At 42.7% G+C, this 72,089-nt stretch overlaps 1 pseudogene; it reads right to left on the minus strand.

Moving 5' to 3' along the window:
* Window positions 1-30,919: 30,919 nt before the first annotated feature.
* Window positions 30,920-31,416, minus strand: LOC110304548 (large ribosomal subunit protein uL24 pseudogene; annotated as a pseudogene).
* Window positions 31,417-72,089: the final 40,673 nt, after the last annotated feature.

Genomic DNA, 72,089 nt, shown 5'->3' on the forward strand with positions numbered 1-72,089 from the left:
TTTTTAGTACACAAGCGTCTGGTGGCATGGTGTTGACAGAGCTCAGGGTCCAGCAGGGAAGACAGAAAGGTCATTGATCAGAAAGTAAGGAGAGAATGCGGGAAGCCACTGGCCTCATATTACTGTGTGGTCATTTGCATTGCATAACTCTCTCCAGGAGACTTTCTGCTTCTCCGTGGCAGGTTCTTTCTCTTCGCTGTGTCTTCCCGGCTTTAAAAGCGTGCTTAACACATGGCAGCTGCTGTCTGTTTCTGCTCAGGAAACGACAATGCAGAGGAATGGTTAAAAATACCAATTTAGGAGCTGAGGTCATGGCTCCGTTGATAGAGTGCTTGCCTGGTATGCATGAAGCCCTGGGATTCATCCCAATCACTACATACATCAGATGTGGCAAAGCATCCCTATGATCCTAGCCCTTGCGAGCAGGAGGCACGGGATCAGAAATTCAAGGTCATCCTTGGTTACAAATCAAGTATGAGGTCAGCCTGGGATTCATGAGACCCTGTCTTTAAAAAAAAAAAAAAAAAGAAAGAAAGAAAGAAAAAGAAAAAAGAAAGGGATACAGCTTTTGGAATCTCAGTTCTTTGAGGTACTTGTATGATTTCAGTCTCCTGATTTGGAATATGTGGATTAGAACAGTGACTGCCTCATGTAAAGTGCAGAGAAGGCTAGCCGCATCAAATATTCAGCTTTGCATGTGACATTAATGGTCTGATTCAAGCGTTGCCACCCCAGGACTGCTTGGATTGTTGTTGGATTGCTGTTGGATTGTTATTGGATTGTTGGATTGCTGGTTCAGTTTGAATGGCTTAGGTGTGAAATTTTATGAGTGGGTGGGCTTCCCCAATTTATGCCTGAGAGCGGGGAGCGAGGTCACCTGGCCACATGCTACAGAGCTTTGGTGCTCCACAGAGGTGAATGAGAACCGTGGCTGCGTTGTGATAGTGGTGAGCCTGCTGTGGTTGAGGATGCGAGGGGATGAAGATCTGGGTTCGAATTCCACCCCTTTCCTCCTATCTTCTAGGACTCCTGCCTGAGTCCCTTGAGATCTACCCATCAACATGTCCCTGATGTTCCCTGCTTCCAAAGGATGCCCCGGGGAGTGATTAAAAACCTTTCCATGGGGATTCTTGGGACATTTTCAGGGACTAAGAGTGCTTCCTGTCCTTCCAAAGGACTCAAGTTGGGATCCTAGGATCCATGTCCAGTGGCTAACAGTAGATTGTAACTCGAGTTCCAGGGAGTCCAAAATACTCTCCTGGTCTCTGCAGGCACTGGGAACACTGGTGGAATACACATACACACATACACATAAAAACCAATTTATTTTTCAGTTTAATAGGTAGTACAGGCTTTATTATTTTGGAATATAGGGTAAAGTAAATCTTGGTCTCAAGTTATGCCATTCAAAAGTATTTAGTAAATTTTACTAAGACATACTTTTTTTTTAAAAGTAACTTGTAATTAGACATACAGGGTTTTTAATAATTATATTTCTGCGGTCTTTGTCTCTGTCTCTCTCTCTCTGTATGCGTGCACATGTGCATGTGCGTGGTGTGTGCTGTTAGGCAGTTGACTGTGGGGACCAAGGTATTTGATGCTTTGAAGCATCCACTGGCTTCTAAAGCAGGTGTCTGGAGATTCACTGTAAGTCTGTGCTCCTCAGCCTCAGGGCCCTGCCAGTGAACAGCATTTTTAAAGTTCCTCTCACTACACAGTACAATGCTGCCTTTCTTGAGAGATTTTTTTTCCTGTGCTTGGTAGCTCCTACTAGGGAATTCAGCTCACTCTAATTTCCTTCTGGGTCTTCTCATCCACTCTGTTCAGGCTTTTGCCTGGGTGGGAGCTCAGTAGGGATTTTTCATCCGTTTCTAAGCATGTATTATACAGACCTTAACTTCTAAAGGAATCTTGTGTCTCTAGATGCTGATTTTTTTTTTCTTTTTTAAACCATTCCTCCACCTCCCCTTCTGCATCTCAGGTATCCTTGGAGATCGGAGATGTCAGGTCCTTCTGAGGCTGGAATTAGAGGCAGTTACAAGTGGTCCGTCATGAATGCTGGGACTAAACTCAAGTCCTCTGCAAGAGCAGCAAGTGCTCTTAACTGCTAAGCCATCTCTCCAGCTCCTTAGCTGGACCACTTTTGCTTCTTCTCTGGGCTTCACATTGTGTACGTTTGGCTCTCTGACTCTGTATAGCAACCCTCCACTATCCCCAGGGACAAATTCCACTACCTCTCCCAATACACTGGGTACCCAAATCCATGGATGCTCAAGTCCTTTAAATAAATTGTCGTAGTGTTTGCATACAACTTATGCATACCCTGTGTGTTGGCAGTGGGGCTGCCAAATATTTATGTGGCAGGAGAGATGGCTCAGCAGTTAAGGACACTCATTGCTCCTGCAGAAGACCCGGTTTAAGTACCCAGCACCCACATGATGGCTCGCAACCATCTGTAACGCCAGTGTCATGGGATCCAGTGAGATCTGGCCTCTGCAGGAACTGCACACGTGGTGCACAGACATACATACAGGCAAAACCACTTATACATATGCAAATAAGTAGATGCAATTTAACAGACGTTAGCCACTGAGCTTTACTGCCCACCGCCTTTCAGCTCCTGTACTTGATTGAGCTCAAGGTGTTTGGAGTCTGGGGAGACAGAGAAATTGTGCATTTCTAAGGAAAGTACTGTCTTGGAGGAAGAAACGATGTGTCTGGCCCCTGGGGAGGAAACTCGACAGCCTGAAAGACTCAAGGTAAGCTTTGCTTCTGAGCCACTGCCCAGAGAAGCATTTTCAAACTCATTCCTGCACCCAGAAATTGGTTCTTCCCCTTGGAGGACAGCATGTGAGCAAAGGCAGCAAAGTAGTGATGGCCATGGTGAAGGTGAACAGCTGTGGTCATGATCATGAGCACCGTATGTGCGTGCACGGGCATGTGCGTGTGCACGTGTAGGCCAGAGAGGTCAACCTTGGGCTTGTTTGTTTGTTTGCTTGTTTGTTTTTTGAGACAGGGTTTCTCTGTGTAGCCCTGGCTGCCCTGGAACTCACTCTGTAGACCAGGCTGGCCTTGAACTCAGAAATCCTCCTGCCTCTGCCTCCCAAGTGCTGGGATTAAAGGCGTGCACCACCACTGCCTGGTGGGCTTTGTTTTTAAAGCAGCTCTTATTTTGGTTTTTGAGACAGGGTTTCTCACAGGCCTGGAGCTTGTTGAGATCTAGGCCAGCTGGCCAGTGAGCCCAGAGATCTGCCTATCTTTCCCTTTCCCTCTCAGATGCTGGGATTACAGGTGCACACCATGTCTCCCATTTTTATGTGGGTTCTGGGGGTTGAACTCATATCCTTATGCTTGCGTGTTGAGCAGTTTTCTGACTGAACTATCTCTGCAGCCTGAGCATGGGCATTTTTGAGTGGTTGCCCCTACAGCCTTTGGGCATGGGAAGATGGTAAAACTCCCCCACTGCCTAGCAGCTGGGTTGCTGTCTTGACTTTTAAGCTTTCTTAGAACAAGAAGAGACTGCAAGTCTGAGTAACACAGAACCCTATGTGGACAGAGCAGGCGACTGGGATAGGATGGTATCCAGTGCCCTAAAAGGAAATGCATTTCAATAGAGACTGACATCTTTGGGAGGGCATCTCCTAAGTCATCTAGAAAGATGCCTTCGCATTCACCAACTCTCTCCTCTCTCCATCTTTTGAGCCCTCTCACGGGAATTAGCTCATCAAGAGGTTTAATTGCTCTTTCCAAGAAGTCAGGTAGCCGAGAACTCCTCATCTGAATGCAATAGCTAAATCAATTTAGGAGACAATTACTGGTCAAATATACAATTTCATACAAGTGCCTCTTACCATTTGTAGGCTTTTTTTTTTTTTTAAATTAAACTTAATGTTCCTGAAATAATTCAGGGCTGAGAGCTCAGATATTCGACATCAAGATAGTAGAAAATGACAGAAAATGCTGGTATCTTATCTTATTCTGTTCAGATGACTGTATCAGGATGGCTCAGGTAGTGCTTCATGAACAATGAAGGCTTAGTTTCTCACAGCTCTGAGGCCTGAGGTGTCTAAGCTCAGGGCACTGAGAGACTTGGGGTCTGGTGAAGACCCGTTCCCCGTAACAATAGTTCTCGCTGTGGTTTTCTAAGGTTTAAGGGGAGAGCGTGTTTGAGCACACCTGTATTATAAAGACAACAGGCCTATTAACAAGGACTCTGCCTGTAAGATCTGATTACTGCTCCACTACTCAAACCTCCCCTGATAACATCACCTTGGGGGCTGAGGTTTCAACATATAAACCCCAGGGAGTGGGGCAGATCATAAACACAGAGATCACAGACTAAATTAAAATTCATCCGATGGACACAATGGGTGAGAAACTTAAGGGATTAATGTAAATCCTAATGAGTTTTCACCAGGTGATTAAGGATTTGAAAAATTGCTCTAAGGATCCTTTCTTTCAATAATCAATCACTTAATGTCAACCGCAGGTCACACGCTTGGCTCGAAATGAGAGGTCCTGGGGTGAGTAGGAGAATGTCTCCATCGTCAGGAAGTATATACTGGAGGATGAAGGTCCATTAATGTATCTCTTTGAGGGTCCAAGATGTTGTTATTGTGGAGAATAGAGGAAACCGTCACTGAAAATAGAACTCACTAGAGTCATTTTGGATGAATGGTGAGGGTAGTGTGTGTGTTGAGGATTGAATGTTAGGCAAAATGTGTAGGCAGCTCTTAAAAGGGAAAATAAGAGAGAAAGAGAGAGAGAGAAAGAGAGAGAGAAAGAGAGAGAAGAAGGAGGAAGAGGAGAGAGAGAGAGAGAGAGAGAGAGAGAGAGAGAGAGAGAGAGAGAGAGAGAGGAGCTGAGGACCTATAGGATGGGTATATGGAGAGAATATTTGTGTCTCCATCAATTTCGTATGTTGAAATAGTAACCCCGGTTTGATAAGGTCATGGGGGGGATTAGTGCTCTCCTAGAAAGATTAGTGAGCTTATTTATTTTCTCAGCTCTTTACCATGTAAGGGTATGATGGCCATCTGCAATCAGAAAGCGTTGAGAGCCAGTGGGTTGAGCCAGGACCACCAGTGTGACTGTGGGTTTGGAATTCTCCATGTAAGTCTCTAGCAGACTGGTTAGTAGTTACTCGATTGATGGCATTGACGCTTTGTTTTCCAGAGCCGATCAGTGGCTGATAGTTCAGTAGAAGGATACCCGGGCCTCTTGATCCCCTTGCCCACCCATGGTTGGCTGTTGACAGGCCCATTCTTGTGCAGACTCGGTGCAGGCAAGCACAGCTGCATTGGGTTTGTAACTGAAATGGCGGCCTCTCGCTCAGATGACAACATTCCATGACTGATTTTAGTTCCTTCTCTTTATTTCCCCTTTGTATGCCTTCTCTAGAGATATAATCACTGCCATAAATTTTTGGATTGTTTTGGAAAAAGCAACCTATGTGGGATTGTGTCTTTATATCCAGAAACATGATATATTTCATTATTCACGTTTCTTTGGGGGAATTTCAATTTCTCTGTAAAACGTTTCCACACTTTATTCATTCACAGATATGAAGAATTTTCTGCAGTGAGTGGCACTTGTTCCTAGTATAACTTCTTACTGATAATTTTTGGCCTAAAGGGTCCACTGATTTTAACGTTTTTATTTTGTGATTGGCAACTCTGAGGGTTTTTTTTATTCTTACACTTTGTATTGTTTTTGGATTTGGATTTGTTTATGTAGGCAATCTGTAAATTCATCTTTCTTTCCTTTTCTTATGTACTTATTTTTTTTTCTCTTTTCCAAATTCATCACTGTGTTGGTTGGTTTTATGTTAGCTTGACATAAGCTAGAATCACTTGGAAAGTGCAAACCTCAACAGAGAAGATGCCTCACCAGACCAAGCCTGCAGCACACCTTCCGGATTGATGTTTGATGTGGGACAGCACAGCTTTCTGTGGGTAGTACCATCCTGGGCAGGTGGTGTTGGATGCTATACGAAAGCTGACTGAGCAAGAGAGAACATTAGTAACCAGTTATTCTCAGTGGCCTCTGCATCAGTTCCTGCTTCTAGGTTCCTGTCCTCCCTGAGTTCCTGCCCTGACTCCTCTGGGTGATGGACTGTTCCTTGGAAGTGTAAAATGAAACAAACCTTTTCCTCCTCAAGTTACTTTTGGTCATGGTGTTTTTCACAGCAATAGAAACCACAATTAAGACATCAGCTAGGGCCTGTTTTGCAATGCTCAGTAGAGAAAGTAGATAGTGAGTGATTTATCTTAGGATTCAGTATAAACTAGTGATTCTAAGGTTGTCGTATTTGTTATGGATATTTGGTTGGAATGCTTTATCAGGATAAGAAAGTTTTCTCTCTAGTTTGTGAAAACCTTCAATTTTTGAATTTAATGAACATGTGGGTTTTTGTCTCTTTTGCTCAGAACAGTAGCAAAATTATAGCTATGAAGTAGCAATGAAATAATTTTATGGTTGGGGGAGGGTCCCCATAACCTGAGGAACTGGGTTGTAGCATCAGGAAGGTTGAGAGCCACAGGGACAGGACATTTTCTCAGTCCATTGTGCAGGGGACACGCCTGGCCTGGTGGTTCTGGGTTCTGGCTGCGCACGAGGCCGTTTTAGGAAGGCTGAGAACCACTGCTCTAGCTCTTCAGCGTTACAAAGTCTTCCATGCTGGGGATCAAATTTAGAGTCTCACACATCCGGTAAATTCTCCGCCACTGAGCTGTATCCTGTTTCTTATCTTGCCTCCTAGCTCCAGATTTCTTCATCTTACTTCTGGTAAGAGAAAAAGAAAAACTGGGTTCTTTTAGCCCACACATTCTTTTCTGTTATTTGTCTTGTCTGGTCTATGCAGTCCATTTTACTTCCCAGTTTGGAACCTGCCTTCCTTCCTAATTTTTGAAGGTTTGCGTAGGAATCTCCTATAATGATACAACTTGGTTTCTTAAACAACTGGTTGTCTACCAATGAATATGACGTTCACCTCCTTTTATTATATTCTGTGCAGAATGGTTGGCAAAGAAGGCAGGAAGTGGAAAGGTGGTGTAAGGTCAAGAAGTGGTGAGCTTGTATTGTGTGTGGCCCGACGTAGGGGGCTCTTCTAGACTGCTCTGCAAAATCTCATCTCACTGGGGAGAGCAGAAACCCCAAGGAGAGTTGCAGCATCAGCTCCCTTAAGCACCATAGCCAAAGCTTAACTCTTCCAATCCACCCAAAATGCACCTAGCTCAGTCTCTTTCCCAGAGTGCCTTTCTGCCCCAGATGCTAATTGCATTTAACTAATCCACTAGCAAAATGTCCACACAGAATTCCATTTTAATTAGCATACCACACTCTTTGTGCAAATTTGCTCTCAGAGGAGTCCCATTGCAGCTGCATGCAGACACTAATGACGGTGCCCCTTGATGTTTTCCCGATAGCTTTCAGCTGCAAAAGCACTTAGGCAGACTGCCATGAGCATCCTGCCCAACTGTATTACTGCGGGACGCCCGATTGGTTAGAAGTTGCTCCTCCGGTAACTTTCCTGTTTCTTTACATTTCCTCTTGAACCCCAAATGGACCATTTCTTATCAGGATGCCATGAAAGGTTGCACTGTTCAGGATGAAAGAAGAATTAGACTGTAGGTTGTTTTCTCTCTGTGTCTTGAAATTTCAATACTGAAAGGGATTTTAAAATTGTTTCATCCACCTGGTCCATTTTATAACTGGGAAATTACAGTGCATATGCTTGTAGTTTGAACTGGGGTTAAAGTCTTCACTGAGGGTCTTCTTTGTGCTTTTAAAAATATCTATCATCATCTCTCTATCTATCATCTGTCTATCTCTCTATCTCTATCTATCTATCTATCTATCTATCTATCTATCTATCTATCTATCATCTATCTATTTATCTAACAAACATCTATTTATCTATCATCTATTTATCATCTATTTATCTTTCTAACATCTGTCTGTCTGTCTGTCTGTCTGTATGTCTGTCTATCTATCTATCAATCTATCAATCTATCTATCATCTATCTATTTAACATCTATTTGTATGAGTGTTTGCCTGCATGCATGAATGTGTACCATGTGTGTACCTGATGCCCTTGGAGGCCAGAAGAGGGAATTGGATCCTTTGGAACTGGAGTTAACAAATGGTTGTGAGCTGCCACAAAGATGCTGGGTCCTCTGCAAGAGCAGTCAGTGTTCTTAACTACTAAGCCATCACACCAGCTCCTTGCTAGTGGTTCTTAAGGCTGGATACACACTGGAATCACCTGGGAGCTTTTAAATTTTTTACAATTATTTGTTTATTTTATATGTATGGGTCTGTATGGATGAATTACATGCCACACCATGCATGTGGGGGATCAGAGGTCAGCTTGTATTGTTGGTTCTCTTCTTTTACTATGTGGGTCCCAGGTGTTGAACTCAGGCCCAGTGACAAATGCCTTTATTTCTTGAACCACCTCACTGGCCCACCTGGGAGCTTTTTAAAAGAATCCCAATGCTGTACCTATCCAGGTCAGGATTATTTTTATAGGTAGAATTGTTATTTTTTAAACTCTCTTTTATTATTTCCCAAATTAATATATAAAGTTCTTGTACTTAACCTGTTAGAATGTAGAAGGAAGTCATGTGTGGACCCTAAGCTAATGTCTTCATTAGAAGACACATTTGGTACACAGACATGGAGCAGAGATCATGTGAAGTCACTGAATGAGGACAGCTGTCACAAACCACAGAGACAGGCCCTCAGAGGAAGCATTCAGTCTGTGAGAAAATGTGGATGGAAGCTACTTCATCTGGGGCACTTTGCTGTACAGACAAACTGAGTTTGAGTCAGAGTTTGGTGACAAACTCTGCTCTCATCCGATCCTAATGGGTACTTGAAGATGATTGCAGTGGGCTGGCTCAGAACCTGGAAATGAATAGAAGCTGCTGAATTATCTTTGCAAGTGAAGGATGGAGTATTCTAAACATTCCCAGTGTTCATAACACCGGACTTTAAACATCCAAATCTACCCAAAAGATGTATGAATAATAACTATAATCTCAGAGGGAAAGTACAGCCTAGCAGCATACTTTCAAACTCAAAGATCCAGGCTATTGCTTATTATTCTTGTAATACTTCTTGGAATTGTTTCATGGACATTCTCTATAAGGCTCTATAAGGAAGGAATATGCTTCAGTGGAGAATTTTATACACTGTTTAGGGTGCTTGCTCTCAGATGGTTTTATTCAGATTCTCTGTGGTTTCTTTAGCTATTACAAATTGAATTATGTTTCCCTCATATTTCTATGTTAAAGTCCCAAGTATTTGTGACTTAGAATGCAACTTGGTCTGGAAACAGGGTCACTGCATATGTAATTAGAGATGAGGCTGTATTGGCATAGGAAGCATGCTTAATTCAATATGACTGTTGTTTTCAAGAAAGTGGCATATTTGGACACAGACACACACAGGGAGAAAACAACCAGAAGAAAATGGAGGCACAAGTCAGATGCCGAGATCCCAAGGGACACCAAGGCTTCCAGGAGTCAAGGGAGAGGAGAGGCAGGAACACAAGCTCCCTCATGGACTGCACGAGTGCCCCTTGACTGTGGACTCTGAACCTTCACAGCTGAGCAGCAATAGGCTTCTGTCACCAGATCATGGCACTGTAAGGCCACGTACCTGAAAGCTATGCAAAGCAACATGCATCTTGTCCTGCCTGCATGGATGCTTGTTTAGTTCCTTTCCCATGGGGAACAGAGTCAGATTTGTTCTGTTTGCACATTTTGTTCAATATCCTTTGTTTGTAAATGTGTCTGCTCTTTCATTTTGTCCTTTGAACCAGTTGTAACATCTTATTTGTTCCCACATTTGGTAGTGAGTTAAGTAAAACTTGTAACATGTTCGGATTTATTTATCCATGTACTAGCTAGTTTTATGTCAACTTGACACAAGTAATAGTTATTAGAGAGGAGGGAGCCTCATTTGAGAAAATGACTCCATAAGATCAGGTTGTACAAATAGAGTCGGATGCTCGAAGCCAACTATTGTACTGAGTGCGGGGTCCCCAATGGAGGAGTTAGAGGAAGGACTGAAGGAGCTGAAGGGGTTTGCAACTCCATAGGAAGAACAATATCAACCAACCAGATCCCCCAGAGCTCCCAGGAATACACATGGAGGGACCCATGGCTCTAGCTGCATATGTAGCAGAGGATGGCCTTGTGGGACATCAATAGGAGGAGAGGCCCTTGGTCCTGTGAAGGCTTGATATCCTAGTGTAGGGCAATGCCAAGACAGGGAAGCAGGAGTGGGTGGGTTGGTGAGCAGGGGAGGGGGGATGGCATAGGGGGCTTTTGGAGGGGAAAGAAGGAAATGGGGTAACATTTGAAATGTAAATAAAGAAAACATCTAATAAAAATGCTATGCCTCAGTTTGATCATGATACACTGCACACACATATCTTATTCTTGTATCATATCTTATAAATACATGCTAATGAGATTTTAATAGGTCAGAGAGAGATGTATTCCTCCTGAAAAAACATGGCTTGTGGATATGGCGACTTATCAAACACTTAACATGCTGTCTCTAGAAGTAGAAGGTGAGGTTCCCTGTTTCCCCTAGCTGTTGCCAGTCGCAAGGAGATAAACTTTAGCTCATTCATTTAGGAAAATGAATTTATTAATCATCAGAGCTGTCCAAGCAGGATGGGCTTCTATAGAAGTTGTATTTTTTTTTCCTGTGTGTGTGTGGCAGGAATGGGGTGGAGATGCTGGTTTCCTTTTGGCTGGGATGTTACATCAACTCTAACATCAAAGCTGTGAAACTTATTGTTTGTTCCTAGGCATGAGAGTCAAAGATTCAAGGATAAAATGATGGGCCATCCATCTCCTTTCCCATGCTTCTTTATTTATTTCTCTCTCTAGCATTTTCTTGTCTTAGCAAAAAACCAAATCTCTACTCTGGTCCTGTTCCAGCCCTTTAGCTTTTCTCTATTTTGGTTTTTTGAGGGAGGGGGAAGAACCTCTGCTCTCTCATCATTAGGTGAGCTCACCTGGCTGCCCACCAAACGGAAGCAATATGGAACACTTAGCGTCTCTGTCCTTGGGGCCTGGGGCTTTCTAGTGCTGCAAGCTTCCCATGACAAAGATGTCACTGCTAAGTGGCTATGTGACACTGTGGATGGGGTGTACTGCCTGACACCCTGTCTGGGGCTGTAATCTAGCAAAACTCAGAGGGTATAATTAATGCCATACACGTATTATCTAATGTCATAATAAATCTGCCTGTGATGGCTTCTCGTGGGCATTCTATGACTCTTGGTGCTAAGCTTCATGAGTCCCCGTCACCATTTTCTAGGCATGCCACCATTTTTCAGGTTATAATTTGCCAGTTGACAGTGACTCCTATTAGCATGGAAACACTTAAGATTGTACCAGTGACTTCATTATACACCACACCTCTGCAAGTTTGTAATTATGAAGTTAAAAAAAATTGCCAAAGGCAGTCATTTGACATACACATATTTTTAGCCCACTAGAATCATTGATATACATTTTTTGCCTTTTTGTATTTTATTGTTTGAGACAGTCTCATATAGCCTAGGATGGCCTTAAACTCACTTATATAACTGAGGCTGGCTTTGAACTCCATTCTCCTATCCCTAACTCTCAAGTGCTGAAATTATAGTTACATTATCATCATGCCTAGCTTTCTCTCTCTGTTTCTCTCTGTCTCTGTCTCTGTCTCTCTATCTCTCTCTCTCTTTAATTGAAAAGAGTAGATGAAAAAGTAGGGGCTGAAATGATGGCTCAGGGGGTAAGGATAATGGCTATGCAAGTTTGAAGACTTGAATTTGGATCCCAGCACCCATGTCAAAAGTTAAGTTGGCTGTTTGTGTGCCTTAAATCCCCTAGAACTGTAGAGAGAGGAGACAGGAAGATTGCTGGGGCTAGCTGGTACCAGCCCTGCTTGAGGTTCAATAAGATACCCAGTCTTAAGGAACTAAGGCAGAAAGTGATAGAGTAGAATACAGTGTTTTCCTCTGGCCTTTACCTATGTACATGAGCATGTGCACACACGTATGTACACATATCCTACACACATGCATATCATACACATATACATACAATCAACTTGTATGCGTTTTTTTTTATGCCCAGGAGGCTGAGGCAAGAGTATCACAAATATAAGACCAACCTGAGCTAAATAGTAAGGCCAAAGTCAGTCTACCTCACATGTGCTGTTTAATGTCAACTTGACACAAGATAGTGTCATCTTGGGAAAGGGAACTTTAACTGAGAAAATGCTTCTACTAGATCAGCCCAAAGGGCATATCTTGGGGGGTGGGGGTCATTTTTTTTTTTTTTTTTGGTCAATGATTGATAGATTGATATGGGAAGGGCTTATACCACTGTAAATACTGCCACCTGTGGGAAGGCGATTCTGGGTGTTGTATAAAAAGGTGAGTTGAATAAACCACAAAGAATGAGCCAGGAAGCAGCATTCCGCCATGGATTCGGCTTCAGTTCCTGCCTCTTACCTCTGTCCTGGCTTCCCATAACGATGGACTATAAAGTATAAGACGAGATAAATCCTTTCCTTCCAAGTTGGTTTTGACCATGTCTTTATCACAGCAATAGAAACCAAACTAGGACAGTACATAATCAGATTTTATCTAAAAAAAAAAAGTGAGCTTTTTAATGTGTATAAACAGAGATCCAAATTCAGTCTCAGTGCCTGTAGCTTCTAAGTATAATACTGGCTAAACCCTGGATCTTATAAAATATTAATTTTTTTAGACAGCAGGTCCATTTTGCTATATGGAAGGAAAACTCCCTATCTATTTACTGTTGGCCTTCTTTATCCTTTCAGGCTGCTGCTTCTGCAGACCATGCCATGGATTCAAAGGTGTTACTGATGAGGGCCAAGCAGATGGCCTGAGTCCTCATTGGAGCAAGTGTGAAGAGCCTGCTATCCAAATCCTGGCCTGTAAACTTAGTCAAGTAGGACTAGCTGCAGATGCCTAGAGCCCTTAGAATGTTATTGAAGAAATACAGCCAAATAGCAAGTCCACAGGCAGCTGCCATCTTTGCTCAACTACTGGATGAAGAGCCACTTCCATTTGTCCCACCTGACAACTTTGGCCTCAAGGGCCAGGGTCCTGTAGCCACTGCCAGCCTACTGAGCATAGTGATCAACTAGGAGTATACATCACTGAGCTCCCAGGGCCAGAGACCCCTACTTTCCTATCTAGCCTTTTCCTGGGACAAGCAAGCCTTCAAGCTCTTCAATCCCAGGATTCTGTTGAGGTTTGGTCTGTTACTACATATTGTAATGCTAAATACTAGCTGGCCCTGGTTACCACAGGGACAAATGAGTCCTCATGTACAACAATGATGCTATGTGACCTTGCTCCTTAATTTAAAACTATTGGTTGAATAAAGATGCCAACAACTTGTAGCTGGGCAGAAGAGAGGTAGGAGGAGGTCTTGGTTCTTGGGCTTGGGGGTCTGAGCAAGATCAAGAGAGGAGAGAGAAGATGGAGAGAGTAGACACCACGCGTAGGAATCTTGAAAACATGGCCATGAGACAGAACATGGCAAGTCATATTGAGGGGTGGCTAGCAGGGAAGTAGACATAATAGCTAGTAGAGGATAGATATCTGCCCAGCTCTAGTGCTGATTAAGGCTTAGTAAAAATGTAAAAGTTTTGTGTCTTATATCTGGGAACTAAATGATCAAAGTCAGGGTAGATACCCTTGGTTGAGATTAAATATTTAACACAACAGGATTCAGTGTTTATTTTTCATCATACCCCATGACCCTTCAGTTATAATCGTAAGAGTGGTGTTCTAATTTATTTCTGTTGCTGGGACAAAAAACAACTTAGGGGAGAAAGCATCTGTTCAGATACAATTTCAGGTTATCACCCATCCCTGGGACAGTGAAGGCAAGGACCCAAGCAGCTGGTGACATCACATCACAGTCAAAAGCAGAGAGAACTAGATGCGTGTAGGCCCACTTGCTTCCATTCTGGCTTGTCACCTCAGCTAGCTTCCTCCTCTTATCCTATTCAGGAGCCCTTGCTTAGGGAATGGTGTCGCGCACATTTATGGTGAACTCTTATATGTCAGTTAAGGCCCTCAAGACCCTTCCCTCATAGACAGCCCTACAGGTCAACCCGATGTATACAATCTCTTTTGAAACCCTCTTCCCAGAAGACTCTAGGCTTTATCATGTTGACTGTTAAAGTTACTCATTACAAGTAGCTTGGGAATTTCTTCTCCTAGGAGAGGGGTAGTGAGCTCGTCTCTTCAGTAGGGTATCTGGGTGATGTACCAACTTGAGCAACATTGCTGCTTCTAGGGGCATCATTACACAGTTTCTCCCTTTCCTTTTTAAATAAGTGCTTAAGAATAAATTGTCTCTATTAAGGGGAATAATTTCATGCCTTATAAGGACTACCCAAAATAAAGCATTGTATCTCTCTCTCTCTCTCTCTTTTAATCCCTTGCAACTTGGGTATATAAGGAGTTTATATATTTGAAACAAATATATAAACTCAGGAGTTTATATATTTGAAACAAATATATAAACTCAGGAGTTTATATATTTGAAAAGCTCAGGATAAATGGAATTCTTATAAACTGGGTCTTATTTCACCACTCATTCATGTGGCCTTAGTCAAGCTTAGATTTTAGATTGGTTTCTTTCTGATGATCTCTGGGTATGTGCTCCTAATGACCATCTCAGGTTACACTGTCAAGTAGCTGTGAGCTGCAAGTCAGCCCTTTAATTTACATGATTTTCCATGTAAAATCATTACAAGCCAGGGTCAGGGAACCTGGGTTTTAGTCTCAGTCTTGCTGCTAATTGGTAATGAAATCAATGTGTATTTACATCATGCACCTTTGTACTCCTACCTGCTGCCTACCACAGACATTTCTAATAGATCAAGACAAACCTTTTTCTTCTTTCTTCTTTTTTTTTAGAAACTTATTTTCTAATTTTTTTTTGGTGTATATTTGTGTGTGTGACTTATGTGCATATGCGTGTGAAGGTATCTTAGTCAAAGCTCTATTGCTGTGAAGAGACACTATGACCGTGGCAACTGTTATAAAGGAAAACATTCAATTGGAGCTAGCTTACAGACTCAGAGGTTTGGTCTATGATTATAGACCTCTATTATCATAGCAGGAAGCATAGTGGCACACAAGTAGACACGGTGCTGGAGAAGGAGCTGAGAGTTCTACATCCAAATCTTCTAACAACAGGAAGAGAGAGAGAGAGAGAGAGAGAGAGAGAGAGAGAGAGAGAGAGAGAGAGAGAGAGAGAGAGAGAGAGAGAGAGAGAGAGAGAGAGACTGGGTCTGGCTTGAGCATTTGAAACTCCAAAGCCTACCCCCTGTGATACACTTCCTCCAACAAGACCACACCTACTCCACTTCCTAATAGTGCCACTCTCTGGTGACCAAACATTCACGTTTACTAGCCTACTCTTATTCATACTACCACAGAGGGTATATGTGCCTGTGAGTGCAGAGACCAGACAATGACATTGGGTGTCTTTCTCTGTCACTATCTTGCTACTTTGAAACAGGGTCTTTTCCTCAACTTGGAGCTCATGGTTTTCAGCTAGGCTGGCAGACAGCAAGCCTCAGCAATGCTCCCATTTCTGCCCATCGACAGTGCTGTGGTTACAGATACATATGAAACCATTCACTCAACTCGTTATGTGGGTGCTGGGATCTGAATTCAGATCCACATGCCCACACAGCAAGTACTCCTAATGAAAGGGCCATCTCTGCATCCTCCAAGAGAAGATTTCTAACTAGGTTCATACCCAGTTTTGGAATTCTTCTCTACATGGCCCTCTAGGCAGTCCCTGCTATTTGCTTAGAATTATTAGAGATGAAAACTATCTGTCACTCTGGGGCAAAGCAATATTTTTTGTTAAGAATTCTATTGTTTAATACTTATATAATGAATGCCCATCTTTTGGGAAGATGATGTAGAAATAGGATACTATCTCTTTCTAGCCTTTCTAGCTGAAGAATTATAGATTTCCATACATCAGAACTCTGTGGTTTGTTTGTTTTTGAGACAAGATTTCTCTTTGTAATAGCTCTGACCATCCTGGAACTTGCTCTGTAGACCAGGCTATCCTTGAACTCAGCTCTACCTGCCTCTACTTCCCAGGTGCTGGGATTAAAAGCATGCACCACCACTGCCCAATTTACATCAGAACTCTTAATGGTCTGTACTAGAATCTTAAGAACTTGGATCCTAGGCAAGAGCAGTAAGTAACGCAGTGGCTGTAAACACTGACATAGCCACAGTGAGTAGACTCAGTGGGGATGACTTAGAAACATAGCACTCGATGCAGAACAGTTTAAATTTGCTTCTGCAAGTTTTGGAATTCAGGGAGCCTTGTTTGGGGCAGAAAATGGGTGCATAAGCAGAGGACCAGGTACTCAAGGGGATAAGATGCCTGCTTTCATGTCCATTCCCAGCAAATTCTCAGCTAATGAACAGGGAACCCCAGAGGGTGACATTGACTATTGGGAGGAAGGGAACTAGCAAATGCAAGGTAGGTGTTAGCCTCTCACGAGAGTGGTTTGAGTGACAGCTAGAGTTGACATAGGGAATGCTAGAAGATCAGTAGTCAGAGGTCAACCAGAGAACTTCTGGCTGACTCCTAATCCAGCATGAACCTAGGGCAGGGATGTTAAACTTGTTGCTGAGTTGGGAGGGAGATGCCCAGGGAAAGCTGGGTCTGAGGTCAATTTGGTAAATGTTTTAACTTCATGGCATTCCTGTCTCAGAACTGCATGTGCATATTAACCAATGAGATCCTGCCTGATGTTCAAACACTTCCCGAACTGCAGCTAGCTAGCTCTCTGAGAGTCAGACTTAATAAGAAGTGTCCAGAGCTTGGGGCTCAGGTGTCGCTCACAGGCTATTTCAGAGCTGCTGAAGAATGAGGGTGTGTATCTCTTATAAAGCTTGTGGGAAATTTTTTTTTTTATGATTGAATTGGGTCTGAAGATTGAGTCCAATAGCAAGTTTTGATTATGGTTTTCTTCTCCTGCCTGTCTGTGATGGGCTCCAGGGACTGGGCTCAATTAAAGTCCCACTGTTGGAGATAAAGCTGCCCAGAAACCTAAGTAGCCTGACATACTCTTTTGTAACCAGTGTCAGTTAGCAAAAGATCCGCTCTTTCCATGGCCATATGCTGATCCCAGAGAATAGGCATTTCTGACTCTCTGTCTCATCTCTCTCTCTCGTTCTCTGCCGTTGGATCTGGATCAGGCCTCAGTGTCTCTGTGCTCAATTGCAAGAGCAGTGGGCCTGAATCTCAGCAATTTAGGAGAATTATAGGAAGAACATTAGAAAACAATCCTATGCCTGGACCAACACCAAGGATTCTGGTGATGCCTGCACATTTGGTACCGTTGTCAAATGTGCACTGAGGTTAAAAGAGTCTCACTAAGAATTTCTGGGTTACTTACCGGGCTCTGAAATCAGGGCTTAGTTTTGACAATGGCAACCACTAGTTATAGGTCACAGGGAAGGAAGGTGTTAAAAAGGTCCATTTTGGCACCCACTTGAAACATTGCTAAATTCTTCAATATAGGCTGTAGCTGAACTTTCTAGCCCCACCATTGGTTAAATCATGACACAGAGACTTATGGATTTTTATTATAGCTTAGGCTTTTAGCTGGGCAGATTCTCAGCTAGCTCAGTCTAAATTTATCCTGACTACTCTAGCCCTAGGTCCTGCCACTTGGCCAGCTCTTTGCTGATGTTTCAGTCCACCTGCTGGGGAATCTTTCTGCCTCTGATTCTTCTCCCAGAGACACTCTCTCAGCCTGGAAGTTCTGCTTCCCTTTCCTGCCTAGCTATTGTCTGTCAGATCTTTATTAAGCCAATTGACAGGTGAGGGAGGAGGAGTGTTTACAAAGTGCTGAGGCAGGTGATGAGCTATAAGAACAATACCCAAATCTGGCCAGTACTCGGTTCTTTGCTAGTACAGCAGTCAACAACGGAATATACAGAGATAACCTTCACACAGTGCACCCTACAATAGGCAGTTCATTTGTTCTGCCAGTAGGCTGAGAGGTAGGAATAGAGATTGTGTGGCAAAGCCTTTCTAGGTCAAGGGATACAGCAGAGCTTGTAGTAATATAACTAATTATCCTGTTTTTTCTTGTTCTAAACGGCCACCTGACCACCCATACTTTTAAATTATTGTGAGGGGGAAAATCCACGTTTAAAAGAAGCATGCATTTTGGGTGAGTGGCTAGATGAATTTCTATTCTGTCACCACCACTCAGGCATATGTAATTCTAGAAATTGCGTTGTATCCATCCATCTTTGTTGTGGTGATGGAGTGCCCGAGAGAACAAGTTGAGAGGGGACAGGATTATTTTGGTTCATAATTCAGAGGGTCCTGTTTGTGACTACCTGGCTTCGTGTATTAGGGCAGAATATCTTGGCAGTGAGAGTGTGGTGCAGGAGATTTCTCCATATTATGTTGGACATGGAGAGAAGCAGGCAGGGGTTGGGAGGAGGTAGGGAGAGGGAAGAGGAGGAGAGGAGAGGAGAAACAAGGGTTCAAGTATAGTCCCCAAAGGTGAGTCCCTAGTGATCTGCTTCCCACATCTTTGGACCACCTCCTAAAGTGTTGTCCTCTCCAGACAGTCCCACCAACTGAGCACACAAGCTGCCTTGTACTGTTCAGAAGATGGTCAAGCCTTACTTTTGGTTTTAAATGAATGAGTTTATTAAGCATATAGCAAGCAAAAACAAAGAAACAAAGAGCAGTAGTAGATGGAGAGAAGCCATGACTAGGTAGCAAAACCTCATTAAACCAGGTGCTCATAACATCCAGCCGAGGAGACTGGGGAGGCCAAACTGAGGGAAGGAACAAAAGGAACACCATTAAATCAATGCTCACGGCTAAAATCTGCTGGGGAAGCAAACGGCTATGCTGGAGTTTCTCTCCATGGATGGACTTCTGCCTGTTCTTTCCCATGATGGGCATTTTCATACTATGAGACAAACATTAGATACATCAGCAAATGGCTTACTGGCTATTGACTCTCAAGGATAGCATGTTTGAAAATACCTTTAGCTACTTGCTATTTGGCTTGTTTTTCTTTCTCTATGTCACAGGGTCAGGGAGCCAGTCTGATACCAAAGTTGAGAACACTTTGAAACAAACATGTTTGGGTTTGCAATAGCAGGTTAGCATGCATGTGTGTGTGTGTGTATGTGTTTTACTTGGCTTCTAAGGCCAGATATATAGTAATCTTCACAGCACACAGCAGTTTACCAGCGTGATGCATAACTATGAACCTGTGAGGGACAGTTCACTCTGAATCCATCGCAGCTTCTTTGTACCCTTTGAGGTGATAGACCCTCCGGATGTGACCACTGTCTGACAGGGAGACTGCAATCATTTAAACTGGGCTTCTTAGACAAGGCTTTATTTGCTTTGACTGTTTCTAGACATTTCTCCCTTATTTTTCAGCCTTCAAACAATTAAGATCTGATGGAATTGATCTCTCTGGGCATATTCTGTTTAGAATCAGCTCACCTCTCTCTAGGTGAAATTTGGGAAGTGCCAGCCATGCTGTTTTTCAAATACTCTCTCAGCCCTGCCCTTTCCTCCTAACCTTTCTAGACTCTGGGACAGGGACAGGAAATCATTCTTTTGTTATAGTCCCACAGGACTTGAGGGTTTTGTGGATTTCATTCACTCTGTTTGCTCTGAGTACACACTGGATAATTTCTGCTGCACCTGTCTGTCCACTGCTGATTTTTTCTGCCACCACCATGGCTCATCAGTCAAACCTTTAATGTTTATTCTAGTCTTCACCTATAAAAATCCCCATTTGGCTTTTGGTTTGTCCTGCCTGCAGAGTGTTCTGGGACCAGAGTCTAGCATAACGGTTCTGAGAGAGACCGGAGAGACTTCATCTGGCAATTGATGGGTGCAGATGCACACTCCTACAACCAAACCTTAGGGTGAGCTAGGGAGTCCTGTGAAGGAAGAGGAGGAGGAGGAGGAGGAAGAGGAGGAAGAGGAGGAGGAAGGGGAGGAAGAGGAGGTATCAGAGGAATCAGAGGAACCAGAGGGGTTAGGGACATACCACAAGAACATAGTCCACAGAATCAACTGACCAGGTCTCACTGGGACTGTCAGAGAACAGGAAACCTGTAGGGGTTTTACCTAGGTCCTCTGCTTATGTGTTATGACAGAGATGCTTGGCATTCTGTGGGATTCCTAACAGTGAGAGCAGGGGCGGTCCCTGAATCTTTTGTCTACCTGTGACCCTTTCTTCCTACTGGGTTGCCTTGTCTGACCTTGATATGATGGTATGTTCCTAATCTTTATTGTAGCTGGTTCTGCTATGTTTGGGTGATGTCTCTGGGAGGCCTGCTCTTGTCTGAGAGGGAGGCAGAGGAAGGATAGATCTGTGGGTGAGGGAAGGTGGAGAGGGAGAGAGGCTAGGGGATGGGGAGGGAGGGAAAACTGTGGTCAGGAAGAGAGAATAATAATAATAATAATGAATCCTTGTTTGGATCTACATTATGTTTCCAATTTGTTGTTGATGTTATTTCTTGGCTAAGCCTTTCAGCCTTTTTGTATCAAGAGTGGATGAAATCACTTGTTGACTTAAAAATACTAATGATATCATGGTATTTTAAAAAAGATTATTTGCATACCTATCATTTTTGGCACTGGAATTCACTGTCTTTTTTCTTTTTCTTTTTATTCCACTTAAGAAATGCTTGGCTCTTGGTAGGATGAGTGCTATTCTATTCACACCCCAATTTTTTTTTCAGATTATATTCTGTAGCCCCAGGTCTTTTAAAAACACTATCTTGGTTGACTTTCCTGAATGAATATCGCTCTCATGAGTCAAAAAGAGACAAAAGTCCATTCCTCCCTGGATATTTAGTAGTGAAGTGAGAGGAAATTCCTGGTGGTCTTGAGTCCCAGGAAACCCAGGTTTCCTAGGTGGCATCCTCAGCCTCTATGGGAATGAAAACCCTCTGTCTTTCTGGTGGCTTCATCAACCCCACCCTGGTAGGGAGGGTGAAGGTTTGTAACACTCTCCTGAGACTGTGAGTCTAGGCTCTCAGTTTGATACTTGGTCTTAACTGATATAGTATGTCTAATTTATTTATTTACTTATTGACTCATTAATGGCTGCCTTGGAGGTTTTATCTGCTCTTTTGCACCCCAGTATGATTACAAGGTGAACATTTCTCTGCATTTACTCTGCTAAGGGACTTCAGAACTTCTCGGTTCTTCAGGATGATGACTAATTGAATTTGGAAAACTCTCGACTATTATTTCTTCAGATATTAAAACATCTTTTATTACTTCCTGGGACTTCAGTAACAAGCCTGGTGGTGTCCCAGTGGTTTGTGCCTTTTGCTTCTCAGTCCTCTTGTGTCATTTCTAATTCTTGGCTTCAGCTTGGATGGTTCCTGCTGACTTTACTTCAAGTCCACTGATGGTATCTTCTTCAGCATCCAGCCCTCTGTTAAATTCATCCAGTGAATTTTTCTTTTTTTTGATTCTGATATTTTACTTTTCAGTTACATAGATTTGGGGTTTTTATTTATCTATGAACCCATTTTATCTTTTCATCCAGCCTGTTGATATTTTCCTCTAATGTATGTATCCTACGTGCATTAGTGAAAGAAACAGGGTTCACATTTGCTTGTAATTCCAGAGGAATAAAATCCATCACGGTGTGGAGGCACGATGGCACCTCATGCAAGGACACCACAAATGAATAAATGCACAAAATTTACAGCAGGAAAGTAAAGAGGGTCATGCTAAAGCACAGAAGAAAAAATAACACAAGAAGACAAAGCATGAGGCCAGCTTGTTTCTGTGTGTCCTCGCTCAGGAGACAGAGAGACAGAGTAAGGCTTGGCTGCAATACCTCAAATCTCAACCCCAGTGACATCCTCCAGCTCTACCTCCTAATAGTCCAGTATCTTCCCAAATGGCACCACCAGCTGGGACCACGTGCTCAAACACATGCGCCTATGGGGGACATATCACTTTCTAAGTATAAAGTACTAATATATATATCTATCTCTATCTGTCTATCTATCTATCTATCTATCTATCTATCTATCTATCTATCTATCTATCTAGTGTGTGTGTGTGTGTACAGACATTCATGCTACAGCATGTATGGAGGGCCAGAGAACAACTTTCAGGCATCAATTCTTTCCTTCCACCCTGTAGGTTCTGGGAATTGAACTCAAGGCTTGGACACAAGAGCCTTTACCTGCTGAGCCATCTGCCTAACCCTTCATACAGAGAGTTTGAAAATCAGCAAATACACAATACACCGTGGAACTCATAGTCCCTATTGACTTTCCTGTTGTAATTTGTATGCATTTATTGGTGTGTGGCGTCCTTACCAAGTCCACAGAGGGACTGTCATACGGCAAAGAGCAGAGGCAGCATTGGGTCTCCTGTGTTGTAACTAACAGCATTGGGTCTCCTGTGTTGTAACTAACAGCTGTCTGGATCCTAGCTGGATTCTAAGTTTCTCGAAGGCAGATTCTGTGTTTGGTTCACTCTTATTTCCTCCATGCTTGGTAATGGGTAGAGGCAAAGTAAATGCCTATGAAGGAACTCAGCTAAAGGCTTATTTGACTGTCTAGGCATAGCAACTCATTTAACATAAGGTGTCAGCAGTCTCAGAAAACACTTAGTACAAAAGTCCCAGACTTTGAAAGTGAATAAAGAAAGGAATTCAGAGGCTTATATGCCCATCAGGGATTATTATAGATGGGTTTTCTGGCTTGAGGACCAGAGTCTTTGTACAGATGTATTTCAAAAAAGGATAAAATAGCCATGATAAGGACTAAGGCATTTAAAACATAAAAATTATTATTTTAATTTTACTGATGTAACTTAACACATATAAAAATCAGTAGAAGTTAAAATCCATCATTCAGTTCTGGGAAATTACCTGGAGTGATTACAGAACTAGACATGAATCTGAAGTAATGTCACCAAAAAAATGCTGGCAGGATCCAGAAGGGCACCGCGTTAGCCTGGGAGAACGCTCGAGCATATGTTTACCAAAGTAGCTGTGAGCATATTAGATGCGCTGATGAAGCCAAAGAGGCTAAGTGTGACAAACTCATGAGGATCTAACTAATGCCTTCCTCTTCCTCTTCCTCTTCCTCTTCCTCTTCCTCTTCCTCTTCCTCTTCCTCTTCCTCTTCCTCTTCCTCTTCCTCTTCTTCTTTCTCTTCTTCCTCCTCCTCTTTCTTTTTTAAAAGAGTTCTTTTTTTGTTTTTGTTTTTTAAAGATTTATTTATTTATTTTATATATGTGAGTACACTGTCGCTGTCGTCAGACACACCAGAAGAGGGCATTGGATTCCATTACAGATGGTTGTGAGCCACTATGTGGTTGCTGGGAATTGAACTCAGGACCTCTGAAAGAACAGTCAGTGCTCTTAACCACTGAGCCATCTTTCCAGCCCTAATGCTTTCTTCTAACTGAACCATGAATGATATCAAAGTCATCACAGGTGCTAGAAAAGCCACTGCTTACCCTAATGCCTTTCTCTGAGTCTTCCCAGCCCTGGGATAGCACAGATTTGGGTGAAACATGAATGTCACTCTTTATCAAGGGCAGTGCAACTTCTCCCCAGCCTGTGATGACAAGAAGGAGGAAAGCTGTGGAGAGGGCTGTGCTAAGCTGAGTGTGGAGAGACCCAGTAAGGCTAAGCCTATCAGCATGTAAGATTTTACCTTCTTCTGGAATAATGACAGACAAATATAGGCAAATGCTAGTGGCTCCCGTTAAAAAGAGGTGTGTTTTTCAAGATAATGAGAAGTGACACAGAGGAAAAAAAATGTTAGCTAGTGAGTAAGAAAACTCACGCTAAGTCTTGGCTACTTCTCGGTCTTGCAGTGTTGCCACCACACATGAGCAGGAGATGGAGGTGTTTGTAGACTCTGCTCACTCAGGGACTGCCTCATCTGTTGCCTGTGTATGTGGAGGGTGACCACAGATAAGAGAGATGTAAGCACAAAGCCCCCAGGTTGGAGAGAGAGAGGGAGAGAGAGACAGAGACAGAGACAGAGGGGAGAGAGAGGCAGAGAGAGAGAGAGAGACAGAGGGGAGAGAGAGACAGAGAGAGAGACAGAGACAGAGGGGAGAGAGAGGGAGGGAGGGAGGCAGAGAAAAGAGAGGCAGAGAGAGTCAGAGACAGAGGAGAGAGAGAGAGAAAGGCAGAGACAGAGGAGAGAGAGAAACAGAGACAGGCAGAGATAGAGGAGAGAAAGAGAGTATTATAGACATGGCTACCACATAGTGGAGTGGGTTTCGGAGAGAAACCTCCCTACAGCCTTCACTTGATAAAGACCTAATAGGAAGTTAGTTGAGTGACACTTTTCTGAGTCCAGGGATGTCTGCAGAGCAATGGGACTTTCCACCCAGATAGTGTACGCCTCTCCCCATAAGCATAACTGAAAAAGTGTAAGTGACTCTTACAAAAATGACTTACTGTTCACTTAATGAGCAGTTTTTATTTCACATGGGCTATAAAATGTCCTGAAGCAGTTTTACATGTTGCCTTTGTTGTTTTCATATTCCATACATAGTGGTGTCTTCTAGAATATAAATGTGGCTAAGTTCGACATTCCCTCTGAATGTAGTTAGCATGTTGTACCCCTAGTTGGAACCAAGACTTCTCCAGATGTCTGCTGTTCTTTTGTTTTTGTTTTTTTTTTAATCACTGGCCCTGAAGCTTTTGGGAGTCACCTTGCATCCAGAAACACACCTTCAGTCGCTTCATCCAAGTGAGAGGGTGAGCTAGCCCAGTCAGTGCTGGGGAGTTTTCCCTGGGGGTGCTGATACCGGAGAGCCAATGGACTGACCAGCTCAGCTACGGCCCAGATCGAGGGCTTTGAGTTGGTCCACCCCCAAATCTATTTCATCTAGAACCATTGGAGCACATAAAAGGAGTGGGTGGTCCTGCTGATCCAGGACTGCAAGATCTCCATGACACAAGGTCACAACAGGATAACGGAGAGAGAAGTCCAGATGAGGGTCCAGTATTGATGGTGTGACAGAAGCCAGAGACCTTGAACCAGACCAAGGACTCATTGCCATGAACACTTGCAAGTGAAGATGTATGGACAAAGGTGTAGACTGTGGGAAACACTAGGTGACATACTACAGCTTCCAAGAGGAGATGTTTTCTATGCTTTGGTTGGTTTGTTTTTGTTGTTGTTGGGTTTTTTCCCTTTTTGGGGGGCGTTTTCAGGGGTGGGGAGGTGGATGTGAGGGGATGGGAAGATGAGTGAGACTTGGGTACGTGATATGAAACTCACAAAGAATCAATACAAAGTTTTTTTTTTTTTTTTTTTTTTTTAAAGTAACAACACATAGGACCACAATTGATGGAATTGTGTTGAAATGCAAGTCTGAGACTGTGGGGAAGTTTAGTCGAGAGGTTGACCTGACTTAGGCCAAGGATGCTCTGGAGAATCAGACTGGAACTTGCTTTTCCAGAAACTGAGAACCAGCACATGCTGTGGGCCCTTAGTGCCACCCAGTCCTGCTCAGAAGTGAACGCGAAATCGGAAAGGCCTCCTAGATGACAGATCTTCTGTCCTTAAAAACCAAACATCAAGTGACAGCAGAGGCGAAAGGCAGGTGATAAATAGCATTTGCCCCAAACAATGTAAACAGAAGGCTTCTGGGCAGATTTGCTTGACAACTTCCTCTAGTTTCGTGCACCATGTAGGAAATGAGTCCCCTACACATTCTAGGTTGTTTGGTGTGCTGATGGAAAGATCCACTTTATATCCCCACGGGCAGGGAGGAGCTGAGCATTCTTAGTCAATTGTTTTGTTAGTGTCACTAAGTCTCACATTAGAGAATGTTGGTCCAGAAACAACAGGGTTAACCACACAAAGCAGAACTGTGCAGGGAAAGGAGATCCTCTTACTGGAGGACCAATTCTAGATATCTAGCTTCTGTTAGAAGAATATGCTTGAGTGGTCTAGTGATACCATGGCAATGACAGTTAATAATAATGTACTGTATATTTCAAATTGCTAAGATAATAGAACATCAAAACAAAACCAAGTAGTTGAGAAGAGGATATATAATTATAGGTATTAATTAGAATGATTTAATCATTCTACAATGTATATGTAAATCAAAACATGATATCACATCTTAAAAATATACACAAATATTTGGCAGTTAACAATAGTATTATCTATCATCTATCATCTGCCTATCTCATTGGTCTATTATCTATCTGCATGTCTCTCTATCTCTCTGTCTATCTATCTATCTATCTATCTATCTATCTATCTATCTGTCTGTCTCATTTGTCTATTCTGTCTGTCTGTCTGTCTGTCTCTGTGTGTCTATCTATCTGGATCTCTTCAGGTATTTCAGGTAAAGCTATCAGTAGAATCTAGAATGGGTCCTCCAGTTCTCAAGTAAGAGGATCTCCTTTCTTTGCACAGTTCTGCTTTGTGTGGTTAACCCTGTTGTTTCGGGGTAATGCATGCATCCCATGTGACTTTCACAGCAGGCAGAGCACAGATGCTCTACAGCCCTTCCCACTTGTATACTTGTTTGACTAACTTCACGAAATAAGAAGTTTCTCTAAAAATCACCACATCATGAAGAGATACTGAAAAGATATTTTGATCAGACAGTAATTAACAAAACTGTTTTCCTTTCAGGAAACAACAACCACCACCTTCCCACTTAAGTCTAGCACACATCCCTCAAGGCTGATGCCTTACTGTGGACCAGATAGTCTCAGGCCCTCCATCCACTCAACGACAACGATGCTAGCTGTTTCTTCAGAGACTCTGTCCTCCAGGGTCTAGAGAGAATCAGAACCTTCCATGGCACTTTCCCTTTTAGAAAATGTGACCCCAGGGACTCTGTAAAAACATTTCCTCCTCAACGTCTTGGAGCTGTGTCTCTCTTGTCTCTGCCTCCCTAGCTTGCTTTTCTCTCTGGTCTGTGTCTGAGGGGATACCTCAAGCCATTGCTCTGTTCTGCCCTCCATCTGCTTCTTTAGACCCCACACTTCAGAAAGTTCCTGCCTTCTGAGTGTCCACTGCCCTGCACTTGGGTTGTGGGCTGAATGTTTGTCTGTCAAAAATCAAATCTGAAGTCCAGCACTCAGTGAGGTGATCTTAGCAGGTGGAGCCTGTGAGACAGAGATAGTCACGAGGGGGAGCAGTTAAGAATGAGATTGGTGTCCTTTTATAAAATGGGCACAAGTGCTCTCTTCCCCTTTCTGATTTGAGAGACCACAGTGAAAAGATTGTGGCCTATGGATCAGGCCCCTACCTGACACAGAATTTGATAATGCCTTGCTTTTAGGCATCAAGCATCCAGAACTGTTGACAAGGGATTAACAGGGAAGGAACTCAGTTGTGGGCAGTGCATACCCGAGAAGGAATTGAGCAGTGTGTAAGAATATGAAAATTCTGGAAAGACTTTGTTTTGCTGGAACATTTGTTGACACAGAATCAAAAAAAAGAACAAAGCATTGTATTTGAGACAGATCCTCAGTCTGTTTGAAGGGGACAGTTGATACACTGAAAAAAAAAACTCCGAAATAAGTTGTATAGGAAGGTAGATGGCATTGAATGCTCTGGAGAACCATAAGGCAGAATCAAGGGGCCAGGGGGATGCTTGGGAGGAGTAAGATCCACATAGGGTGGCTGGGGCAGACCTTGTCTAAGCTCTGGATAGGAGGGAATGGTGAGGCACATGGATTTCTGAGAAAAGGTGTCCTAGGAAGAAGCCCCTGCTAGTGCAGAGTGTGGAGTGGGAGGAGCTATGACAGTGGGTGGGGCATAAGGAGCACTGAGGGTGAGATTTAAGGACAGAGAGTTAATGGTGGGGAGGAGCTACACAATGCACTGCAGAGCCTTTTGGAGGACTTGACCCAGGAAAGCCATGAGCAGGATGTTGTGGGTGTGGTGCATGTATTTCTTTACAAGTTTTGTCTGTAGTTCTTAATGTAATAGTTTTGGGGAAAAAACCCCTAGGTTCACAACAGCAATAATAGAATTCATTTTCTGTGGCTCTGCTCCTCTCTGATGTGCCAGAATCCCAGTCTGTCTTAGAAGTTATCTCAATGAGTTCAGGAAAACTCACTTGTGTGTGCACATGCATGATTGCATGTGGCACACATATATGTGGCAGCCAGAGGTATTATAAGGCTCTGTCCACCCTTCCTGCCTCTCAGGGTCTCTCATTGATCTGAGGCTTGTGCGCACCAGGGATCCCCCCTGTGTCTGCCTCCCACTGCTGGGATTATAAATGTATGCCACCATGCCCTGATTTGTTTTTACCCAAGTTCTGACATTCAACTCAGATCCTTATGAACACTTTATTGACAGAGCTCTTTCCCAGTGCCAAATTCAAGAGGGCTATTTATGACATCAGCTGGCATGGGTTAGCTCTATGTCTGGCTGTCCACTTCATGCCTCCTTCTCCTATACTGAATCCTCATTCCCCTGGTGGCACAGAAGACTGACATAGTCCGGCTCTGATTCCTACTGGGTGAGAGAAGTGCACTCTTGAGTATTCTGAACTGGGACAGGATAGTCAAACTGTTCTGGGCACCAGAGACTATGAAAACAAGCCTCTTGCTCCCTGTTCAGGTTGCTGGGTGGTGTTTTGTCTTTGCAGTGACTTTGGGTGGTGATAATGACTTTCACATCTCATTAATACCATAGACTCCCTCTATCTAGCACAGATTTATTATTATAATTAAAATTACTAGACAGAAGCAAAGGAGCCTATGAAGAACCCATATATATATATATATATATATATATATATATATATATATATATATTTGTTGAAGTAGTACATTTCTATACTTTAAAAAGTCAAGTAGTGCTGGAAGACTTATTAAAAAAAAACCCAGCCTGCTCTTGCTTCATAGCCATCTTCCATCTCTCCAGAATCACCCTGAGTTTTTAATTGTTTTCTCTTGGTATTTACTTCTGGGCTTCTAAGAAATATGGCTACCAAGCTCTCTCTCCATTGATCATTTTTAGACAGGGAGTATGGAGAGATGATGAGAATTCTAAATCTCCTGTACCCTCCCGATATGGTTCTAGCATTATGTAACTATAGAAAACCCCACATTTGCTGCTTTTGGCAAACACTCCAGTGTTCTTCATTCTTGGGCTAAGAGTGTACTGTTTATTTTCTTTTGGAACAAGTTGCTTTTCCTAAGATTAATATCCCCCCCTTTATTTTCACTTCATTCATCTTTTGGACAGCTGTTTCTACATCTGGGCACAGCTGTACCACTATTTAGCGGGTGGACAGGGATAAGCAAAGGCTTGCTCGGTCATTCACCACTCACTAGCTTAATGCCATGCCCATGATGATGATCAGGCCCCAGAAGCCTCCCGGGCACTTTCTCATTTTCTCGTTTTTCTTCGTCTCTTCATTCTTCTGCCTCTCCTTCATCACCTCTCATTCCTCATCCAGGTTGGCTTGAACACAGGGGCAAAGCTCTGTTCTATGCATTTTGACTTTGATTCATTCAACAGAGTAATAAAAGTTTGCCAACTTCTGTCTGCCACAGTAGTATGGAGGATGTTTTCTTTTTTTAAAGCCTTGGAGTTCCCAGAGAAGCCCTCCTGGGCACTGCCCTTGGTGGACCATCAAACCCAGAGGATCATGGGCAGCAAGATTCCTGTTCTCGCCTTATTTTCCCCTCCCCTTCATCGCTACCCCCGTGTTATAATTTGGCCTGGCTGCCATTACAGTACTCCGGGGCTCTGGGCTGCCTTGTGATGGGCACCTGTGAGCACCTGTGCTTTCTGGCAAGCATCTCTGTATGAACAGCTTGAGTGTGATCTTTGTGATCGCAGGTTTTGGGCTTTCAAAGTGCATCCTAAATATTTGCTCTCCTTCTTGGTTCACTATATTTTGCAAAATTAGAACCCTACCCTCCTGTCCGTATAACTCTTTATTTTTTTTTGAGTCTTTTACTTAATAAAAAAGCTTGGGTCTCAGCATTCATCATCGTGATTAATGTGATTCCACTAATAACCTTTTTCTACTTGGGAAGGCTCCAATTATGGCTGTATTTTGTGTTTGGCCTTGGGCCAGTTTCTAACTCACCTAGGCTGGTTTCCCAATGCCTCCCTGTGAACATTAACCTCTCCCGTCTCCACATTCTCCTGCAGACTTCAGGCAGAGCCCATTCTCGGGACCTTCTGCTGACCCATCCTTGGATAAATAAGCCCAGCTGCCTGGGGAGGGAAGGCCTACCTTTCTCTCTTTCTGAATAGTTCAGACGCAAGGCTATTCAAGGATTCTTGATGGTTTCCCCAAAGGTGATATCAAGCCACATTCAGCCTTCATAATTCTTTGGCTCACTCTTCACCCTTATAATTAATAATGGAACCTTGCCAGAAGTACTGATCTTTTAGGATGCTCTTGAAGGAGGAGACTCAAAGGGATCTGCACTGTAAACTCTTCCCAAGCTCTAGGCTCTCTTTAAACACAGTGGAGGAACTAGGATCTTTAGAGAGGTAAGAAGAGAGAAAGGAAAGTGGTTTTCAAGGTCAGACAGCACTGGATATGTGACTCTGAGAAAATTGCTTAGCTTCTCTGGGTCTCAGTTGACTCCTTTGTGAACTGGGAGGATGGTTATCATTAGAGTTGGGATGAGGATTCAAAGGATAAAGGGGATGATGCCTATAATATGACCAGTGGCCCATTTCTACTCCCACAGTAGTTCCATATGCTAGAAAATACCTCGAGATACTAAATAGCCCATCTATATGAGTAGCCCTGTGATTTGCTTTTACATCAACATATGTTTATTATTATTTTTATTTTATTTTATTGTTTACTTAAGCAGACTAACGAAAGCTGTGTATGAGATGTCTCTTCTCTGCATCTTCTCGATTGTTTCTTCCTTGTATTTGCCCTTGTCCTTTCCTACTTGTCAGGACTTGGCTTTCCTCTCCAGGATCTTGTGGTTCTTGTCCAGCTTTAGCCTGGTGATGCCCACCTTGCTGAGGTGGATGCCCACACGGACGGTTGTGCCGTTAGGCTTCTCTCGCTGGATTCATTCAATGTAGATGATGTATTTCTTCCTGTACACTTGGACTACCTTGCCAATCTACTCACCTTTGTAGTGTCCTCGAACACCCTAAACTTCATCATCCTTTCGAATGGGCATAGACTGAACATTATACTTCTGTCTCAGCTATTTGGAAAGAGGGGAAGTCATGGTCTTCCCCTGAATGTGAGAAGGTGCATTGAGATGACTTTCACATTCAGGGGAATGCCGAATTTGCAGTTCTTGCTTCTGTTAGAAGTCACTAAAGGATTGAACTTCATGTTGGCAGCTATGACCCCCCTCCTCCCCATGGTTACAAATGGAAGGAGCACAAATGTTATTCTTGAGGTTTTTTTTTTTTTTTTTTTTCCCACCTGTTCTCACAATGGCTTGGAAAAAGGGTGTTTAGTAGCCATACACTAGGGATAAACTCAAATGCATGTTATGTTCAACAACCATACCATAAGATGTTCATTTATCATATACCAGTAGAGGTTCATGGCAGTTTTCATAAAATATCTGCTACTAATTTCATTCATAATTCTTATGAGTTATCATATGAAATAACAAAATAAAATCAGAACAAACATCGTTTTAGATAATTAGACATCCAAGGGGAAATCCCAGGACCCATCACGGGACTGAAGGGCAGAGCTGATAGCACAGAAAGTCTGTTACACCTAGCTACTGAGATTGTAGTCAACCATGTCGGGATAGCTCAGTATAGAGTGGAGGATTCTCTCTTAAGAGGGATGGGGGAGGGTGGTGGTGGTGGTGGTGGTGGTGGGAGAGGTTGTGGGGGGAGAAGGTGTAGCTTCCTCTTCTCTGCTTGATCTGAGGTGCCTGACCCCCAATCTTCTACCTGAGGGATGTCACATAGTCCTTGGCAAGCATATAACTCCCTCTTTCCCAAGAAGAGCCTGCCCAGGAAGGGCCTGGGATTCTGGAATGCTTCTCTATAGAAATGAAGAGTTCACAGTACTTTAAACTCCAGCCAGTGATTTGCATTCACCCTGAAAACTCCCTCCCACTCTCCAAGGTTCATAGGTAGCCTTTTTTCACTCTGAATAAAGTATATGCACCCCACCTGTTTCACTGAAGATTCTCTAAGAGAGCTGTGTCTTTGAGTACTGGCTAAAAGATCTGTAACACTAAAATCTGTTCTCCACTCACTCCTAGCCAGGGTTCTGTAGAGCCCACCCATTCCTGACTCTGCTTCATCCTTCCAGGCTGATTTGCCTAGGGAACACCTTGAGGGAAGAAATGGAGGACATGGAACCACAGCTGGCCCCCAATACGTATACCACAGCTGGTGCCCAGAACATGGGGACACAGTTGGAGGAAGTGCGTACACCTACCACCAAAGCTCACCGAAGTTAGAGTTTCTTGATAGTGTTAAATATGAGGTTTGGTTTTAGTTCATGTAGAGATGGAAGGTGGGATCTTAGGTCTTTGTGTGGCAGGGTGCTGAACCTGGGACCTCCGAAGAAAGATGGGGCACATATGAGGCTTTTATACTTTTGAGAAAACGTAAACTGGAAAGAGCCTGCATAATGACAGGGACACTGTGGGGAGATTTACATGTCTCTTTCTGAGTTCTAGGTGAGCACATTTGCCTTTCAGCATATAAAATCATATCAACTCATATCCAACTCTCCACACATGCTTGGGATCCCAAGTTTTACTACCTATACAGGGCCTTCTAAGATGACAAATGAACCTGCCATGGGTTTCAGGGCGTTGTAGAAACAATGAACTACTTTCAAGAGCTGAATAGAAAACCTTAACTCAGGCAATTTGCTACTTGCTTAGAAAGAACCTCACTAGAGTTGAACTAAACAAACAAACAAACAAACAAACAACCCAAAAAATAAAAAGCAAAAACAAACACACAAACAAAACACCCTCCCAAAACCCCACAAAATCACAATGAGAAAATCAGCCACCATAGCTAAGACTCAAGAGGCAAAAGACACAGCAAGGCTGGAGTCTGATGAGCTTTCAAAAAACAGAGCTATTAAATGCAGGCCATGAATTAAGTACCCTAGTCTCTCCTTCTCTAAAGGAATACCAATAAGTGATACCAGTGTGGACATCTGGACAAAGAGACGATGATTTGGGTAGAATGCAGCCAGAAAGTATAAGGGTTCCTTAAAACAATCAGAATAGCGTGCAATTGGAAACTTACAGATTTTTAATTTCTGGAATTTTCCAGGCACTCATCTTGAGACCAGTGCTAACACTGATAACTGAAACTATAGAAACCAAACTGTGGATCCAAGGGAGGGACTACTGCACACTTAAAAATCATCAGGGGCGTGCTAGACGGAAAGGGACTTAAGAAAACTATGGAAGCAGAGAAGCCGAAGTGAACCTGTGATCACTAAAATCAACACCAAGAAAGCCGGGCCAAACAGTGGGGAGCACTTGGAGTGCTGATGTGTCAACTTGTTGTGGGTAGGTTAGTGATCAGGGGGAAGGGGGATGGAATTGGGGGTTTTCAGAGGGGGAATGAGGAGAGGGGATAAAAAAGAAAAGAAAGAAACAAAAGAAAAGGCCTCCTTAAGTTCTAGCTGTAGGAAGGCTTTTAGAACATTTTCTTAATTGGTGATTGATAGGGCAAGGCCCAGCCCATTGTGGCTGGTGCCATCCCTGGGCTGGTGGTGCTCAGAGGGTCTATAAGAAAACAGGCTGAACAAGTCATGGGGAGCAAGCCAGTAAGCAGTAAGCAGTAACCAGTAAGCACTCTTCTATGGCTTCTTCGTCCGGTCCTGCCTCCAGGGTCCTGCCCTATTTGAGTTCCTGCCTTGACTTTCCTTAGGAATGGACTGCCATCTGGAAGTGTAAGCTGAAATAAACCCTTTCCTCCCTAGCTTCCTTGGTCATGCTGTTTCATCACAGCAATAGAAACCCTAAGACTGGGCCATTTTGCTTTTACATATTCTATGAGTTTTAACAAATATACAATGATGTGTGTCCACCATTGTAGTGTCAGACAGGATAGTTTCCTTGGTCTAAAAACCCCATGTGCTCTGTGCTCTGCACATTCTTCCTCCTGGTAACCATGTGTGTGTGTGCGCACGCGTGTGTGTGTGTGTGTGTGTGTATGCATATATAAGTATACATATATATGTATAATCACATACATATATGATGTATTATCATTACAGTTTTTCCTTTGTCAAAAAAAAAAGTTAGGCTTACACAGCACCTCTGCTTTCAGCTTGCCTTCTTTCATTTAATGATACATACTGGTGGCTCCTCCACATTTCCCATGGCTTGCGGACTCATTTCCGTCTAGGACTTAATAACACAGCACTGACTGTATTTACCACAACATCTGCTCACTGACTTAATGTCTTAGTTAGGATTTGCTGCTGTGAGCAGGTACCATGACCAAGGCAACTCTTATAAGGACAGCATTTAATTGGGGGTGGCTTACAGATTCAAAAGTTCAGTCTGTTATAATCAAGGTGTGAGAGCAGCAGTGTCCAGGCAGGCCTGGTGCAGGAGAAGCTGAGAGTCATGAAGGCCAATAGGAGAAGGCTGGTTGCCGTGTGATTAGGAGGAGGGTCTCATTGCCCACCCCCCACAGTGACACACCTACTCCACCATGGCTGCACTTCCCAGTAGTGCCAGTCCCTAGGCCAAGCATATTCAAACTACCACATTGATTGAAGGACATTTTGGTTGCTTTTGAAGTCTGGCAATCTCATTAGCTGTTATAAATATGCAAGTACAGATTGTGTGTGTGTGTGTGTTTTCAGTTCATTTGGATGAAGAGCTAGAAGCACAATTGCTAGCTCATCTGTAAGAATATGCAAATTTTCCCATAAAAATCTGCAAACTATTTTCCAAAGTGGCTCTGCCTTTGCCATTCCCAGCAGCAGGAAGTGAGAGTTCCCATCATCTCATGCCCTTGCCAGCACTTCTTGGTGTTGATGTAGTGGATCTTGGCTGTGCTAAGTGTGTAGAGTTATCTCAATATTTCCTACCTTCTAAATTAAATACATTAAAATTACAAAAACAAGCTAAATGTAATTCCCAACTTTAAGCTGTCTTTAGTTTACTTGACTCCTGTAGCAGTGTGGCTTTGGTTTTATTTATTTGCTCTTTCATTTTATTGCAACACTCTCTTGCCTTGATGCCCCCATTCTCTTGCTCCCCTCCCCCTGCCAGAACGCTGCCTTAAGAAAGGACTTTCCAGACTATCCTACATGCAGCCTGGGACGCTGGAACAAAGTTTAAATTTTAGATTTTTAAAAACCTGAACTTGACTAATGGTCGATGCACCTATAAAATCTGATTCACATTCCTTATTAAGAGTTATTGATAAGATTAAACAGATCCTGTCACAGTATCTTGTAAGTGGAAAACCTTAGTAGGCTAGGAAATGACTCATGATTTATATATCATTTTATATATATACCTACCTATCTATCTGTTTGTCTGTCTATCTATCTATCTATCTATCTATCTATCTATCTATCTATCTATCTATCTATCCATCCACCCCCCCACACACACACACAAACAAACACACAAGGTTACAACCAATTACAGATTTCCAGGGTTATTTCTTACACATTGATTTGCTTTGTCTTGGGAAGTCTCTGAGCCAAGCAAACAGCTCTCTAAAGAGAGGAGTTTAAGTATTTGTAGGCAACTTGGCAAGCATTTCTGACCTTCTTAAAAACTTGGCCAAATAAGTACTTAATGTCCCACCACAATTTTCTTGTGTATGTATTGTATGTGTGTGTGTTGTCTGCATATCTATGTTAGTACTGTGTACATGTCTGTGTATACACATGCACACACATGTTTGTGTATGTAGACTAGAGATCAGTGTTGGGTGTCTTCCTCTTTTGTCCTCTCTTATTCCTGACACAGAGTCTCTCACTGATCTGGAGCTCACCAATTCAGCAAGACTAGATGGCCTATGATCTATAGGGATATAACACTCAGCTTTTGATGTGAGTGCTGGGAATCAGAACTCAGGTTCTCACGCTTACACAGCAAGTACTTACCAACTGAGACATACTGTACATTTGTATGTGTGATTTGAGGCAGGGTGATGTGAATAAACGTTTTCTAAAAAATGTCAGTGTATCCAAATTGATTTTCTGAAGCCAGAGTTGGGTCCAGGGAAGGAAAGCAATCTGCGTCTGTTTCTCTGTGTTGCTAGAATTTCTGGGATGTTTGTTTTTGAGAGTTTTCATGTTTGCTACTTATTTGCATTGTCTAATAAGTCCTTCAGTCGGGAGAGACCATTTTTGGCTTGCTGTGTTAGATTCCTGTTTTGTTTTTTTTTTTTCTTATTGATTATGCTCTTTACCTATTCAAGGATTATGCCCTTTATCTGTGATTTAATTTTTAAAAATTCCAAGCCTGTAAATCTTGGCCAGCCTGCTCTGTGTAGCAAATTCCAGGTTAGCCATTGTTACATGGTGAGACCCTGTCTCAAAGAAAACCAAATGCAGAACAAGCAACTCTCAGGTTTTTATAGCAACTGGAAGCAGGATCACTATTATCATTCGAAGTGCTCATCAAATGGCTTATGAATTATTGTTTATGCATAAAGTAGTTAATATGCGGAGGATATGGATTCCTTATTATAAATATAAATATTTTCAGAAATAACTAGATAAGTTAACTCTTTGATAAATATCTTATAGCTGAAGTTATTTGACATGGTAACATTAATAAATATCAGACTGGAAACTCTAGCATCTTCAAGGCTTTACCATTAAATTATGGCATTGAAATCTGATCTATCAAATACATATACACACACAAAAACCTCTCTGGTTTTTGTACAATTCTTATTTTCTCATGTATTCTTCTGAACATTTTATGGCTTGTGTGTGTGTGTGTGTGTGTGAAATATGTGAACTCTGCTTCCTCTTTGCTCTTCTGAACCTTTTTGGATCCTGATGAAGTTTTCATGTTTCTTCTTCTCTGATGTGGCCCTGAAGGTCTCTGACATCTCTCTCTTTTCTTTCCAGAAACTTCAGTGATCTCTGATTCCCCAGTAGATCCAGTCCTATCCTATGGGATTGACATGGGAAAGGGGCACATTTTATTCATCTATCTGCAGCAGTCTCTTGTGACAGATTCCAAGCACCTCTATTAATATATCAGAAGAATTTAACGGGTGATATAGAGTCATAGATGCATTTCAAAGCCCAATTTAATAACCAACTGGAGGCAGCTACTAAAAGTCTCTCTATTCACCAGTAAATTTGAGACCGGGGAGGATGGGTTGGTGGAGAGGTAGAGGGTGAAATTCTTCATTCCACAGGGTTTGTCACAATAATGTTACTAGTGTAACTAGTCCCAGCTGTAAAGCATAACTTGTCCCTATTGTTCCTGTGACAGTACAAACCTTTTTCCAGTGGGTTTAGCGGCTCTCACAGTGTTATGTGAGTGAGACCTCCTCATCCTGAGTCTTTTAACCCTCCCCCAACCCGTTTGGTATACTGATCATGAATATCTCAGGGACCTTAATGAATTGGAACATGCATATTAACTCAGAACTACTACTGCCTTCCCTTCCAACACTTTCTTTACAGGGGAGAGAAGGAATATTTATTTATTTTAATTTATTTTTTATTTGAGAAGTTAACAAGATTCTTGAAGTGATCATCCAGCAACCTTCCCTGTCTACCAGGAACACAGGGTGGAGCCCAGGCCCAGGCCCAGGAGTGCAGCATAACATGGCTTAGATATCTACTAGATTCTAAAATAGAGCTCTCCAACAATTGCTGTAAGTTCTTTCATTTTACTTATTAGAAGCAAAAGTAGAAGACTTACCTACGGGAGGTCACAGAGCAAGTGGCTGAGCCACAGTTGAATCTCAGGCCTTTTGACTTGAGTTTCTTTGTTCTAATGATAGATCATGCATGAATTGTTTCTTGAAAGTCTAGATGGGACAGGCGGGAGCCACAGAGCCACTGAGGCAGCACCCTTTTGGGGCCGCAGACATCCGGCACCCTCCCAGTCGGAGGACAGTGACCTGCCCTGCAGGGAGCGCCATCTTGGCTCCGGGACTCCGCCGAACTTAGTCTACAGGTTAGAGTGAGGACCACAGAGGCAGACAGCTTCTGGGACAGGCGGGAGCCACAGAACCGCTGAGGCAGCACCCTTTTGGGGCCGCAGACATCCGACACCCTCCCAGTCGGAGGACAGTGACCTGCCCGGCAGGGAGCGCCATCTTGGCCCCGGGACTCCACCGAGCTTAGTCTCTACAGGTCAGAGTGGGGACCACGGGGGCAGACGGCTTCTGGGACAGGCAGGAGCCACAGAGCCGCTGAGGCAGCACCCTTTTGGGGCCGCAGACTTCCGGCACCCTCCCAGCCGGAGGACAGAGACCTGCCCTGCAGAGAGTGCCATCTTGGCTCCGGGACTCCGCCGAACTTAGTCTACAGGTTAGAGTGAGGACCACAGAGGCAGACAGCTTCTGGGACAGGTGGGAGCCACAGAGCCGCTGAGGTAGCACCCTTTTGGGGCCGCAGACATCCGGCACCCTCCCAGTCGGAGGACAGTGACCTGCCCTGCAGGGAACGCCATCTTGGCTCCGGGACTCCGCCGAGCTTAGTCTCTACAGGTCAGAGTGGGGACCACGGGGGCAGACGGCTTCTGGGACAGGCGGGAGCCACAGAGCTGCTGAGGCAGCACCCTTTAGGGGCCGCAGACATCCGGCACCCTCCCAGTCGGAGGACAGTGACCTGCCCTGCAGGGAGCGCCATCTTGGCTCCGGGACTCCGCCGAACTTAGTCTGTACAGGTCAGAGTGAGGACCACAGAGGCAGACAGCTTCTGGGACAGGCGGGAGCCACAGAACCGCTGAGGCAGCACCCTTTTGGGGCCGCAGACATCCGACACCCTCCCAGCCGGAGAACAGTGACCTGCCCTGCCGAACTTAGTCTGTACAGGTCTGCTGACAGAGGATACTCAGAATCCCCAGAAGAACAACCTCTGAACAGAGACAACTATAACAACTCCAGAGATTACCAGATGGCGAGAGGTAAAGGTAAGAATCTTACTAACAGAAACCAAGACCACTCACCATCATCAGGACCCAGCACTCCCACTTCGCCCAGTCCAGGGCACCCCAACACACCTGAAAAACTAGACATGGATTTAAAAGCATATCTCATGATGATGGTAGAGGACATCAAGAAGGACTTTAAAGAACTACAGGAGAACATGGCTAAAGAGTTACAAGTCCTTAAAGAAAAACAGGAAAACACAACCAAACTGGTAGAAGTCCTTAAAGAGAAACAGGAAAACACATCCAATCAGATGATGGAAATGAACAAAACCATACTAGACCTAAAAAGGGAAGTAGACACAATAAAGAAAACCCAAAATGAGGCAACACTGGAGATAGAAACCCTAGGAAAGAAATCTGGAACCATAGATGCAAGCATCAGCAACAGAATACAAGAGATGGAAGAGAGAATCTCAGGTGCAGAAGATTCCATAGAGAACATGGGCACAACAATCAAGGAAAATGGAAAATGCAAAAAGATCCTAACTCAAAACATCCAGGAAATACAGGACACAATGAGAAGACCAAACCTACGGATAATAGGAGTGGATGAGAATGAAGATTTTCAACTCAAAGGACCAGCAAACATCTTCAACAAAATTATAGAAGAAAACTTCCCAAATCTAAAGAAAGAGATGCCCATGAACATACAAGAAGCCTACAGAACTCCAAATAGGCTGGACCAGAAAAGAAATTCCTCCCGACACATAATAATCAGAACAACAAATGCACTAAATAAAGATAGAATACTAAAAGCAGTAAGAGAAAAAGGCCAAGTAACATATAAAGGCAAGCCTATCAGAATTACACCAGATTTTTCACCAGAGACTATGAAAGCTAGAAGATCCTGGACAGATGTTATACAGACACTAAAAGAACACAAATTCCAGCCCAAGCTACTATACCCAGCCAAACTCTCAATTAACATAGATGGAGAAACCAAAGTATTCCACGACAAAGCCAAATTCACACATTATCTCTCCACGAATCCAGCCCTTCAAAGGATAATAACAGAAAAAAACCAATACAAGGACAGGAACCACGCCCTAGAAACAACAAGAAGGTAATCCCTCAACAAACCTAAAAGAAGACAGCCACAAGAACAGAATGCCAACTTTAACAACAAAAATAACAGGAAACAACAATTACTTTTCCTTAATATCTCTTAATATCAATGGACTCAACTCCCCGATAAAAAGACATAGACTAACAAACTGGCTACACAAACAAGACCCAACATTTTGCTGCTTACAAGAAACTCATCTCAGAGAAAAAGATAGACACTACCTCAGAATGAAAGGCTGGAAAACAATTTTCCAAGCAAATGGTCTGAAGAAACAAGCTGGAGTAGCCATTCTAATATCAGATAAGATTGACTTCCAACCCAAAGTCATCAAAAAAGACAGGGAGGGGCACTTCATACTCATCAAAGGTAAAATCCTCCAAGAGGAACTATCAATCCTGAATATCTATGCTCCAAATACAAAGGCAGCCTCATTCATTAAAGAAACTTTAGTAAATCTCAAAGCACACATTGCACCTCATACAATAATAGTGGGAGACTTCAACACACCACTTTCACCAATGGACAGATCATGGAAACAGAAACTAAACAGGGACACAGTGAAACTAACAGAAGTTATGGATCAAATGGATCTGGCAGATATCTACAGAACATTTTACCCTAAAACAAAAGGATACACCTTCTTCTCAGCACCTCATGGTACCTTCTCCAAAATTGACCACGTAATTGGGCACAAAACAGGACTCAACAGATACAAAAACATTGAAATTGTCCCATGCATCCTATCAGATCACCATGGACTAAGGCTGATCTTCAATAACAAAATAAATAATAGAAAGCCAACCTTCACGTGGAAACTGAACAACACTCTTCTCAATGATAGCTTGGTCAAGGAAGGAATAAAGAAAGAAATTAAGGACTTTTTAGAGTTCAATGAAAATGAAGCCACAACATACCCAAACTTATGGGACGCAATGAAAGCATTTCTAAGAGGAAAACTCATAGCTCTGAGTGCCTCCAAAAGGAAACTAGAAAGAGCACACATTAGCAGCTTGACAACACACCTAAAAGCACTAGAACAAAAGGAAGCAAATTCACCCAAGAGGAGTAGACGGCAGGAAATAATCAAACTCAGGGGTGAAATCAACCAAGTGGAAACAAGAAAAACTATTCAAAGAATCAACCAATCAAGGAGCTGGTTCTTTGAGAAAATCAACAAGATAGATAAACCCTTAGCCAGACTCACTAGAGGGCACAGGGAAAGCATCCTAATTAACAAAATCAGAAATGAAAAAGGAGACATAACAACAGATCCTGAAGACATCCAAAACACCATCAGATCCTTCTACCAAAGGCTATACTCAACAAAACTGGAGAACCTGGATGAAATGGAGAAGTTCCTAGACAGATACCAGGTACCAAAGTTGAATCAAGATCAGGTTAATGATCTAAACAGCCCTATATCCCCCAAAGAAATAGAAGCAGTCATTAATAGTCTCCCAACCAAAAAAAGCCCAGGACCAGATGGGTTTAGTGCAGAGTTCTATCAGACCTTCAAAGAAGATCTAATCCCAGTTCTTCACAAACTATTCCACAAAATAGAAACAGAAGGTACTCTACCCAACTCATTCTATGAAGCCACAATTACTCTGATACCTAAACCACAAAAAGACCCAACAAAGATAGAAAACTTCAGACCAATATCCCTTATGAATATTGATGCAAAAATCCTCAATAAAATTCTTGCTAACCGAATCCAAGAACACATCAAAACAATCATCCATCCTGACCAAGTAGGTTTCATCCCAGGGATGCAGGGATGGTTCAATATACGGAAATCCATCAACGTAATCCAGTATATAAACAAACTCAAAGACAAAAACCACATGGTCATCTCGTTAGATGCGGAAAAAGCATTTGACAAGATCCAACACCCATTCATGATAAAAGTCTTGGAAAGATCAGGAATTCAAGGCCCATACCTAAACATGATAAAAGCAATCTACAGCAAACCAGTAGCCAACATCAAAGTAAATGGTGAGAAGCTTGAAGCAATCCCTCTAAAATCAGGGACTAGACAAGGCTGTCCACTTTCTCCATACCTATTCAACATTGTACTTGAAGTCCTAGCCAGAGCAATTCGACAACAAAAGGAGATCAAAGGGATACAAATTGGAAAAGATGAAGTCAAAATATCACTCTTTGCAGATGATATGATAGTATATATAAGTGACCCTAAAAATTCCACCAGAGAACTCCTAAGCCTGATAAACAGCTTCGGTGAAGTAGCTGGATATAAAATTAACTCAAACAAATCAATGGCCTTTCTCTACACAAAGAATAAACAGGCTGAGAAAGAAATTAGGGAAACAACACCCTTCTCAATAGTCACAAATAATATAAAATATCTTGGCGTGACTCTAACTAAGGAAGTGAAAGATCTGTATAATAAAAACTTCAAGTCTCTGAAGAAAGAAATTATAGAAGATCTCAGAAGATGGAAAGATCTCCCATGCTCATGGATTGGCAGGATCAACATTGTAAAAATGGCTATCTTGCCAAAAGCAATCTACAGATTCAATGCAATCCCCATCAAAATTCCAAATGAATTCTTCAACGAATTAGAAAGTGCAATCTGCAAATTCATCTGGAATAACAAAAAACCTAGGATAGCAAAAACTCTTCTCAAGGATAAAAGAACCTCTGGTGGAATCACCATGCCGGACCTAAAGCTCTACTACAGAGCAATTGTGATAAAAACTGCATGGTACTGGTATAGTGACAGACAAATAGACCAATGGAATAGAATTGAAGACCCAGAAATGAACCCACACACCTACGGTCACTTGATCTTCGACAAGGGAGCTAAAAACATCCAGTGGAAGAAAGACAGCATTTTCAACAAATGGTGCTGGCACAACTGGTTGTTAACATGTAGAAGAATGCGAATCGATCCATTCCCATCTCCTTGTACTAAGGTCAAGTCTAAGTGGATCAAGGAACTTCACATAAAACCAGAGACACTGAAACTTATAGAGGAGAAAGTGGGGAAAAGCCTTGAAGATATGGGCACAGGGGAAAAATTCCTGAATAGAACAGTAATGGCTTGTGCTGTAAGATCGAGAATTGACAAGTGGGACCTCATGAAACTACAAAGCTTCTGCAAGGCTAAAGACACCATCAATAAGACAAAAAAACCACCAACAGATTGGGAAAGGATCTTCACCTATCCTAAATCAGATAAGGGACTAATATCCAATATATATAAAGAACTCAAGAAGGTGGACTCCAGAAAGTCAAATAACCCCATTAAAAAATGGGGCTCAGAACTGAACAAAGAATTCTTGCCTGAGGAATACCGAATGGCAGAGAAACACCTGAAAAAATGTTCAACATCCTTAATCATCAGGGAAATGCAAATCAAAACAACCCTGAGATTCCACCTCACACCAGTCAGAATGGCTAAGATCAAAAATTCAGGTGACAGCAGTTGCTGGCGAGGATGTGGAGAAAGAGGAACACTCCTCCATTGTTGGTGGGATTGCAAGCTTGTACAACCACTCTGGAAATCAGTCTGGCGGTTCCTCAGAAAATTGGACATAGTACTACCGGAGGATCCAGCAATACCTCTCCTGGGCATATATCCAGAAGATGTCCCAACCGGTAAAAAGGACACATGTTCCACTATGTTCATAGCAGCCCTATTTATAATAGCCAGAAGCTGGAAAGAACCCAGATGTCCCTCAACAGAGGAATGGATACAGAAATTATGGTACATTTACACAATGGAGTACTACTCAGCTATTAAAAAGAATGAATTTATGAAATTCCTAGCCAAATGGATGGACCTGGAGGGCATCATCTTGAGTGAAGTAACACAATCACAAAAGAACTCACACAATATGTATTCACTGATAAGTGGATATTAGCCCAAAACTTAGGATACCCAAGATTTAAGATACAATTTGCTAAACGCATGAAACTCAAGAAGAATGAAGACCAAAGTGTGGACACTGTGCACCTTCTCAGAATTGGGAACAAAACACCCAGGGAAGGAGTTACAGAGACAAAGTTCGTAGCGGTGATGAAAGGATGGACCATTTAGAGACTGCCGTACCCAGGGATCCATCCCATAATCAACTTCTAAACGCTGACACCATTGCATACACTAGCAAGATTTTGCTGAAAGGACCCAAATATAGCTGTCTCTTGTGAGACGATGCTGGGGCCTAGCAAACACAGGAGTGGATGTTCACAGTCAGCTATTGGATGTATCACAGGGCTCCCAATGGAGAAGCTAGAGTAAGTACCCAAGGAGCTAAAGGGATCTGCAACCCTATTGTTGGAACAACATGATGTACTAACTAGAACCCCGGAGCTCTTGTCTCTAGCTGCATATGTATCGAAAGATGGCCTAGTCAGCCATCAATGGAAAGAGAGGCCCATTGGACTTGCAAACTTTATATGCCCCAATATAGGGGAATGCCAGGGCCAAAAGAATGGGAATGGGTGGATAGGGAAGTGGGGGGGGCGCTATGGGGGACTTTTGGGATAGCATTGGAAACGTAATTGAGGAAAATATGTAATAAAAATATTAAAAAAAAAAAAAAAAGAACCAGGGGAATGACAGGACCAAGAAGTGGGAGTGGGTGGGTAGGGGAGTGGGAGGGGGGTCTGGGGGACTTTGGGGATAGCATTTGAAATGTAAATGAAGAAAATACCTAATTAAAAAAATAAATTGGAAAAAAAAAAGAATGAATGGTAAAATGGTACATTCACTGGCTCTCATCTAATGAAAGGGAACTATGATGGTTAGTGGGTAATTGTCAACTGATACAACCAACAATCAACTGAGAGATGGGCCTCTGCAATGTCTGTGGGGAGTTATCTTAATTACATTAGTTGATGGATAGGCACTGATCACTGTGGGTGGCACCACTCCCTTGGCTTGGAATCCCGGACTGAATAAAATAGATAATGCAAGTTGAGCCCTGGCACACACTATTACCTCTCTGTCTCTCTGTCTCTGTCTCTCTCTGTCTGTCTCTATGTCTCTCTCTCTCTCTCTCTCTCTCTCTCTCTCTCTCTCTCTCTCTCTCTCTACTTTTGCAGATGTAATGTGATCAGATCTTTCAAGTTCTTGCTGCTGCGTCTTCTCTTCCATGATGGACTACAACTTAGAAAGGTGAGTCAAATGAACCTTTCTCCCTTAAGTTGCTTTTGTCACAGTATTTTATCACAGCATCAGGAAAAGAAACTAAGGCAGGAACCTTCTCAGTACTACAGAGCAAAGTTAACTTTTATCTTACTAGCCAGACTTTATACCTACCATGTGGTCAGATTATCTATGAAGAACTTTTGGAACATTTAGTGGCTACATCACTTAGCTGACATTCTGTTGATAATAAAGAAGAGAAGCTATCTTCATCCCCTCTCCATCCAACCCACACAGGTCTGGTATTTTTGTATTAACCAATAGGCAGACTTCCATCTAGACTTTCTTTTTTTTTTTTTTTTTTTGTTCTTTTTTTTAAGATTTATTTATTTTTTATTTTTTTTTTAATATTTTTATTACATATTTTCCTCAATTACGTTTCCAATGCTATCCCAAAAGTCCCCCATAGCGCCCCCCCCACTTCCCTATCCACCCATTCCCATTCTTTTGGCCCTGGCATTCCCCTATATTGGGGCATATAAAGTTTGCAAGTCCAATGGGCCTCTCTTTCCATTGATGGCTGACTAGGCCATCTTTCGATACATATGCAGCTAGAGACAAGAGCTCCGGGGTTCTAGTTAGTACATCATGTTGTTCCAACAATAGGGTTGCAGATCCCTTTAGCTCCTTGGGTACTTACTCTAGCTTCTCCATTGGGAGCCCTGTGATACATCCAATAGCTGACTGTGAACATCCACTCCTGTGTTTGCTAGGCCCCAGCATCGTCTCACAAGAGACAGCTATATTTGGGTCCTTTCAGCAAAATCTTGCTAGTGTATGCAATGGTGTCAGCGTTTAGAAGTTGATTATGGGATGGATCCCTGGGTACGGCAGTCTCTAAATGGTCCATCCTTTCATCACCGCTACGAACTTTGTCTCTGTAACTCCTTCCCTGGGTGTTTTGTTCCCAATTCTGAGAAGGTGCACAGTGTCCACACTTTGGTCTTCATTCTTCTTGAGTTTCATGCGTTTAGCAAATTGTATCTTAAATCTTGGGTATCCTAAGTTTTGGGCTAATATCCACTTATCAGTGAATACATATTGTGTGAGTTCTTTTGTGATTGTGTTACTTCACTCAAGATGATGCCCTCCAGGTCCATCCATTTGGCTAGGAATTTCATAAATTCATTCTTTTTAATAGCTGAGTAGTACTCCATTGTGTAAATGTACCATAATTTCTGTATCCATTCCTCTGTTGAGGGACATCTGGGTTCTTTCCAGCTTCTGGCTATTATAAATAGGGCTGCTATGAACATAGTGGAACATGTGTCCTTTTTACCGGTTGGGACATCTTCTGGATATATGCCCAGGAGAGGTATTGCTGGATCCTCCGGTAGTACTATGTCCAATTTTCTGAGGAACCGCCAGACTGATTTCCAGAGTGGTTGTACAAGCTTGCAATCCCACCAACAATGGAGGAGTGTTCCTCTTTCTCCACATCCTCGCCAGCAACTGCTGTCACCTGAATTTTTGATCTTAGCCATTCTGACTGGTGTGAGGTGGAATCTCAGGGTTGTTTTGATTTGCATTTCCCTGATGATTAAGGATGTTGAACATTTTTTCAGGTGTTTCTCTGCCATTCGGTATTCCTCAGGCAAGAATTCTTTGTTCAGTTCTGAGCCCCATTTTTTAATGGGGTTATTTGACTTTCTGGAGTCCACCTTCTTGAGTTCTTTATATATATTGGATATTAGTCCCTTATCTGATTTAGGATAGGTGAAGATCCTTTCCCAATCTGTTGGTGGTTTTTTTGTCTTATTGATGGTGTCTTTAGCCTTGCAGAAGCTTTGTAGTTTCATGAGGTCCCACTTGTCAATTCTCGATCTTACAGCACAAGCCATTACTGTTCTATTCAGGAATTTTTCCCCTGTGCCCATATCTTCAAGGCTTTTCCCCACTTTCTCCTCTATAAGTTTCAGTGTCTCTGGTTTTATGTGAAGTTCCTTGATCCACTTAGACTTGACCTTAGTACAAGGAGATGGGAATGGATCGATTCGCATTCTTCTACATGTTAACAACCAGTTGTGCCAGCACCATTTGTTGAAAATGCTGTCTTTCTTCCACTGGATGTTTTTAGCTCCCTTGTCGAAGATCAAGTGACCGTAGGTGTGTGGGTTCATTTCTGGGTCTTCAATTCTATTCCATTGGTCTATTTGTCTGTCACTATACCAGTACCATGCAGTTTTTATCACAATTGCTCTGTAGTAGAGCTTTAGGTCCGGCATGGTGATTCCACCAGAGGTTCTTTTATCCTTGAGAAGAGTTTTTGCTATCCTAGGTTTTTTGTTATTCCAGATGAATTTGCAGATTGCACTTTCTAATTCGTTGAAGAATTCATTTGGAATTTTGATGGGGATTGCATTGAATCTGTAGATTGCTTTTGGCAAGATAGCCATTTTTACAATGTTGATCCTGCCAATCCATGAGCATGGGAGATCTTTCCATCTTCTGAGATCTTCTATAATTTCTTTCTTCAGAGACTTGAAGTTTTTATTATACAGATCTTTCACTTCCTTAGTTAGAGTCATGCCAAGATATTTTATATTATTTGTGACTATTGAGAAGGGTGTTGTTTCCCTAATTTCTTTCTCAGCCTGTTTATTCTTTGTGTAGAGAAAGGCCATTGATTTGTTTGAGTTAATTTTATATCCAGCTACTTCACCGAAGCTGTTTATCAGGCTTAGGAGTTCTCTGGTGGAATTTTTAGGGTCACTTATATATACTATCATATCATCTGCAAAGAGTGATATTTTGACTTCATCTTTTCCAATTTGTATCCCTTTGATCTCCTTTTGTTGTCGAATTGCTCTGGCTAGGACTTCAAGTACAATGTTGAATAGGTATGGAGAAAGTGGACAGCCTTGTCTAGTCCCTGATTTTAGAGGGATTGCTTCAAGCTTCTCACCATTTACTTTGATGTTGGCTACTGGTTTGCTGTAGATTGCTTTTATCATGTTTAGGTATGGGCCTTGAATTCCTGATCTTTCCAAGACTTTTATCATGAATGGGTGTTGGATCTTGTCAAATGCTTTTTCCGCATCTAACGAGATGACCATGTGGTTTTTGTCTTTGAGTTTGTTTATATACTGGATTACGTTGATGGATTTCCGTATATTGAACCATCCCTGCATCCCTGGGATGAAACCTACTTGGTCAGGATGGATGATTGTTTTGATGTGTTCTTGGATTCGGTTAGCAAGAATTTTATTGAGGATTTTTGCATCAATATTCATAAGGGATATTGGTCTGAAGTTTTCTATCTTTGTTGGGTCTTTTTGTGGTTTAGGTATCAGAGTAATTGTGGCTTCATAGAATGAGTTGGGTAGAGTACCTTCTGTTTCTATTTTGTGGAATAGTTTGTGAAGAACTGGGATTAGATCTTCTTTGAAGGTCTGATAGAACTCTGCACTAAACCCATCTGGTCCTGGGCTTTTTTTGGTTGGGAGACTATTAATGACTGCTTCTATTTCTTTGGGGGATATAGGGCTGTTTAGATCATTAACCTGATCTTGATTCAACTTTGGTACCTGGTATCTGTCTAGGAACTTCTCCATTTCATCCAGGTTCTCCAGTTTTGTTGAGTATAGCCTTTGGTAGAAGGATCTGATGGTGTTTTGGATGTCTTCAGGATCTGTTGTTATGTCTCCTTTTTCATTTCTGATTTTGTTAATTAGGATGCTTTCCCTGTGCCCTCTAGTGAGTCTGGCTAAGGGTTTATCTATCTTGTTGATTTTCTCAAAGAACCAGCTCCTTGATTGGTTGATTCTTTGAATAGTTTTTCTTGTTTCCACTTGGTTGATTTCACCCCTGAGTTTGATTATTTCCTGCCGTCTACTCCTCTTGGGTGAATTTGCTTCCTTTTGTTCTAGTGCTTTTAGGTGTGTTGTCAAGCTGCTAATGTGTGCTCTTTCTAGTTTCCTTTTGGAGGCACTCAGAGCTATGAGTTTTCCTCTTAGAAATGCTTTCATTGCGTCCCATAAGTTTGGGTATGTTGTGGCTTCATTTTCATTGAACTCTAAAAAGTCCTTAATTTCTTTCTTTATTCCTTCCTTGACCAAGCTATCATTGAGAAGAGTGTTGTTCAGTTTCCACGTGAAGGTTGGCTTTCTATTATTTATTTTGTTATTGAAGATCAGCCTTAGTCCATGGTGATCTGATAGGATGCATGGGACAATTTCAATGTTTTTGTATCTGTTGAGTCCTGTTTTGTGCCCAATTACGTGGTCAATTTTGGAGAAGGTACCATGAGGTGCTGAGAAGAAGGTGTATCCTTTTGTTTTAGGGTAAAATGTTCTGTAGATATCTGCCAGATCCATTTGATCCATAACTTCTGTTAGTTTCACTGTGTCCCTGTTTAGTTTCTGTTTCCATGATCTGTCCATTGGTGAAAGTGGTGTGTTGAAGTCTCCCACTATTATTGTATGAGGTGCAATGTGTGCTTTGAGATTTACTAAAGTTTCTTTAATGAATGAGGCTGCCTTTGTATTTGGAGCATAGATATTCAGGATTGATAGTTCCTCTTGGAGGATTTTACCTTTGATGAGTATGAAGTGCCCCTCCCTGTCTTTTTTGATGACTTTGGGTTGGAAGTCAATCTTATCTGATATTAGAATGGCTACTCCAGCTTGTTTCTTCAGACCATTTGCTTGGAAAATTGTTTTCCAGCCTTTCATTCTGAGGTAGTGTCTATCTTTTTCTCTGAGATGAGTTTCTTGTAAGCAGCAAAATGTTGGGTCTTGTTTGTGTAGCCAGTTTGTTAGTCTATGTCTTTTTATCGGGGAGTTGAGTCCATTGATATTAAGAGATATTAAGGAAAAGTAATTGTTGTTTCCTGTTATTTTTGTTGTTAAAGTTGGCATTCTGTTCTTGTGGCTGTCTTCTTTTAGGTTTGTTGAGGGATTACCTTCTTGTTGTTTCTAGGGCGTGGTTCCTGTCCTTGTATTGGTTTTTTTCTGTTATTATCCTTTGAAGGGCTGGATTCGTGGAGAGATAATGTGTGAATTTGGCTTTGTCGTGGAATACTTTGGTTTCTCCATCTATGTTAATTGAGAGTTTGGCTGGGTATAGTAGCTTGGGCTGGAATTTGTGTTCTTTTAGTGTCTGTATAACATCTGTCCAGGATCTTCTAGCTTTCATAGTCTCTGGTGAAAAATCTGGTGTAATTCTGATAGGCTTGCCTTTATATGTTACTTGGCCTTTTTCTCTTACTGCTTTTAGTATTCTATCTTTATTTAGTGCATTTGTTGTTCTGATTATTATGTGTCGGGAGGAATTTCTTTTCTGGTCCAGCCTATTTGGAGTTCTGTAGGCTTCTTGTATGTTCATGGGCATCTCTTTCTTTAGATTTGGGAAGTTTTCTTCTATAATTTTGTTGAAGATGTTTGCTGGTCCTTTGAGTTGAAAATCTTCATTCTCATCCACTCCTATTATCCGTAGGTTTGGTCTTCTCATTGTGTCCTGTATTTCCTGGATGTTTTGAGTTAGGATCTTTTTGCATTTTCCATTTTCCTTGATTGTTGTGCCCATGTTCTCTATGGAATCTTCTGCACCTGAGATTCTCTCTTCCATCTCTTGTATTCTGTTGCTGATGCTTGCATCTATGGTTCCAGATTTCTTTCCTAGGGTTTCTATCTCCAGTGTTGCCTCATTTTGGGTTTTCTTTATTGTGTCTACTTCCCTTTTTAGGTCTAGTATGGTTTTGTTCATTTCCATCATCTGATTGGATGTGTTTTCCTGTTTCTCTTTAAGGACTTCTACCAGTTTGGTTGTGTTTTCCTGTTTTTCTTTAAGGACTTGTAACTCTTTAGCCATGTTCTCCTGTAGTTCTTTAAAGTCCTTCTTGATGTCCTCTACCATCATCATGAGATATGCTTTTAAATCCATGTCTAGTTTTTCAGGTGTGTTGGGGTGCCCTGGACTGGGCGAAGTGGGAGTGCTGGGTCCTGATGATGGTGAGTGGTCTTGGTTTCTGTTAGTAAGATTCTTACCTTTACCTCTCGCCATCTGGTAATCTCTGGAGTTGTTATAGTTGTCTCTGTTCAGAGGTTGTTCTTCTGGGGATTCTGAGTATCCTCTGTCAGCAGACCTGTACAGACTAAGTTCGGCGGAGTCCCGGAGCCAAGATGGCGCTCCCTGCAGGGCAGGTCACTGTTCTCCGGCTGGGAGGGTGTCGGATGTCTGCGGCCCCAAAAGGGTGCTGCCTCAGCGGTTCTGTGGCTCCCGCCTGTCCCAGAAGCTGTCTGCCTCTGTGGTCCTCACTCTGACCTGTACAGACTAAGTTCGGCGGAGTCCCGGAGCCAAGATGGCGCTCCCTGCAGGGCAGGTCACTGTCCTCCGACTGGGAGGGTGCCGGATGTCTGCGGCCCCTAAAGGGTGCTGCCTCAGCAGCTCTGTGGCTCCCGCCTGTCCCAGAAGCCGTCTGCCCCCGTGGTCCCCACTCTGACCTGTAGAGACTAAGCTCGGCGGAGTCCCGGAGCCAAGATGGCGTTCCCTGCAGGGCAGGTCACTGTCCTCCGACTGGGAGGGTGCCGGATGTCTGCGGCCCCAAAAGGGTGCTGCCTCAGCGGCTCTGTGGCTCCCACCTGTCCCAGAAGCTGTCTGCCTCTGTGGTCCTCACTCTAACCTGTAGACTAAGTTCGGCGGAGTCCCGGAGCCAAGATGGCACTCTCTGCAGGGCAGGTCTCTGTCCTCCGGCTGGGAGGGTGCCGGAAGTCTGCGGCCCCAAAAGGGTGCTGCCTCAGCGGCTCTGTGGCTCCTGCCTGTCCCAGAAGCCGTCTGCCCCCGTGGTCCCCACTCTGACCTGTAGAGACTAAGCTTGGCGGAGTCCCGGAGCCAAGATGGCGCTCCCTGCCGGGCAGGTCACTGTCCTCCGACTGGGAGGGTGCCGGATGTCTGTGGCCCCAAAAGGGTGCTGCCTCAGCGGCTCTGTGGCTCCCGCCTGTCCCAGAAGCTGTCTGCCTCTGTGGTCCTCACTCTAACCTGTAGACTAAGTTCGGCGGAGTCCCGGAGCCAAGATGGCGCTCTCTGCAGGGCAGGTCTCTGTCCTCCGGCTGGTACCATTCATTCTTTTCACCTAGAATTTGAATACCATATGACCATTAGCCCAAGCTTCGGCTTCTACATGTGTAGTATGATGATCTGTCACCAACCACCTCTTTTTTTTTTTATTATTTTTTTCCTTTTTTCAACCACCTCTTTTCTAATTAGATTAGACTGTTAGGAATTGGGCTTTCTCTTACTTGTAGATACTTTCCTGTGATATAATAAAGAAAGAATCTGTGTGGATGCATCTCAATTCTCTGGGAAATCCCCCATTCCACTATTAAATATTATGCAATATATTAGCAAACATTATTAAAGGGCAGAATGATTATCATTACATAAGAATTTTTCACATCAAGAAAAGAACCTCAGGATCCTGTCAATTACATGTTTTAACCACTTGTTTATGGGTCACTTCATACTCAGCAAAGAAACCAAAAGATGATTTGCTCTTATTTTTGCTTTTTAAAGACCAAAGGCAGGGGGCTGGAGAGATGGTTCAGTGGTTAAGAGCACTGGCTGCTCTTCCAGAGGTCCTGAGTTCAATTCCTATCAACCATAGATGGCTCACAACTGTCTATAATATGATCTGATGCCCTCTCTGGTATGCAGGTATACATATAGATAGAGTGAGCATTGATATACATTAAACAAACAGATGGACAAAACCGAGAAAAACAAGACATCGTCCTAGCACATACTTTACAGAGAAACTCTGTCCTGAAAAACCAAACCAAACCAAACCAAAACCCAAAGACAGAACAAATCTAAAAGTATAATATTAATATTGCTAATTAATTACTACCTTTTAACCAGACATAAAACTCAAATGCCCAGCACCCAGCCACCCTGGCCAAGGAGATCTGAATGAATTTATTTCTGACCTTGTACATTTATTTCTATGAAACTCCTAGTATTTCCTTCTTATTTCAGCTAAAAGTCCTTCTAGGTTTTATTTTTAAAATTTTAATAAATTTCCATTTTTTAAAATCACTTTTCTGGCAAGAGGGGAAACTGGGGATCGAACCTAAGGCATCTGCATGCCAGATAAACACTCAACAACTGAGCCACATCTCCAGCCCTGAGTCCCCCTATCCTCTTGGGTACTTAGCTTCCTCTGGCTAGCATTTTTCCTCCTCCAACTCCAGCATTCAATCAGTTCTCAAATCTTATGTAGATGGGACACAGAGAGAAGTGTCCAAAAGTGGCATTACCCGATTATTCTCTGTGACCTCAATTGCACATGCTTTTTGCTCTTGACCATTCATTAGTTGCTTGTGTGGGAAATGTCAATTTGTCTGATGGTGACATTTGAGGCTTATGTGGTTGCTTTGATGTATTAGTTTTGGAAACCAAGCACCCAATTACAGCCAAACAGACCACTTTTAATTGGGGCTCAGAGGTAGCAGGACTTCCCGTTGTCATAGATTCAGAAGCGCATATGTGGTCAGCTGTCTAATGCTGGATTTATTTTCAGATGTTAGACACTACCAACAGTGAGCCCTGGTGACTCAGGGACATCTGCTGTTCTGGAAGGAGTGGTGTGCAATTTGCAGCCCAGCAGAGGCCCACTTCTTAAGCAGAGCATGTTCTGGAATGGTGTTGCTTCTCATGTGTTTACTTCCGTAGTCTTGAATTATGAGCGGCAGACTGAAAAGGAAATAGTAACCTGTCCCTTGATGAGTGCTGTGGCACCTGTCCCTTAATGAGAGCTTCGGCAATAGATTGCTGTTCTGAGTGGCAGGGGAGAAGAAAGGAAGAAGAAAAAAGGCAAAGGGGACTTAAAAGCAGGGTAGTGATTTCAGCACCTGGATCTACTGAGGAATCTCATGGAAATGACCAAAGGCACAAAAGGAGGGAGAAATGTACACTGGATGCCAAGAATGATGATAAGCACATAAATGCCAGCAACAGGGAGTGATGATGCAGGTCAAAAGGGCCAATCATATTTGTTACTCCTTTTCCATTTAAATCCAGCTTACCTGGGACATGAGTAGGAGAATCCTTCTCTGAATTCAGTAACCTTTTCCCTTCTGAAGGGGAAAGGATTATGTCCCCAGTGTGGGATCCCAGGCACTATCTAGCACCACGTGTATTTTTGTCATTCCAGAGACACTTTGGTGTCCTCTTAATCTCCTTCTCATTTCCTCCTTGAATTGGGTCTTTTTTTTCTCTGCAGAGGTATAAGGAAAAACCTGTTTACCCAAGATAGGGCACAGACAGACCAAAGAAAGGATTCGATCCAAGATCAGCTTGGTGAAGCAATGAGTTTTATTAGGACTACTGAGGAGCATGGTGGACCCAAACAAAGTACACTGCGAGGAAGTCCACATGAAACTTATAGTTAGCTACACCCTAAAAACGTCTCTCCAGTCAATTATTTACTCATCCGTGTATGTTTATATATGTGTGCATGAATGTGTATGTATGTGTCAGGTGTGTGTGTCAGCTGTATATGTAAGTTGTATAGGTATGTATGTAGGCATGCGTGCAAGTATATTACATATCTACATGTACATAGAGGCCAGAAGACAACTTCTGGTGGTGTTCCTGGTGCTGTCTTCCTTGACTTATGAGACAAGGTCTTTCATTGGCCTGGAACTTATCAAGTGGACCAGGCTCTTTTTCCAGTGAGCCCCAGGAATCCACTGGCTTCCACCTCCCAGAGCTGAAATTACAAGTGTTCATCAAGCCCATATTTTTTTTTTTCAGATTTGATTGTAACATTGTTTCTTGGGGATTGAACTCTGGGAGGGGGCAGCTGTTGTCTTCAATAACTGTTTCTTGGATTGCTCTAATATCTCTAGCCCCAGCACAGTTTTTGGCTTCTAGAAAGTGTCCAGTTAGTGAACATTTGTAGAATAGATGAATATAGAGTAAAGAGAAATGACTTGTCTTAGAGATATCCTTCAGAACAATGCCACAGCAGTAGTTCACAGGATAGGAAAGACAACGCTCTCTACCAGCTCCTGGTCATTTAAGAACTCAAAGCTGTTGTTAGAAGTCACCCCTCATTTCCTAGGTTCTACCCCTCACTAAGGACATTCAAGGGCAGATGTGATAGTCAGCTCCCTGGTGCTGTGACAAATAGCTGAGAGAAGTGAACTTAAGGAAAAAAAATACTTATTTTGCTTTATGGTTCCAGTCTGTGGACACCTGGCTCTGTTATTTTGGGGTTATGATCAGATATGATATCATTATTACCATAGATAGGGGAGGGAATTGTGTAGCTCTAGTCATCTTTTAGGCATATTGGTATTTAACTGTTGCCAAGGAAGAAGGAGGCATTTCCCACCTCACCCCCTCCCCCAGTGTAGCCACTGCAAGTTGTTCACTTCCATTAAATAAATCCCTACTTATGGTCATACCAACAACTCCAACTAAACTCAATAAGTCACAGTAAAAGACATGAAAGTAAGACGGAGATTAATTGTGAAGAAGGGGTCAGCAGATGGGGGATAAGAGATGATAATGGGGGGCAGAATAGGATCATAATTCTTTGTGTAGATGTATGAAATTGTAAAAAACAAAAGAAAATTAAAATGAAATGAATGTTTCTATTTTCATGTCTCTCCTTGCTTTTAGTTCATAAAGCATTTTGCTTGTTTATATGAACCAGGTAGGTAGATAACCAGCTCAGTATTAGGGAGCCATCTGGGTTTCAAAGAAGCTTTTAGAAAGTGTAGTGGCACTGGAAATTGATAGGCAACTACTGTGAGCTTCCATTTGTTGGATGTGTGCAGCCAAGTGGAACAAATAATACTTTTCAGTGTGGAAATTGTCCAGTTCTCCCCTTGTTTTTAAATTTATTCAGAATAGCTGGAGGTTAGAGAACTAGCCATTCAAGAGACACAGTCTATAAATAGTCTCTTAAAGATGGAAATGTAAACTAATACTTATTAAAGATTTATATTTTCCAGTATCTTGTATGTAATTTGAACTCAACTGCATATTTCTATCTGTTTTAAGATCTAGACTTAATTGATTCAAAATGCTATTCCATGAACAACTCAAAGTCCAAATTGTCCCCAAACACAAATTCCTTGGAACTTAAGTTTTCTGAGCACATTTTTTTTTTTTTTAACACTGAAGAAGTTGAGTGTTTGAGCAATCATGTTTCCTTTTAGGCGCTATTGAAGTAGATTTGAAATAGTTTTCTCTACAGTCTCCTCCAAATCCAAACCTGATGTTAGGAAGGGCTTTTGTGTACGTACAGCAGACTTCTCTGCAGGTTGGTGTATTAGTCAGTGTTCTTCAGAGAAACATAACCAATAAATACATAGATAATATAAACAGGAAGACATTTATTATGCGCCATCGGTTCACATGGACCCAAATGCCAAGAAGACCAGTGATCTTCCATCATCAATCTGTAGGATAGAAAATTCACTGCTATAGCTTCTAGCCCAAATCTCAAACTCCTAGAGCTAGGAGAACCAAGGTCATAGGAATCAGACTGAGTATAAAGTCTCGAGGGCTGGAGCCTAGATATTTAAGCCTTGAACTAAGTCTAAAGGCACAAGAACCATAAATGCTAGTGTTCAAGGGAAGAGCCTTAGCTCCAAGAGCAGTCTCACCTTTTCTCCACTTACCTGCTTTGTTTCTGTCCTCCGAGTATTGGATGATCACCTGTGTTGGTGAGGGTGATCATCTTAACTCATCTCTTTAATGCAAATAATAATATTTTCTAAAAACATCTCCACAGACACAGCTGCAAAATAAATTTTCACTAGCAAAATGGATATCTCTTAGCTCAGGAAAGTTGGTACATAACCTTAAGTACCACCGTTAGAGAGAAGGAGTTATATGTAGTGTGAACTACTTCAACTGAATTATTAAATCCCTATTTTTGTTTTTTGTTGTCTGTTTAGATATTATTAAGAGTTTGATGGCCAAACCAGATCACATTGTTCCTGAACGGCTCACTGACTTGTCACTCCAAGAACATTTCATTCATTTAAATGGTCTGAAGTATATTATTTCCCCAATTAAATTAAATATATATCAACATTATATCCTAGTTTTATTTATGTTGCTGTGAAAAAAAGCCACAACAAAATGCAATATATGGTAGGAACAGTTTATTTGCCTTATAATTCCAAGTTACAGTCTATCTTTGTAAGTGATGGCATGAGTTTCAGTCAAATTACATCCACAGTCAGGAGCAGGGAGAAATAAATACATGTATTCTACCTTGGTTCCTTGCTTATGTTCAGCTTGATTTCTCAACCCTTAGACAATCCAGGAACCTCTGCTTAGGGAATGGTGTCACCCACAGTGGACTGGGGTCTTTGCACAACAGTTAACTTAAGACAGTCTTTCATAGACATACCTATAGACTAGGCCAAGGCAGACAATTCCTCATTGTGACTCTCTTCCTTGGTGATTTTAGATTCTGACAAATAATGCTAACCATCCTATCCAATACAAGAATAATTATGTAAAGCCATTGTTTCCATTTCCTAAGAATTGATTGGAGTCTGGAGAGGGTAAATGTGTTAACAGAGGTCTGATACTTGATTTCTGAGAAACTGGATTTCAGACAGCTCTGACGTGTACTCTTGTTCTGTCTTTCTTTTTATAGTTACAAGTATAATTGTCTTTCAAAGCAGTCAAAAAGAAGTTCCAGCTTCCACCAAAATGTAGCCTGAGGAAACCCAGTCTTTGAAGTCACTGTATTCCTGTGATGGCTCATTAGTCCGTTGTTGTATCCATCCAAATGTAGCTCCTGAGCACCTCCCACTAAGTGCTGAGCTGTGTGATGAATATCAGATACCCCAAACACTCCAGAGATAGGCCTATGGAGAAGGAGGTCATGGGTGGGACAGTTGTGACTCTGAAAAGTTAGCTTCTTCTGCCCAACCAAAGATCAACTCATGGAGTCTCCTATCTCTATGTAAGGCTCTGTGTAACCAGAATAGATCACATGTGAGGGGGGCTCCTTCTTTAGCATTTTAGTTAAGCTTCAGCAGATCGGGCACAATGGGGCAGTAGAGATGTTGATTCAGGGACAAACATGGGAACTCTGAATGGAACTGCACCTAAGTTTCTGGGTCAACCTATGGAGTAGGGTCTCTCAGTACCAAACATATCTCCTTTCTTCCATGTATCTTAACTTCTTCCAGTTAGGTGTTAATAAGAGAATTTTCAGAATGCTATAATCCCTATTACGTTGTAGACATACATAAAAATGGATGAACTATTGGGCATCCGTACCTTGGGAAACTTAAAGTTGAGAACAGAGTTCCTAAGCTGAGCATGCTGGTACAGGCCTTTAGTCCCAGCACTATGGAGGCAGAAGCAGGCAGATCTCTGAGTTCAAGGGCAGCTTGATTTACAGAGCTAGTTCCAGGACAGCCAGGGCTATTCAGAGAAACCTTGTCTTGAAAAACCTAATGAGAGAGAGAGAGAGAGAGAGAGAGAGAGAGAGAGAGAGAGAGAGAGAGAGAGAGAGAGAGATTGAGAGAGAGAGAGATCTTAGCCAACTACAGGAAAACACACACAAGTATACAAGGAAGCTTGTGGGAAGGGAGGTTGTTTGGCTTGAGTAAGACCGTGGTTCCTTCCCTAGCTGTTTCTAATGGGTTTTCCTCAGATGCAATACAGGCCAGATTAGACTAGATTAAACTAGATAAATGCAGGTTTATCAGATGCTGCTCTGGGTGGGTTTATTGTCCCAGGGAAATTCTGCACCTCCATTAAGGCAAGGGAGTTTTATAGTCTTAGGTGAGAGATAATGTATCGGCTAGAAGCTGAGATTCTGCCCATATATGGTCAAAAGCTGAGCAAGGGGGGGGGGCACTCTTGGGTAGGTTACCAGAAACATGGAAGCAAGGGATATTGGTATGTTACTCTGGAGTTTTGTCCCAGTGGCAGGATTGAGGAAAGGAGAATAGACAAGACGTGAGCATTAGCGTGTACAAGTGTGAGCAGGGGCTCCAACCAACCAGTTTCTTTAATATATTCGGCCAGATTCTTGGTCTTAAGCTAGGCATAGCAATGCACATCTGTAGTCCTAACATTCAGGTGACTCATGAATTAGAGACCAGCCAAGGACACATGGTTAAGTATGGGCTGCAAAGTGAGATCTGGTCTCAAACCTATCCCCCCAAATTCTTGTTCCCAGCGTTAGTTTTATTTGCTATTTATCAGAGAGTTCTGGGTTTTTCTGGATCTGACATTTTCTAATTCCCCGACACATTCTAGAGACAAATCCTTGCCCACTGTTGCCTGGGAAGACTTAGTGCTGTGGTGTTACACGAAGACATTTATTTTCCTTTTTGGTTAAGTTCTTAGCTCTGGTCTTTTTCCTGCTTGATAGATTTCCTGTCTCTCTGCTGGACTCACCTTCCGTTTATTCCTCCCCCATGTTTTCCTTCTTTGTCTTCCTATTGACAATTGATGGAGAAACAGCCCCATGGCCAGAAGCAGAGTTGCTTGTGGCTCCTGGAAGTCCTGCTAAATCGCCGTGACATCCTTATGCGGTGTGCCATCGGGAATATTGATTTTGATTTTATTTTCTCCTTTTGGTTAAGAATCTTAATTGAACTGCAGGGTAGTCACGATTACCACAGGCTCACCCCTATTAAGTCCCAAACACAGTTTCTTGAGGTTTCTACTCAATCAATACAACCTAGTTTCTATAAGAAGAGAAAGGTTACACATTTTATATATAAAAGTGGTATTGAAAAATTCCTCTGGTCAGCTTCAGGTCAACATTCAATTCACAGTACTTTATGAGAGTAATTCTTTTAGGATGAGGTTTTTTTTTTTTTCCTCCCTCAGCCTCGAAGTGACTTTCAGAAGCTATGGGGCAAGTTGGGATGTTGGTTGGAAAATTCTTCTTCGTGTAAAAAGCTGGTGTGGGTGGGAAGAGGCAGCCAGTCCTGCCTGTATTTGGCTGGGTTTGGAGGGAAGAAGGGTTTGGTAATGATGTGGTTCTCTGGACACTCAGATGCCTGCAGGAAACCTGCTCACTGCTCCTTCCTCTGTTCTTTTTAAACTACTAGTCTCTATACTGGTCCTAAAATCTTTATTTCATTTCATGTACTCAGTAACTGCTGCATATGTACTGCAAGCCAGGCTATTCAGTGGTGATTTGGCCATGTTATTGAGCTTAACTCCTATAACCCTTTTGTTTGTTTGTTTGTTTTTTGAGACAGGGTTTCTCTGTATAGCCCTGGCTGTCCTGGAACTCACTCTGTAGACCAGGCTGGCCTTGAACTCAGAAATCCACCTGCCTCTGCCTCCCAAGTGCTGGGATTAAAGGCATGCACCATCACTGTCTGGCCCTATAACCTTTTATGTTAGTTATTAACATCTTCATCATCTCCAAGACTCAGATTGCTCTCTGTCCTAGTTAGGGTTTTACTGTTGTGAAGAGACACGATGACCAAGGCAACTCTCATAAGGACAGCATTCGATTGGGACTGGTTTAAAGGTTTAGAGGTTCAGTACGTTATCATCATGGCAGGAGCATGGCAGCATCCAGCCAAGCATGGCGCAGGAGGAGCTGAGAGTTCTACAATCTTCATTTGAAGGACGAAGGATAAGAGGAGAAGACTGGCTTCCAGGCAGCTAGGGTGAGGGTCATAAAGCCCATGCCCACAATGACACACCTACTCCAACAAGGCCGCACCTCCTAATAGTACCAATCCCTGGACCAGGCATATACAAACCATCCCACTCTCTTGTGTTATACTTGGGAGCACTCCATTTCTTCAGTAAGATGTGTTTATGAGGGCCCTTCTAGAAGCAGGAGCCATGAGAGCTCACTAGGGAAATGGCAATGGGAGAAATCGAGAAGGACATCAGAGAGGGCTAAGTGAGCCATCAGACTGTGGTGAAGCCCTGCCCTGAAAGGGAGAAGTCCCAAGAAAGAAGGAAGAAAAGAAAAGAAGGATCAGAGGAAAGAAGAGACAGAAGGAGAAAAGAAAGGGTGCCATGCCTAAAACGAGCCATGCTAATAGAGAATCCAGAGCCATGAGTACTGCATCAGCTGTAAACAGGCCTGCCTTAGGAGCCCTGCTACACGCAGTCACAGAGTGGGAACCACCTACAGGATGTGTAACTATGGGAACATCATTGTAGATTGTAGAGTAAAGCATCAGGGTTTTGGGTCAATTACCCTCGCAGCAGGAGAAGATCTGAGAGTCAAGGCCTTGAACCAAATATCTGTTTCGCCTATGATCTAGGCCATTATACGCAGGCTAAGTGATTTCTCTCAGTCTTCCTTTTCTCAGTTTTAAAGAGAGATAATTCGTATCTCATGAAATCACAGGAAGGAATAAGTAGTGAGCTGCTTACGCAGACCGTCTTGAACAGTGCCTGGCAGCAAGTGAGCTCTCAGTGAGTACTAATTGTGTACCTGCATGTTACACCATCGGCTTCATTACATCAGTGACTCAAGCTTCAGTTTTTTACAAGTGAAATATTTTCTAAAAGTAATTATGAAATACAAGTGAGAGAGGAGATTTCTAGCTTAAGAGAAACAGGAAGTCTTATTTGGTTCCCACACCTCTATCCCAACCTTTTTCTGGTGCATTTCTGGGGTAACCTAGGAACTGAATGAAGCCTAATGAGGAATCACATCACACATATTTTATGTTTGTGTGTATTTGAATTTTTGTGATGAGTATTTTATTTTATTAAATAATAAAACTTTTATTAATAAAATATTTTATTAAATAAAACTTATTTTATTCATCTTAATATTATTCATCATAATATTATTAAGAGTATATGGTTTTATATATTTAATATATGTATAGGTTTGTTTCAAGTTTTGAGACAGGATCTCACTATGTTGCCTAGGCTAGCCTCAAACTTGGAGGCTTAAGAGACTCCTCCTGCCTCAGCCTCCAGAGTAGCTAGGATTATAGGTGAGCACCACTACACCTCACTGTGGATTTGTGTGATCGCTACTACAGTGGTAATACTATACAGTTTTATCAATTATTCCTTTATGGCCACACCCTCCACACTCCTACCTCTGGCAACATCTGATCTATTTTTTACCATCATAGTTGTGTCTTCCTGAAAGGAGCCATTCAGTCTTCTGGGAGTGGCTTCCTTCCTTCAGCAGAGCAAGCACAACTTGTCTATCCCAGTTTGTACATTCCTAACTGGCTCCTTTAATTGCTAAGGACTCTGCTACTGACTGGATGCATCCCAGTTTGTGTAAGTGACATGGGGCTGTTTCCATTTGAGAAGGTCACTTGGCACATAGGTAGGAGGAATCAGTAAACACATGAAGTCGTTATGGGGGCTAAGGCTGTGAATCTACAGTTGGTGTCCTCCAGAAGGTTCTTTCACACCCTCTCCTCCTCTTCCACTTCCTTCTTCTTCTCTTTCTTGACTCTATACTTTGGTTTTCTGTCACATTTTTTTTCTCTCTTATAAGCCATCAAAGGCAATGGGTTTAAATCCATTTTCTTTGGGCCTCAGTAAGTAGTTAGGGGATTCTGTCACCTAATATGTCCCTTTCTTGCCAGTACCTTGCTCTCAGGACAATTATTTCTCCTCAGTGTCAGCCCCCAACTCCCAAGTCAAAAGCGGAGGTTTCTGATCAGACCTGTATAATTGACTGTCATTGAATGTGCACCGGGGACTAGAGCTTCCAGAGCCCAACTTTCCCTTGGATTCTTGTACTTAATATTCCTCAGTCACTCATCCCTGCTGACACTTCTCAAGCACCCGAGCAACGCTGACCTCGTTCTTTATTTAGCAAATTCATAATGCCAGTCCCAAGCTGTTAAACATCCACCTTCACTAATATCAACACTGTTAGGATCTGTTTGAATAATGAAGGCACAAGTCCTACTGACACTACGACTGGCCTCAAAGGACAAGGAGCTGCTTAAATTGAAGGCTGTCTATGCCACCAAGTCCCCAGTGGGAGTGGTGTAGAGATTGTATGTCAGCCTGGCATAGGGTTTGTGCTTAGGGAGCTGAGGACACTGAATGCCTAGGGGGGCATTCCTAGAGGATGTGACCCAGGAGGAACAAAGGAAGGAATGCAAGAAAAGAGTCCATGACGAGGCACTAGGCTTGGGACCACAGGTTTCATGTCAGTGAAAAATCCCCAGGGAGGCATGTCTACTGCTTTCCCAGTGTTTTTTTTAACTTAGGATCTTAAACACTGAGGGAACTCCTTTAGTGATGTGAAAGACACAAACTGGAATCACAGTGTATTTTATTGCTTACAGGTCTTAGGGTCTGCACAGTACACCTGAGACCTTACACAGAGAGAGGGTCAAGGAGCCCAGGCAGGGAAAGGGAGAGAGGGGAGAAGGACCTATGGGCCTAGACCTTGTTTAAGTACAGAACCATATTCCAAGTGTCCTGCAGGGTTTCCCTGTGAGTTTAAAACAAGCAGGTATGAGCTCCAGGTTGTCCTCCCTGTGAGGTACAAGGGTGAGCAGAGCCATTCAGACAGGTTTCATCTAGTTGCCTATGGGGAGGTAGGCACGGAGGCAGCGGTGCCCATTCTTTTATAGTGTTGAAAATATGAGCTATGATGTACCATTTGGTCTGCCCTCGGGGCTCTAAGTGGTTGAGAATAGATAGTCAGAGTCAAATGTGCTCAGACTGCTCTCCTGAGAAAAAGAATGCCTTAAATTGTTCACCCAGACTCCTCTTCCGTGCTTTCTGACCTCAGATCTCTTAGTAGCATCCAGTAGCATTCACTCTTGCGGCTTCTGAGAATAATTCCACCCTGGGAGACACATGGTTGGTTCTTATTTCTATACTGATAGAAGAGGAACAAAGAGAGTAAGTGCTGGAAAGGGTCCACACTGAACACAGTGTTTTCACGCGTAGTGAAAACAAAACTGTTTCTCCAATCACTTCCCCATCCCCAAGGTCCTGCCTCACACTGAGGAAAGATGAGGGATTTTCTAGACTGAACTGTTTCTTTAGCAGTCAAGTGTTACAGTCCGGATCTCTCATCTTTAGATTGTGACCGTATTGGAGATAGGACCTTAAAGAGATAATTCATATTCAATAAGATTGAAAGGGTGGGACTCTACTCCATAGGATTAGCTTCCTGATGGGGAAAGGAAGCCATATTGGGGTTGTGTGGACACACTAAGGAAGAAGATATCCTCAGGCCACAAGAGAGATCACAGGAGAAACCGATTCCGCTGGTGGTACCTTGATGTCGGACTTTCGATCTCTGTAACGGTGAAGAGTGTGTTCTGCTGCTTAAGCCACCCAGCCTGTGCCATTCTTTCCTGGACATTCTTATGTCTTCCCTGGATGATGAATACAAACGGCTAGGTGATCTCACTTGGGTTTCAAGAGCCAGGAAGGACTCAGCAGATACCAGAGTGTATTTAGAAACAAAGGGTATCTTCATTACGTATTAAATAGAGTATAGAAAAGAAGGGGCGGCTGGGGTGCAGAGGCAAAGCACTTTGATGTAGCTGCTAACTCAGCTGGGGCCTCCTGGGTCAGTAACTTCGGGCAGCAATCTCCCTGAGTATCAGTGTCCTCCTCCAGCAGCATCATGTGAGCAGTAAGCCTTGATGGTTATTTATGGAGCGATCTGTACACATAGAGCACATACAGACTTTTTATCACTTGGAAGGTGTGGTGGCTTGAGTAGGTTTGGTCCCCATTGACTCCTGTGTTTGAATGCTTGGCCCTCAGGGAGAACCTATGAGGAGGCGTGGCCTTGTTGGAGGAAGTGTGGGGGTGGGTTTTCAGGTTTTCTATGCTCAAGCTCTGCCCAATGTGGAGCCAGAGTCTCCTCCTGGCTTCCTTTGGATTAAGATGTAGAACTCTCAGCTTTTCTAGCACCGTGTCTGCCTGGACACTGCCCTGTTTCCCACCTTGATGATAATGGACTGAACCTCCAAAACTGTAACCACCCCCAATTAAATGTTTTCTTTATAAAAGTTGCCTTGGTCAGGGTGTCTCTTCACAACATTAAAACCCTAAGACAGAAGATGTGAGATGACTCATAACTTTTAAAACTTCAGTTATCTCCTGCTTAGGTTGTTGGACCAGAAGTAATCAGAAACAAAAGTATCATATTGAAAATGACCAACTCTGGAAACATTACTGTCCCTCTTACTTCTAAACTGTTGTCACCAGGCATGGGTGTTTTGTCTGCTTTCATAAATAATGTGGCTTCTTTTGGTAAAAAAAAAAAAAAAAAAAAAAAAAAAAAAAAAAAAAAAAAAAAAAAAAAAAAAAAAACTTTTCCAAGAAGCAGTTTGGACAAATGTATCAAGAGCTTTAAAAATAATCACATTGCTTGACACAGCAGTTCCGTTTATAAGAATTTATTCTAGGAAGGGAATTTGGAATGCAGAAAGCTGTCGGCTTAACACGAGGTGTTCCCTTGCAGCTTGACTAACTGTGGTATAAATCTGGAAAACTCCTTAACCCATACTGTGAGGAGTGTGGTTAAATAAGTTGTGGCACATTGGTGTGATGAAAGATTATGTAATCATTAAGAAATGTAAGCAAACTACCTATCAGTAAATGAAAAACACAGAGAACAAACCGAACTGGAAGTGGAGACAATGTAATGATTGGTTGAAACTAGGATTTCTGACTTTTCTTTTTTGCTTTCTGCTTTATACTTCTGATTTTGATAAATTTCCTATGATGAATATGCATTAGATTTATAAGCTGGAGGAAGACACAAAGAAATAACAGTCAAACAGGAAGATGGAGAAGATAGTGCATTAATAGTGTCCTCACCTGGGGCCAGGGGACTATTTTTTTTTTTGCCTACTGTATATCATATATGAAATATGAAATTTAGTTTAAATGAAATAATGTATAAGATATGTGTTCTAACCCCATATTCTGATTTGGGTATAAGTTGTGTAGCTCCTATGACCCTTTCTTGAGGCTCAAGTAACTTTCTTGTGGCTCACAGTCACAGGAGACACTTTACACATTAACTGCAAAGGATAGGAGAGGACACAAGCAGGATGGAAGAGGGGGGTGAGGCTAGGCAGGTAGGAGGATTGTTGGACCCCACCTCCCCCATCTTCAGCTACTTGGAGTTTTTCTGATCCAGTCTTTCTGAGTGTCTTAGTCAGGGTTTCTATTCCTGGACAAAACATCATGACCAAGAAGTAAGTTGGGGAGGAAAGGGTTTATTCAGCTTATACTTCCACATTGCTGTTCATCACCAAAGGATGTTAGGACTGGGACTCAAGCAGGTCAGGAAGCAGGAGCTGATGCAGAGGCCATGGAAGGACGTTACTGGCTTGCTTGAGTTCCAGTCCTGACATCCTTTGGTGATCAACATCAATGTGGAAAGTGTAAGCTGAATAAACCCTTTCCTCCCCAACTTGCTTCTTGGTCATGATGTTTTTTGTCCAGGAATAGAAACCCTGACTAAGACAAATTGGTACCAGCATAGTGGGGTATTCCTGTGACAACCTGACCATGTTTTGGGGAGGACTGTGGAAGGACTTTGGAACTTTGGGCTAGAAGATCCATTCGGTGTTAAGAGCTCTGTGGGATGTTGTGTAGGAGCTTGGAAGATAATGTTGAGAACAGTGCAGAAGATGGAGGCCTGGCTTGTGAAATTTCAGAGGGAAGATTAAAGACTCTTATCAGGGCCATTGCTATTTTGATTGTGAAGATTTTGTGGTTCTGGTTAGCTGGGACTGAAGAATCAGCTGTGATAAGCAAGACACCAGAACTACTAAAGCGAAAACTTTGCATTACTGGGACTATTGATGCTGTTTAGCTGGAGCTAAGAAATTAGCTGTGATTAAGAAAAACCCAGCATCATTGAGGTGACATCTTCTGGGACGTTTTTTTCTGAAAGCACAAAGAGGCTGTGTTCCAGAGATAGCCAAGGTTATACCTTGTGCTGTTGCTGGACTTAGAAATGTGTAAGAGTCACCCAGGTGGTACTGGTTTTGAAGGCATGAAGGGGTTATGCAGAGCAGCTGAGGCTTGGCACTGTGAGAGGCCATGGAAGGCCATTGGTGAAGGTGCAGCCTCAGTTGCAATTGATGGTCCAGGACTGAAGGAGTCATGTAGTGTTTTGGAGATGCTAGGACCATGAATGACCACCAAGAACAGCAGCAGCAGTGGAGTACAGGCATCTGGAGCCTAGAGGAAAAGCTGTGTGCTACAAAGGACAGGGCTGGAGAAGTGACCCAAGCCCTTGGAGGAGCCCAGAAGATCGTGAGTTGGATCCCAGACATTGGACAGTTGGAGTTTAACTTTTGCTTTTGATTGTGACTGTGCCCTGATATTTTTCGCTCTTGAAGGAAGAAACTATTTTTAGTGGATCCCACAGTTAAGAGACTTTTAATTGTAAAAAGACTTAGGATTTTAAAAGATATTTGATATTTTAAAAGGATTGAACTTTTAATATGAAAAGACTGTGGGACTTTTAAAGTTGTTTAGATCTTGTGGATGAATAAGAAATTAAGGGTTGAGGCTTAATAGTGATGTGTTTGTGTGTCAAGTTGACAAGGGGTCAATTGTACTGGCTAGTTTTGTGTCAACTTGACACAGGCTGGAGTTATCACAGAGAAAGGAGCTTCAGTTGGGGAAATGCCTCCACGAGATCCAGCTGCAAGGCATTTTCTCAATTAGTGATCAAGGTGGGAGGTTCTCTTGTGGGTGGTGCCATCTCTGGGCTGGTAGTCTTGGTTCTGTAAGAGAGCAGGCTGAGCAAGCCAGGGGAAGCAAGCCAGTAAGGAACCTCCCTCCATGGCCTCTGCATCAGCTCCTGCTTCCTGACCTGCTTGAGTTCCAGTCCTGACTTCTTTCAGTGATGAACAGCAATGTGGAAATGTAAGCTGAATAAACCCTTTCCTCCCCCAAGTGCTTCTTGGTCATGATGTTTGTGCAGGAACCTTGACTAAGACACTTGGTTTCTGACAGAAGTTTCATAGCATGGGCAAAATGAGCAGAACCACTATTAATTGACTGATTATTAATTGGCCGTTGGGATCAATCTAGCCTTAAACCCTTCTCTACTCCTGACTGCAGAGAGAGGGAGAGATAGCCTTTCCCATGGATGAGCTTTCTGACTGCTTATGCAATAGAGTGGTCAGCCCTGACACTCTACACACACAAACAGTGGAAATAGGCTTAGAAGGTTGTATTTGTGTTTTTGTCCATACACAAACACATATACACACAGACACACCAATAATAATAAAAAAAAAGGGTATAAATTTGAGAGTGTTGGGACATGGGAGAGGTTGAAGAGAGGAAAGGGAAGAGTCAACATGATGTAATTATATTTTAATTAAAAATATAAAAAAACAAGCAAACAAAAATGCTGCTGAATAAGTAAAAAAAAAAAGGGGGTGGGGGAGAAGAAAGAGGTGGGGCAGTGAGATACAGCCTTCAAACCTCATGGCTCTCCTGACCATAGCTTCATTCTAATGCTACCAGGAGCCCATCAAAGTGTCAGACCACTAGGACAAAGGGTCCCAGAAAGTTTCAACATTTAGGAACATTGTCAGCAACTTGGGTCAAAGACCAAATATTCACACACAAGATTGTTCTACCGCTTCTATCCGTAAGTTAGCATGGCTAACAGGAAGCATGGTCACAGGTTATGTATCTATTTACCTACCTACCTACATGTCACCTGCCTTTCTCCTCCCTGTCCCTGTCCCTGTCCCTGTCCCTGTCCCTGTCCCTGTCCCTGTCCCTGTCCCTGTCCCTCTCCCTCTCCCTGTCCCTCTCCCTCTCCCTCTCCTTCTTTCTTTCTTTCCAGCAATTTAAGATGGAACCGAGCCTCCACAAGCAGAGCACCTTGCTAGGCTGACTTCAGGCACACCTGTCAAGTGGTTATTTGCAGTGCTGTCGTCAGTGTCCTCCTGCCTTGTCACACTTTGCGGGCTCCTCTTCCTGCTCTGTAAAGACATTTCACAGTTCTCCTCTACCAACTCCTTCTTTGAGGGAAGCGGGACAGAAGCTGTGTCCCAGCTGAAAGTCTTGCTGCTTCCTGATGAATGTGTTTCCCCAACAAAACAAAACAAAACAAAACAAAACAAAACAAAACAAAACAAAACAAAACAAAACCCTTAAGCTGGTTTAGTGCTTCAAGCCTGATGATCAGGCCTTAGCTGGCAGGTGAAAGAGACTTACTCAGTCACTGAAACATTACTGATGTTCTTAAAATCACAATATAGGCTGCTGTCTAGGCTGCTGCTGTCTGCATGAGTCCCACACAATGGAATGTGTGACCAGGTATGCACATAGCGTGAGCATGTGCTGTCCCGAATCTCTAGGTGGAGAATTCCTATTATGTTACTGTCTATCTTGTGTTGTGAGTTGGTGGTGGCTTTTCAGACCCCATGAGTACCGAGAGTGAGGAGGTCCAAGGGATGCCTTGCTCCTTCTCTTCTTCATCCTCTCCTCCTTCTCCCTCTCTTCCTTTGTCTGAGCAAACCCCTTTGAACTATCACATGTGATGCAAATGCTCATAGAAGAGAGACAGTAACATAAACATGCCTTTTGAGCTATTGCTTTTGGAACACAACCTTATAGGCCCTGGTCACATACATTTACCTCTCTGTCTACCTTCTCAGCTTCACAAAAGCAAGAAAACGAACCAAGTACCTACCAGGTTCAGAGAAATATGCTGGATGCTCAGGATACAGAGATAAATAACGTTAACAGAATGCCCATGAAGGTGTCCTCCGTCAGGGTGGTTACATGATTTAGAAGAAGGCCCAGGGCCCAGGAACACACAGTAAGGAACATCTTCCCAAGTCCCTTTGGGAAGTCTGGAGGTTTGACCCAGTATGGAGCGAGGAGGGGGGTAGGTTAAGGGTTTGAAATGGCAACAGAAAGAGGGAAATAGCAGGTGATTGTAAATTACTCTTCAGCTGAACAAGTGTAGCGAGACTGGTTATTAGCTGGAGGGGCACCGTATTCCCTGTGCGTTTTAATTTAAACTTTGAGAACCTAGAGCACTCGATCAATGATGGGAGAGACGAGAGGTAGATTTGACGGCTTACAGGTAGTAGTGCATGCACAGACATCTGAGGCCACAAACACACACACACACAAGCACACACACACACAAGCACACACACACACACACACACACACACACACACACACACACACACACACGGAACTCAGCAAGGGAGAGGAGGAGGGACCAGTGAGTCAGGACCTTGCTTGAAACTGGATCCTTATTCAAATGGGTTTCAAGAGGGCTTTCATTGTAGGTTTAAAGTAAGCAGGCTTCAGTTTCCAGTTGCACACTGACTGAGAAATGTCACCAACAGCCTATGTGCATTGCCCATGTGGGATGTGAGGTCAACGGGACCAACCACCTAGGCTTCATCTTGTTGCCCGTAACACCCCTGCAGATAGGGGGTGGGGACAGCAAGGAAGCTGCCTCTGGAGATATTTATGCTCACACTTTATTATGGCATTACAAACCCAAGGTACAATCTTCCACTTTGTCCTTAGCATGCAAGTTGATGGACATTTATATTGTGAATGATCTATTAAGAACATTCATGTACAAGTCTGGGCTCGTGCATATTTGACTTTTTCTTCTCACACTTAAAAGTGGAATGGCTAGATCATGTGGCTGGCAAATTCCTGTTTTACTCTGTGAAGGAGCTTCCAAGTTGTTCGCCAGCGGTGCCATTTTACACCCTCACGGCAGTTCTCGAGGGACTCTGGTTTTCCCATCCTCGCCAACGTTCATTATTGCCTGTCTTCTTTTATTATGGCCATTAGTGGGCATGAAATGCCGTCTCATTGTGTTTCTAATTTGCATTTCCCAGGTGACTAATGGTTTTGAGCATTTTTATGTGCTTCCCATTTTTAAAATTAAAGATATTCATTGTAGAAAATTAAAAATATCCAGAAAAAAATAAAGGGGAAAAAAACCCTCGTGTTTCCACAATCTAAATATAAATACTGCTAGGTTCCAATGTGGCTATTTTTCACGTATGTGTGTGCTGTGTGCGGTGTGCGTGCATATTTTTAGATGTGTTTGCTTATGTATGGGTGTGTGTTACATGCATGTAAAGGCTGTAGGTTGTTGTTGGGTGTTTCGTCAGTTGCTGTTAACCATATCTATTGAGGGAGGGTCTCTTACTTGAATCCAGAGCCTATCCATTTGACTCAGTTAGTCTGGCTCACCAGCTTGTTCTGGGGAACCCCTGGATTTGCCTCCTACCTGCTAGAACTACAGGCAGGTTCACGCACCCACCTGGTATTTAAAGAGTGCCAGGGATCTGATCTCTGGTTCCTATATTTGTGTGGCAAGTGTTTTACCTGCTGTGCCACCTTCCTAGCCCTGCTGATGTGTGTTGTATTAAATGTCACATGTGGGCTAGGCAGATGGCTCAGTGGTTGGGAACACTTGTTGCATTTGCAGAGGACCCGAGTTTCATTCCCAGCACCTACCTCTGCTCACAATCTTTGTAACTCCAGTCCTAGGGGATTCGACCCCTTCTTCTGACCTTCTGGGCAGCAGGCATATGTGTAAACATGGTACACGTACGTATATGAAGGCAAAACACCTATAAACACACGTACACACAAAACCCTGAAAAAAAGCCACATGAATGTGATATGTGTCTTTTCAAAAATCAAACAAACGAACAAAGATAGGGTCTTGGTGTATGTCCTACTTTGAAAAAATT

Source organism: Mus caroli, unplaced genomic scaffold (genome assembly GCF_978045245.1).
Source record: "Mus caroli unplaced genomic scaffold, Mus_caroli_1 scaffold_13, whole genome shotgun sequence".
In the NCBI taxonomy this organism is placed as follows: domain Eukaryota; kingdom Metazoa; phylum Chordata; class Mammalia; order Rodentia; family Muridae; genus Mus; species Mus caroli.